A 72,089-nucleotide genomic window follows, 5' to 3' on the forward strand; every position below is an offset into this window, starting at 1 on the left:
AGGGATAGAATTTAATAAGCTTTGCTTCTTCCTACTCCTTTTGGACATGTGGAACTGGGAACTGATTATGGGATGCACTCAATTGGAATCTGATGCATGTTCAAATGAAATTAAACCATTACCATTACCATTTCTATTTCAAATAGTATCATGTAGTATCAAATAGTATCAAATAGTATCAAATAGTATCAAATAGTATCAAATAGTATCAAATAGTACTATGGTGTGGTGTCCTGGCTCTGTATTGACTTTGTAGTATCACCCCCCCTCCCTCAGTACAGGACAAAAAAATTAAAAATAAACTTTAAACTATATTAGGAAAGCAGGAAGTGAACAAATGTAACAGTTAGTGATTGTAAAAGTACCAGATGGAGGGGTAGGATTTAATAAGCTTTGCTTCTTCCTACTCCTTTCGGACATGTGGAACTGGGAACTGATTTGACAAAAATTAAAAAATGTAAAAAAAAAATAAAAATAATTAAACTATATTAGGAAAGCAGGAAGTGAACAAATGTAACAGTTAGTGATTGTAAAAGTACCAGATGGAGGGGTAGGATTTAATAAGCTTTGCTTCTTGCTACTCCTTTTGGACATGTGGAACTGGGAACTGATTATGGGATGCACTCAATTGTAATCTGATGCATGTTCAAATGAAATTAAACCATTACCATTACCATTACCATTTCTATTTCAAATAGTATCATGTAGTATCAAGTAGTATCAAATAGTACTATGGTGTGGTGTCCTGGCTCTGTATTGACTTTGTAGTATCACCCCCCCTCCCTCGGTACGGGACAAAAAAAATTAAAATAAACCTTAAACTATATTAGGAAAGCAGGAAGTGAACAAATGTAACAGTTACTGATTATAAAAGTACCAGATGGAGGGGTAGGACTTAATAAGCTTTGCTTCTTCCTACTCCTTTTGGACATGTGGAACTGGGAACTGATTTGACAAAAATTAAAAAATGTAAAAAAAAAAAAAAAATTAAACTATATTAGGAAAGCAGGAAGTAAACAAATGTAACAGTTACTGATTGTAAAAGTACCAGATGGAGGGGTAGGATTTAATAAGCTTTGCTTCTTCCTACTCTTTTTCGACATGTGGAACTGGGAACTGATTATGGGATGCACTCAATTGGAATCTGATGCATGTTCAAATGAAATTAAACTTGTATTTCAAATACTATCATGTAGTATCAAATAGTATCAAATAGTACCATGGTGTCCTGGCTCTGTATTGACTTTGCAGTATCGCCCCCCCCCCCCCCCCCCCCCCCCCCACACACACACACACACACACACACCCCAGGTGATGTCTGATGTTGGTGGGCCGGCTGAGTGACGCGCCAGAAGTAGCGTGTGCGTGCGCGTGCGACTCCGCGCTGTAATAAAGAGAAGCGCGCCAGCGTGAGAGCGCGCACACCAGTGGAGAAGGAGAAGCACGCCGACATCCAAAGTGCCTTTTCAGCCCAGGAGGAACCATGCCGTCCCATTAAGAGTCACCTTTCCCCGCAGAACAGCGCTCCGCTTCGGGCTTAAGTCGGGCTTCCGCAACCTCAGCAGAACATTCTTGGCAGGTAAGTCTCCTCTTTTGCTTTATTGCATTCTCATGTCTCCATTATTTACACAAGTCAATAAGTACATCTTGTGCGGAACAGTTGATGCTATTCATAGAGCGGGAATTTCATTATCCTAACACGCATCCTGTCCCAACATGGAATAGCTTTCCAAACTTTATTGTCAGCAGGAGTGTTCAATTCCAACACGCATTGAACGGCCTGTGCACGCCAACACACACACATACACTCCTAACTACACATAATCACATTCACGCCAGGTGCATTCAGGGTACACTGGGGAAAAATCAAACTTTAAAATTTTAAAAAAGCATTAACACCCCCACACACAGGACTCAAAAACATGTTAAAAGTAGTCAATAAATCATGCTAACAGTTGTAGTCCGACAGCTGACATGTAACATGTGGAGTACAGGGTCAATCAATAGGAATGTTATATGTTTCATTATTTCAAAACGTCATGCTAATAGACCAACTTAAAGCTCATTCATTTGCTGACAAAGCCAATGAGCCAGGAGTTGACAGTATTCAACCTTCAACCAATTTTTGTGATACCAAATTTGGGGGTTTTGTTAGCAGTAAACTTTTAATCATCAAAATTAGTCCTGCAACTAATGATTAGTTGGTGATCGGTGATTTTACTTAATTATTGGCGTAATGGAACCCAAACACAACACTTAGTGGTTGGGTTCCCAAGAAGGGGGGAACGCATGTCAATCAATGTTTTCTCAAGTGTGGGAATATCATAAAAACATTTCAAAACATTTCATGGAATACCAAAATAGTTGCAGTTTGAAGCGTTAAAATAACTTAATAATTTGTCATTTATCTATATTATACATGAAGTTTTATTTATTTAATAACTAACATTTTTTTAATATATTAATAAATGTAAAAATATAAAATAATGTATGATTATATAAATAAATAAATATTGTATATAAATAATTTATTAATCATTATTAAAACATAAAAAAGTCCCCTAACTGTTGATATGTAATACATTTAAAGTCATAAATGAATTTGTAATGTATCTATATTATACAAGAAGTTGTATTTATTTAATAACTAAGAAATGTATTAATTTATTAATAAATTAAAAAATATTAAATAATGTATTATTATATAAATAAATAAACATTATATATATATACATAATTTATTAATCATTATTAAAACATAAAAAGTCCCCTAACTGTTGCTATGTAATACATTTAAAGTCATAAATGAAAACGTTATGTATATTATTTATTGAGGTGCCATCTGTCTCTGGTGATGGGAGACTCGCCCCCACCACCCCCACCCCTTTTTTTTTAAATTATGCATTGGACAGTTTTTAACTCGCTAACTTGCGGTTTTAGCCGTCTCCTTAGATCAGGGGTCTCAAACTCAATTTATCTGGGGGCCACTGGAGCTAGGGTCTGGGTGAGGCTGGGCTGCATCAGGTTTAACATTTTTTTTTAATAAAAAACAGAAAAAATTAATGCTTTTGCATTAAGAAAATCTCTGATAAAACATTCTACTGTTCTCCAATATCTTAATTTGTATTTTTTTTTATAAAAAATAAGTAAAAAAAATAAATAAACAAATCAAGAATAAAGAAAATAAATAAATAAATCTGTAATAAATAAATAAAATAGTAATAAAACAGCAAATAAGAAAAAAGTAAGAAGCCACATATAGTTGGTGGGTAGACAAATTATTTTTTCCAGATTCAAATGAACAGTATTAACAATTATTTAACTTTAACATGAACATTAATGAAACTTCATAATTTTACCCAATTAGCAAGTTAGCATCGAACTCGGTTCCATCTGGGAGCAGCATCGTAACTTTAACCACACGTTTGATGAGCTGCTTTATCTTATGACTTGTATTTACACTTTTATTCCAAATCATTTCCCACAATTATTTGAACCCAGCGTCATAAGCCTTTAGCTTCACTGCTAATACAATGACACGGCTTTAAGCTGTCGTTTCTGGGTACATGATACCATACAGCATCTATATCAAACATAAAACTATAAACTTTCATATCAAGGCAGGGGGGCCTCAAACTAGCATCCCGTGTACCACATTTGGCCCGCGGGCCGCAAGTTGGAGACCCCTGCCTTAGATCTTCTGAAAGAGGCTGTGGTTGGTCCACAAATGAGCAGCTCCTTTGGGTTAAAGATGCCAGCTCCCATGGAAGGCTCTCACCTATTAGCTTGGCTAAGTCCAGCCGATGACCTTTTTTGGGCCAGGCGGTGGATATGCATTTTCGCTTTGGTGACAAGAAGATTAACGAGTAAATGCGGCACAATTAGCGCATGCAGAATAAACACAACACAAGACAAAAGAGGCCAGAGGCGACGTCTACATTCAAAGTTGACACTTAACCCCCTGCTGCTTCCATCGCAGTGCCCTCACAACCATTGTCACTAATTAATGAGGCGGTCTACTTAATGAGGCTCAATCCAATAAAGTCCATGTGCATGAGATCAGAGGTCTGCAAGAAAAAAGCCATTAGCTGTTCTTAGCACTTTGGGCTAATCGGGGTCAGATGGGAATGCTGTCCTGAGCATGATGCGGCATGGAATTATGTTACACTGTAAATTTTTCTATACGCTGATACGGCAGATGTTGGTATCCGTGCCAAGTCAACATGGGCAGGATTGCCGATACCGATACTTCATAACTTAAAAAAAAAATTTTTGATTTGACTTGAGTTTGTTTTTACTAACGGTCATCAGAAGACAACTCAACATTTATCAAGAAATACCACAAAGGCGATAAAATACTCTTTTTTATTTCATTTTTATACTTAATACCTTGATTGTTTGTTCAAAATAAGGTCGTTTGTGCAAAGCAAAATATACTAATCATTCATTAATTCATTTTCTACCGCTTATCTTGAGGGGTGCTGGAGCCTATCCCAGCCGCCACCCACATTCATACCTATGGCTAATTAACCTAGCATGTTTTTGGAATGGGGTAGGAAGTCGGAATCCCCGTAGAAAACCCACACATGCACAGGGAGAACATGCAAACGCCACGCAAAGATGGCCGAGGGTGGAATCGAACTCGGGTCTCCTAGCTGTGTGGCCTGCGCGCTAACCACTCGGTTCTATTCTATTGACTGTAATTCAAATCCTCTGGCTTTTTGGCCCTCAAGACTTCCTTTCTGACTCGTTCCCTGAGTTTGTAAACAATAATAATAATAATAATAATAACAATAATATAACAATATAATAACAGTAATTGTAATAATTCAGATTGACTTTGTTATTTTTTTTGAAAAGTATAGAAATAAATCATGTTATTTGGTGCTTGAATGCAACCCATTATTAGTGAAAACGTTAGCACATATCTGGAAATAATGTTTCCTTTTCTAAACTGGTCACAATATACTATATAATGTTCACGCTAGCTTTAGCATTAGCTTATTATGCTGCCCGATGGGCTAGCTAGCACCGTCCACCGCAATCGTGTTGTTGCTAGTAAATCCTGAATACCGAAAGATGGCGAATATCCTCATTATCTTGAGTCGATATTTGAAAAATATTTGAGTAATCACCAAAATTGTTTTTTTTTTGTTACGGTCCATTTATGGATGCTCAACTTTTTCCACATTCCTTGACCCAATCAAACTATTCCAACATCGAAATATTCAGCTCGCCTCTCTCGAAATGCATTATCCCGTCATTATCTGTAATTCATAGACAACTTTGTCATTGAAAATGAACGGATAAAGGTTCCATTCCAGCATGAACACTTTCAGCTCGTTCAGGACATCTGGACTAGGAATTCTTATTACTCGGACAATTCTCATCCTCTTCTAAGTATTCCAACACTTAAATGTTTTGATGTTTCACATTCCAAAAAATCCTTTGGAATTTACAAATGTGCCCCAAATGGCATTTTTTCCAGGTTCTCCAAACAGCCATGCTAACAATTTCCCACATTCTAATTTGTCCACATTTTGCGTCCATCAATTCAGTTCAGCTCTTTAGCATTCGCATGCGGTTTCTCCCAAAATGGCCTTCTGTCGTATTGTGAAACTTGTGAAAGTTCCGGTCGAAGCTTTGCTGGGTTGCCAAGCCCAGCCTGATCAGATTTAGGTGGAGGTGAGAGCCAAAGTCTCGGAGGCGTTGTATCTCACAGCCTTGTCTAAAACAGAAGGCCCTCACGGCTGCTGTGATCTGGAGGGTCCTGGTATGCGGACATTAAAGGGTTAAAGGTGAGCAGCGGCTCAGCAGCAGAGCACTTATATCCTCAATGACCCCCCGAGTAAAAGTCAATTACTTCTGCGTCTTGATCAGAAAGGAAGAGACCACAGGGGGCTGTTTGAGCTTCACTGCTCCTCATTACAACTACTTCATCCCCCACAAGTGATGAGTAGCCCGACCGCAGACTGGAGCCTTTCACCTTGTTTATGTTTGACGCAAACCACATCAAATCTTACATCAAACCACCAAGCAACGCTTCAATCCATAAGAAACGTTCTGACAACATCTTAACCCCTTTGATCCCCAACTTATCCAACACGGATGCAACCCAGCAGCCCCAAGTATCGGGGTCCTGTTGAAGTCGCTGGAATCTCACTCCTGGATCACAACAAATGTTAACGCCAAATACAACCATGTTGTATCCCTCTGTGTATCCTCCCAGAAACGACCAGAAAATGACAGAACCTTGGTTAGCATCATTCATTTGTTCCAGAAGGTCTGACTCTAACCGAATCGGATGCTAACCAAATCAATTTTTCCCATAAGAAATACAAATCCAGTTACACGTTTAAACACATACATATTTATATCATTTTGAAGTATAGTTGGACAAAGAATTCCTCATGCATGTAAATGCATAAAAATGATGAATGAAATTCAGAACTTTGGTTAGCATGATTCATTTGTTTCAGAAGGTCTGACTTTAACCGAATCGGATGCTAACCAAATCAATTTTTCCCATAAGAAATGCAAATCCAGTTACACGTTTAAACACATATTTATATCATTTTAAAATATATTTGGACATGCAGAAAATAATTCCTCATGCACGTAAATGCATAAAAACGATGAATGAAATTCAGAACCTTGGTTAGCATCATTCATTTGTTCGAGAAGGTCTGACTCTAACCGAATCGGATGCTAACCAAATCAATTTTCCCCATAAGAAATGCAAATCCAGTTACACGTTTAAACACATATTTATATAATTTTAAAGTATAGTTGGACATGCAGAAAATAATTCCTCATGCATGTAAATGCATAAAAATGATGAATGAAATTCAGAACCTTGGTTAGCATCATTCATTTGTTCCAGAAGGTTGGACTCTAACCGAATCGGATGCTAACCAAATCAATTTTCCCCATAAGAAATGCAAATCCAGTTACACTTTTAAACACATATTTATATCATTTTAAGGTATAGTTGGACATGCAGAAAATAATTCCTCATGCATGTAAATGCATAAAAATGATGAATGAAATTCAGAACCTTGGTTAGCATCATTCATTTTTTCCAGAAGGTCTGACATACATAAAAACATACACACATAAAAATGATGAATGAAATTCTCGACAACCGTCTCCAACGTGCCAGCAGCTCAATCAGCACCACCTTCTTGTTTTGACATGAGTTGTACACTGTCCCGTAAAGCTGAAGTGTCCGCATTTTGATAAAGAAGGTGAGAAACACGTTTGAATTCCAAAATATCAAAACAGGAAGATGGCGTCTCTCGTTGCCATGTTGTGTCTTTGGGAAAAGTAGTTCACAACAACAAGACGTACTCCGTATTGGATGCTAACCGGAGAATACATGCGGATCGAGGTGGACGCTAACCAAGGTTCCAATGTGTGTGTGTTAAGAATCATTGAAATGAATCATCATTGAATAATAATTGAAAGCCATGATGAGTGCATGGTAACCTTTGAAGAGAGCCGTAATTGAGTCGTTCAGCTGGTGTGGAATCAGTCCCAGATAAACGCCTCTTTCTCAAGAGCTGTGTGTAATCAGCCTGCGCTGTAGGAATACGGGCCAGCCCACCTATTACCGTGAACAGGATCGACGGAACAGAAACACGGCTGGAATGTGGGCGATAGCAGTGCCTGGCTAGAAAGCCACTCGTTGATTGGACGTGGAATTGTTTCGTTTGGGTTCGGACATATGAATTGAAGAAAAGAGACAAAAAAAACCTTGTTGAACTTTACCTTCCATGGAAACATTCACAGTCAAGTTCTATCAATTCTGTCAATTCTGCAGAACTAGCGTGTGACTAAAGAGCTGAAGCCGAACTGAAATGTTGCACGGAAAATGAAATTGCGAGGAAAAGTGGGAATGTTGGGGATATGGGAAATTGTTAGCCTGAATGTTTTGATGGTTTGAATGGGTTGGGAAATTCTGAAGTGGTAAGAATGGTCAAGATGAAAGAGACTCGTTTTATGGAAAATGAGGAATTCCAGGAAAACCCAACATTGTTGAAATACTGAAAATACCCGGAATGTTTTGATTTGATTTGTGTAAAAATATGGAAGTAGTGTTTTGGGGAAATTTGGGAAAATTTTGAGGGAACTTGCGTGTGAATTCTGAAGAGCTGAAGCCAAACTGAAATGTTGCACGGAAAATGAAATTGCCAGGAAAAGTGGGAATGTTGGGGATATGGGAAATTGTTAGCCTGAATGTTTTGATGGTTTGAATGGGTAGGGAAATTCGGAAGTGGTAAGAATGGTCAAGATGAAAGAGACTCGTTTGATGGAAAATGTGGAATTCCAGGAAAACCCAACATTGTTGGAATACTAAAAATACCCGGAATGTTTTCACCTGGTTTGAATTTGTGTAAAAATATCAAAGTAGTGTTTTGGGGAAATTTGGGAAAATTTTGAGGGAACTTGCGTGTGAATTCTGAAGAGCTGAAGCCGAACTGAAATGTTGCACGGAAAATGAAATTGCCAGGAAAAGCGGGAATGTTGGGGATGTGGGAAATTGTTAGCCTGAATGTTTTGATGGTTTGAATGGGTAGGGAAATTCGGAAGTGGTAAGAATGGTCAAGTTGAAAGAGACTCGTTTTATGGAAAATGTGGAATTCCAGGAAAACCCAACATTGTTGAAATACTGAAAATACCCGGAATGTTTTGATTTGATTTGAGTTTGTGTAAAAATATGGAAGTAGTGTTTTGGGGAAATGTGGGAAATTTTGGGGGATGTGCAAAAATGATTTGTTGCAATTGTTAGAATCAGTTGAGAAAAAATAAGGTTATTATTTCCTCAGTCGATTAATCTGAGGCTTGTTTTTTCTGATTAATCAGCATGAACCAAACATTGTTTGGTCTGCATCAAAAAGGAACAAAAATGATCGCAAGCTAATATGTGTGAATATTTTGTTATTTCGTTATTGCCAAAAAGACAAAGATAATAGGTTAAGGCTAAGGAAAAATTAAAATTAAAATTAAAATTAAAATTAAAATTAAAATTAAAATTAAAATTAAAATTAAAATTAAAATTAAAATTAAAATTAAAATTAAAATTAAAATTAAAATTAAAATTAAAATTAAAATTAATTTCTACTTTAATTAAAAAATACAAATAAAAATATATAATAATAAAAAATAAAATATAATAATAATAATAATAAAACACGGTAGAAAATGAATGAATGAATGAATTAATTAATTAATAATAATAATAATACATTTTATTTGTATAAAATGACAAATATTCACATTTGAGAGGCTCAAATCAGAGGATATTTACATTTTTAAATAAAAAATCCATTCATGGAATACCAATTGATGAATTGTATAATCGATGAATCATTGGTTCATCCATTCATCTTGTGAGATATGTGATATTTGTATATGTAGTATTAAAATACTATGAATATATTCCATTCAGTAGTGTCTTTAAAGTGGATTGCTGGCTGACAAGATGAGTTGAATGTACAGGAGTCATAGAACAGGAAGTGGCTGTCAATCACAGGCAGACTGGAACAAAGATACATTGTTGTCTTGTTATTCCTGCTTATCAAACCTGATTTAACAGCTCACGGGCTCGTGCTGAATGCTGCCATTCTCTCACACCGCCTTTGACAGCTCCGGGCATGTTTCTGGGAAGGAGAAACACACACACACACACACACACACACACACACTTCGTTTTCTGTCTGACACGTCCATCTGCAGTATACCGTACGTCTTCATGCTGCCAATTGTCATCGGCTCACCTTCTTTGACACTTTTACTGCGGAATGAAGACCACGCCATAACAAAGTGTTGCAGCCCTTTATGATGTTCATCATGGTGGTTTTCCATAACCGCCCTAACTACCAGAACATGCTGGTCTTTTAAAACATTTGGAAAGCAACAAGAACAACACTAAGATAGGGTTTTACGTTCCTTTCACGGCGCTACCGCTCCCTGTTGTGGATCAAACAGAAAGGCTCTTCCCACGTGGTCGTAATGAGCATATCAGCATATCGTGGCAGCCTGTTGAACAGCTTCATCTCAGCTGGATGTGTATTAGCCTCAGATGGAGGTGTGCCTTTTGTCATTCCACTCCTTGTTCCAGAAGGGGGATGGGTTCTCGTATGTAGCGCCAATCTTACGGCGGGAAAAAAAAAAAGTTGTTTAACGTCCTGCTGATTTTGTATGTTTGCAAAGCCATGTTTACAGTCCATAACTTTTATAGGTTTGTTTTTAAACAAATCGGTGATCAAACTATTATCCAATCAATCGACACATTTTTTGGTTTTGTTTATATCCTTTGACTTCGACAAAAGTGAATATTTTCTAATTTCCTTAGTCAGTCATGAAAGACGACCGATGAGCTTTTGTGTTTCACACACATCAGCTTTGACACATCAGATCGTCCAGATCGTTGCGAACCTAAATGTTAGCCTTTGATCCAAATTGATTTGCTCCGTCGAGACCAGGGGTCTCAAACTCAATTTACCTGGGGGCCACTGGAGCTAGGGTCTGGGCAAGGCTGTGCCGCGTCAGGTTTTCCAAAAAAAACAAACAAACGCATTTATTAAAAAAACAGAAAAATATACAAACTTTTTCAGTGCTTTGGTTCCGATTTTCTACAAGAAAAGCTCTGATAAAACATTCCACTGTTCTTAAATATCTTAATTTTTATTTTTCTGCACAAAATAAGGTGAAAAATAAATGAACAAATCAAGAATAAAGAAAATCAATCAATCAGTAATAAATAAATATAATAATAATAATAAAACGGCAAATAATAAAACTTATATATATGGTGGGTAGACAAATTATTTTTTTCAGATTAAAATGAACAAAGCATTATTAGAGCCCTGTAGACATGACAAAACACGACTATAGTCACATTTATACTCTTTTTATTTACAACATATTGCGCAACTGCAGGGTATTGAGACACATGCTAACTCGCAAACGAGAGAGCTAGCGACCTAAACGGTAGCCTTCAAGTTATTTCCTTTAAACTTAAATAGCCAAAAACTTACCACTTCCACACGGATAGGTAGGATAACTATTAACAGTTATTTAACCTTTAACATGAACATTAATCAAACGTAATAATTTTTTCTGGGTACATGATACCATACAGCATCCATATCAAACTTGCGCGGCCCACGAGCCGCGTGTTTGAGACCCCTGATCTAGACTCAAGGGCCTAATAATGCTAAGTCTTAGCATTATTTCACAGTTGCAACTAACAATTATGAACGTGAAGATGGTTGTTTCAATTCATCAAGAATCGGTTAGGCCCTCGAGTCTAGACGGAGCAAATCAATTCGGACCAAAGGCTAACATTTAGGTTCGCAACGATCTGGACGATCTTTGACGAAATGCCAAAGTCAAAGCTGATGTGTGTGAAACACAAAAGATCATCGGCCGACTTTCATTTAGATATACTAACAGAAAATTCCAAACGCCCATACGCCCAAAAAGGGTGTCCCCAAGATGGAGGATGCTGTTTGTTTTGTGTCCTAGCCAACGACCGATACGGATGCATATTGTAGCAGTTCAGTGGATTTTGCATGCCCCTGTGAATGAGGATCCGTGTGATAAGACGGGTGCCCGTGTGAAGTTTTTCAAGAACAAATGTCCCCTTGGGCTTATTTCTTAGCCCATGCCCCCATCCCCTCGGACCCAAACCACTGATGAGCCCTCTCAAAAACTGTCATTTTATTCAAGCGCCTTAAAGCCAAATGACCTGACTTAATCCGTCAATGTTGTCTCTCCCAAACAGCCAATCGGACTTCTAGTCACGGCCATGGGAAGCAAAACTTTGCCAGCTCCGGTCCCGCTCCACCCATCTCTCCAGCTGGCCGACTACTCCCTCCTTCAGAGCTCCACAGGCCTCCAGCTGCCAGCAGATCACTTCCACGGCATCTACAGCTTCAGCGCCCTGCATGCCATCCAGCTTCACCAATGGACGCCAGGCTACCTTCCCGTGGCTTTGCCTCGCTGCACCATCTCCAAGCTGCCTGCCCACTTCTCCTCCGTCGCGTCCATCCCCATTTTCCCCCGCCTGCTGCAGCCCAAGCAGGACTCTGCAGGGTTGATGCAGAGCCTGAAGAAGAAGCCCCGCTTTGACTTTGCCAACCTGGCTACAGCCGCCACCCAAGAAGATCATATGAAGGCAGAAGACCTGAGCATGGCGGGTGTTGCCGCCGCCGCTGCTGCCGCAGCCGCCGCAGCCGCCGCTGCCGCCGCTGCAGCTTCATCTCACCATCCCAATTCACCGGGCCCGGGGTGCGTTTTGGATGTGACCAAGTTCTCCTCACCAGAGCGCAAGTCCAGTCGAGGCCGTTTACCCTCTAAGACCAAAAAAGAGTTTGTCTGCAAATTCTGTGGCCGCCATTTTACCAAATCCTACAACCTGTTGATCCACGAGAGGACGCACACGGACGAGAGGCCGTACACGTGTGACATCTGCCACAAAGCCTTCCGAAGGCAGGACCACCTCCGAGACCACAGGTGAGAACTTGGCTTCACTCTGTCAAATCCTTTTACAAAACGTACGTGAACGCAACACATGCGTGGTTTCATCATTGGTAGCTTCAGCAGATGCAGCACATCTGAGGCCCTCAACAGATTTGTACATATGGAATAGAACATATGTACATATATTAATATAATATACATAGAAACAAGTTCCTAGGATTTAAAAAGTGAAATATTATCTTCGGGATTGGTCTGCAACTACCGATGACTTTCATTGTTGACGACTGTGAAGCTTCTTGTTTCCACCAGTCGAGTCATTGGTTCGGCCCGACCGAGACTAGGGGTCTGCAACCCGCAGATCTTCAGTCTTGTCATTTGGTTTTTGATGCCAAAGTCGATGAAATGCGCTTTTTGGAGTAGAGTTTGAAATATATTCAACTCATTGCAAGTCCGTGAATGCATCCACACTGTCTTCTGACTGCTGATTGGATCTTAGGCTGTGTTAAAAAACGCATACTTATACTACTACTACTACTCATACTAACTCTTTGAGTATGCAGTGTATGTACACTGGCAGTATGCGATTTTGGATACTGCATACTGCATACTGCATACTACATTCGCCAGAAATGTTGAGTATGTATCATCAGCTTACTACTCACACTCAAATTACCCAGGATGCAACGCAACGTGACATCACCACGGAAAAAAAAAACGTTGGCTGAACACTGAGCGGCACAATGGACCAAACGGTGGCGTCAAGCGGGATATATTACGAGTTTGTTCGCTTCTTGTTTTCAAAGTAAAAGCAGTGATTTATCACCATGTTTTTTTTGTATAAGAAAAGTTAGGGGTGTGTTTTATTTTGTGAAAATAACTGGAAGTGCGTTGCTCACTTTGACTAGCTTAAATTTTGCCGAATTCGTCAGAACGAAATTGTAAACGGTTGGTATTTGGACAAATAAATGGCACACTCCGGATCTAAACGGCCACTTTGTCGCCTGATTTAAAAAAAAAAATCTCAATAAAGTTATGTTTTATTTCATTTGAACATGCATCAGATTACAATTGAATGCATCCCATAATCAGTTCCCAGTTCCACATGTCCAAAAGGAGTAGGAAGAAGCAAAGCTTATTAAATCCTACCCCTCCATCTGGTACTTTTACAATCACTAACTGTTACATTTGTTCACTTCCTGCTTTCCTTAAACTGTATTATGTAATCTGATGCATGTTCAAATGAAATTAAACCATTACCATTACCATTACCATTACCATTACCATGTATTTAAAGAGCTAACGTGAAATCAGCTTCAGCCTGTCGATTTCGGCTCGGATAGGAGCGCAATGCATTGTGGGTTATCATGTAGTACACTGTAGTGTAAACTCTTTGCATACTGTCTGATGGATTGGGTATGCAGTACGGAGTGTGTATAGTATGGGCATGGAAGTATGTAGTAGCTAGTATGCGGTTTCGAACACAGCCCAAGTGTCTCAAGACGTCTTGATGGCTTTGCATGCTATCCATGAAGACTTCCCTCAAAACTTGACTTAACTTGAGGTTTCACAAATATTGACTTTAGCGCCCAATAACATCATCGAACTTGATCCTTATGCATTCCCACACATTTCCAACTGTGGTGTGTTCAAGGACCGTCAAAGCAAAGTGGGACGGGTGGCGGCATAACTGCGTAACCGTGTTAGTTAGCAAAGAACTACAGAGTCGGCCGCTGATGAGCACATTATGGAGCGACGGAACTGACTTAGAGGTCATGTTTCCGCGTAGTAGAAAAGCTAACAGGATGTTATTAAGAACTCAGTTTGAAAAAAAATGGGCGCATGCTAGTCCACGTATGTATTCCATGTATATGGAATATACATGGTATATGGGTCTCAAACACGCGGACACTGGTTTGAGGCCCCCTCCTTGATATGAAATGTTCGTGCGGCCCGTGCAAGTTTGATATGGATGCTGTATGGTATCATGTACCCAGAAAAAATTATTACGTTTGATTCATGTTCATGTTAAAGGTTAAATAACTGTTAATAGTTATCCTCCCTATCCGTGTGGAAGTGGTAAGTTTTTGGCTATTTAAGTTTAAAGGAATTAACTTGAAGGCTACCGTTTAGGTCGCTAGCTCTCTCGTTTGCGAGTTAGCATGTGTCTCAAGACCCTGCAGTTGCGCAATATGTTGTAAATAAAAAGAGTATAAATGTGACTATAGTCGTGTTTTGTCATGTCTACAGGGCTCTAATAATGCTTTGTTCATTTTAATCTGAAAAGAATCATTTGTCTACCCACCAACTATATGTGCTTTCTTGAGTTTTTATTATTTGCCATTTTATTATTATTATTATATTTATTTATTTATTACTGATTGATTGATTTTCTTTATTCTTGATTTGTTTATTTATTTTTCATCTTATTTTGTGTAGGAAAATAAAAAGTAAGATATTTGAGAACAGTGGAATGTTTTATCAAAGCTTTTCTTGTAGAAAATCAAAACTAAAGCAAAGTTTATTCATTTTTTCTGTTTTTAATAAATGCGTTTTTGTTTTTTTTGGAAAACCTGATGCAGCCCAGCCTCGCCCAGACCCTAGTTCCAGTGGCCCCCCAAGTAAATTGAGTTTGAGACCCCTGATATACGTATTCCATATATAAGCTAACTGGATTCATGACGGTCGCTAATGGATCCAACGCTTGGAAGAAAATGTTTGGACACCCCCGGTCTCGGTCCAACCAATAACCCCATGGTCTACAATCACTAGGTGTCGCCCTAACGCATGTTGGTAGTGAAGAGTGCTGTGAAGCTGTACTTCCTGGTCTCTAACCGCTTGTGCCTGATTGTGTCCCTTGCCTCAGGTACATCCATTCCAAAGAAAAGCCCTTCAAGTGTCAGGAGTGTGGGAAGGGCTTCTGTCAGTCCAGGACTCTAGCTGTTCACAAAACGTTACACGTGCAAGTCAAGGAACTGAAGCCAGCCAAGATGAAGTGATTGGCTCTTCCTCCAGAGAAGCCAGAGGGACACTGGATATTTACAGTCGGACCAAAGACCAAAGATAACGCTAACCAAAGAACCAAAGACTTTTCATGCCGACCGTCGGTGGAGGATCTTCCAACATCTTCCACCTTTTGTTGGAATGCTGCTCAAGGATGAACAATTTCACCAGCAAGTTGTTAAATAGGAGATGCGGAAATAATAATTGCATGAAGAGCGAGTGAGTGGGTGTGCTTGAGAAGCCAGTGGGTATGTGGAATGTGAAACGGACATTAAGAGCAATAGAATCAAAGCATCCAAATGCCGGACTTGATCACCGCACAGCAACCTTATGCAAGCCACCGTATCGCAGCCGTTTCCTCCATTTCACTCGTTTGTCACATTCCAATGTTAGTTTTGTACAGATGCATTATAACAGAAATGTATTTTTGCACTTTAATCTGATTATTGATTATAACATGTATCACTGGATTTGCCAAACCTATTTTCAAAATGAATAATCATTTCTAAATAAACATTTTTACTGTATCTGCTTGAGTCTCTTTAACCTGTCCTGTGGGCCCATTAACAAGTATGGTAGCTCGTAGCTTGTAGCTTGTAGCTTGTAGCTAGTAGCTTGTAGCTTGTAGCTTGTAGCTTGTAGCTAGTAGCTTGTAGCTAGTCCGAGACACTAATTAGATCAGATATTAGATATAACTTTATTCATCCCTTACTGGGGAAATTTACCGTATTTTCTGGACTATAAGTCGCTCCAGAGTATAAGTCGCACAAGGCCAAAAATGCATAATTATGTGGAAAAAAACATACATAAGTCGCATTTTTTGCGGGTAATTAATTTGACAAACTACTTGACCAAAACAGATATCTTGTTATGGAACATAAACAGTCTTTCATTCATAAGTCACACTGGAGTATAAGTCACATTTTTTGAGGGTACCGTATTTTCTGGACTGTAAGTCGCTCCGAGGTATAAGTCGCACAAAGCCAAAAATGCATAATTAGCTCCAAAAAATATATACATAAATCGCACTGGAGTATAAGTCGCATTTTTTGCGGGTACCGTATTTTCTGGACTATAAGTCGCTCTGGAGTATAAGTCACACAAAGCCAAAAAAGCATAATTAGGTCCAAAAAATATATACATAAGTCGCACTGGAGTATAAGTCGCATTTTTTGAGGGTACCGTATTTTCTGGACTATAAGTTGTTCCAGAGTATAAGTTGCACAGGGCCAAAAATGCATAATTAGGTACAAAAAAACATACATAAGTCGCTCCGGAGCATAAGTCGCACAAGGCCAATAATGCATAATTAGGTACAAAAAAACATACATAAGTCGCACTGTAGTATAAGTCGCATTTTTTGAGGGTACCGTATTTTTTGGACTATAAGTTGTTCCAGAGTATAAGTTGCACAGGGCCAAAAATGCATAATTAGGTACAAAAAAATATACATAAGTCGCTCCGGAGTATAAGTCGCACAAGGCCAATAATGCATAATTAGGTACAAAAAAACATACATAAGTCGCACTGGAGTATAAGTCGCATTTTTTGCGGGTACTGTATTTTCTGGACTATAAGTTGTTCCAGAGTATAAGTCGCAGAAGGCCAAAAATGCATAATTAGGTATAAAAAAACATACATAAGTCGCACTGGAGTATAAGTCACATTTTTTGCGGGTAATTTATTTTATGACCGAAACAGACATTACGTCCTCTTGGAAGGCAAGTTCTAACAATAAAAAAATAGAGAACAGGCTAAATAGGTGTAAGATATGCTAACACAATGCTTATTCAGCTACACAAAAAATAAACATGATCACAAAAGGGTACCATATTTTCTGGACTATAAGTCGCTCCGGAGTATAAGTCGCACAAAGCCAAAAATGCATAATTAGCTCCAAAAAATATATACATAAATCGCACTGGAGTATAAGTCGCATTTTTTGCGGGTATCGTATTTTCTGGACTATAAGTTGTTCCGTAGTATAAGTCGCACAAGGCCAAAAATGCATAATTAGGTAGATAAAAACATACATAAGTCGCACTGGAGTATAAGTCACATTTTTTTCGGGTAATTAATATTACAAACTACTTGACCAAAGCAGATATTACGTCATCTTGGAAGGCAAGATTCCATGTAAGATATGCTAACACAATGGTTATTCAGCTACACAAAAAATAAACATGAACACAAAAGGTGTCCAGTGTTTATGGAACATAAACACTTTTTTCATTTATAAGTCGCAGGAAGCCAACCTTTGAAAAAAAAAGTGTGACTCATAGTCTGGAAAATACGGTACTTTAATTTAATTAGTGAATTAAATGGCATTGTTAGCTAGCTCATGCTAACTCATGTAAGATATGCTAACACAATGGTTATTCAGCTACACTAAAAATAAACATGACCAGAAAAGGTGTCCAGTGTTTATGTAACATAAACAGTTTTTTCATTCATAAGTCGCTCTGGAGTATAAGTCGCAGGAACAGCCAACCTAGGAAAAAAAGTGCCAATTATAGTCCGGAAAATACGGTACTTTAACTGAATTAGTGAATTAAATGGAATTGTTAGCTAGCTCATGCTAACTCGTCTTTCGTTGGAATGCACAGAAAAGGGAAATAAATATGTGTTCATGTTTCACATGAGTATTATGGTCGATGGGCAAAATCCAGTGCTGTTTTCCTTGAAGCAATATGCTAACAAGCAGGTAAGCTAGTTTATAAGCGACCACATTCTGACCTCCACATGCGGACATCCAGTCTAAAGTCAAGTCAAAGTGAGATCAAAGTCAGGTCAAAGTCTGGTCAAAGTCAGGTTCAAAGTCAGGTTCAAAGTCAGGTCAAAGTCAGGTTCAAAGTCAGGTCAAAGTCTGGTCAAAGTCAGGTCAAAGTCAGGTTCAAAGTCAGGTCTGTTGGGTACCCAGTGGACATAACTGAGGTCAAGGACATTCAATCTAAACAATGATGCAGAACAATGCGTTGATTGGCTCTTCTTTAGGCTGGAGGCAATAGAAACCTGGTTGTAGTCATGTGATGTACTGGAAGCCATCGTGTGGGTGAGGCGTTAATGTGGAATGCTTTTTTGTGACTTTTTCCGAAACGACCATTCCCACCCACATTCATGACCTGCTGACCACGATCCTGGACTACTGTTCTGAGAGTGTTGGAAATTGAAGATGGACGATCCATCAGGATTTCTTCCTTTATCTTTACTTCCTTTACCTAGCTTATCTTTACCAGGAATACCCGGACAGGCCTCATCAGACAATAAAAAAGCAGAGAAATGTCATACTAGTACTGGTACTACTGGTACATACAGGTACTTGAAGGACCCGTTTCAGCCTGAGCAAAGTAGGAAATGACATACGCTGGCTTAAAAACTTGAGTAGAATTCGATCAGGGGTCTCAAACACGCGGCCCGACACTAGTTTGAGGCCCCCGCCTTGAAAGTTTAATGTTAGTGCGTCCCGCGCAAGTTTGATATGGATGCTGTATGGTATCATGTACCCAGAAAAAATTATTACGTTTGATTCATGTTCATGTTAAAGGTTAAATAACTGTTAATAGTTATCCTCCCTATCCGTGTGGAAGTGGTAAGTTTTTGGCTATTTAAGTTTAAAGGAAATAACTTGAAGGCTACCGTTTAGGTCGCTAGCTCTCTAGTTTGCGAGTTAGCATGTGTCTCAAGACCCTGCAGTTGCGCAATATGTTGTAAATAAAAAGAGTATAAATGTGACTATAGTCGTGTTTTGTCATGTCTACAGGGCTCTAATAATGCTTTGTTCATTTTAATCTGAAAAAAATCATTTGTCTACCCACCAACTATATGTGGTTTTTTTAAGTTTTTATTATTTGCCGTTTTATTATTATTATTATTATATTTATTTATTACTGATTGATTGATTTTCTTTATTCTTGATTTATTTATTTATTTTTCATCTTATTTTGTGCAGAAAAATAAAAAGTAAGATATTTGAGAACAGTGGAATGTTTTATCAGAGCTTTTCTTGTAGAAAATCGGAACCAAAGCACTGAAAAAGTTTGTATATTTTTCCGTTTTTAATAAATGCGTTTTTTGGGGGTTTTTGGGGGAAAACCTGATGCGGCCCAGTCTCACCCAGACCCTAGCTCCAGTGGCCCCCAAGTAAATTGAGTTTGAGACCCCTGAATTAGATGCACGTCTGGGCGGTATTTGGTACCTTTCACTTAGTGGGGGGTGTGTGTCGGGGGAGGGGGGGGGGGTTATGTTCACAATGATATTTTAGTAGTTTTTTTTTTAGTTTTTTAGTTTTTAGTTCGATTGTGTTTGTGTTTGATATAGAATTTTTTTTTGGGGGGGAGGGGGTCAGATTCAGGATTTCTTTTTTAGTTTTAGCCCTGCATACATATGTGATCAAGGACTGTCCTTTGGTGGTGTGTGGGGTTGTACTACATGGATGCTACATTAACAACAAAGCAACACTTGAACGCAACACGTTCCTTCTCAGCCGTCTAAACACCAATTATGACTTTTAAACCCAGTCGGCAGTTTTTCTCATCCAGTTTGGAGACGTTCGTACCGCTTAGTGATGCAACTTTGTAAAGTTGTGCTAATGTTGGGGGAACTCATACTGTTGAGCTTCTGGCATCCTGTAACTTGATCCGTGTCATCTGCAGTGCGTACCTGTCCAACTGACTTTAACAAACACTTTGTGGAGAGGTTCAGTCAGGGGCGGTCTGGCCTTTGGGAGGCCCTGGAGTGTTCCCAATGGGCCCATCAATAATGGGCCGACTGACGGTTTCTTCATTTATTTTTTATTCATTGCTGCGTCTTGCTCAAGAATGGTAGCTAGTACCTAGTAGCTAGTCTGAGGCACTAATTACATTAGATATGAGCTATACTTTTATTCACTGGAGAAATTTAACATATTTTCTAGACTATAAGTTGCTCCTGAATATAAGTCACACAAGGCCAAAAATTAATTAGGTAGAAAAAAACATACATAAGTCGCACTGGAGTAAAAGTCGCCTTTTTGTGGGAAATTTATTTTACAAACTAAAATAAAATGACCAAAACAGACATTAGGTCCTCTTGGAAGGCAAGTTGTAACAATAAAAATAGAGAACAGGCTGAATAGGTGTAAGATATGCTAACACAATGCTTATTCAGCTACACAAAAAATAAACATGAACACAAAAGATGTCCAGGGTTTATGGAACATAACCAGTCTTTCATTCATAAGTCGCACTGGAGTATAAGTCACATTTTTTGAGGGTACCGTATTTTCTGGACTATAAGTCGTTCCGGAGTATAAGTTGCACAAAGCCAAAAATGCATAATTAGGTCCAAAAAGATGTATACATAAGTCGCACTGGAGTATAAGTCGCATTTTTTGCAGGTAATTTATTTTAACTACTTGACCAAAACAGACATTACGTCCTCTTGGAAGGCAAGTTGTAACAATAAAAGAATAGAGAACAGGCTGAATAGGTGTAAGATATGCTAACACAATGCTTATTCAGCTACACAAAAAATAAACATGAACACAAAAGGTGTCCAGTGTTTATGGAACATAAACACTTTTTTCATTCATAAGTCGCACTGGAGTATAAGTCGCATTTTTTGAGGATACCGTATTTTCTGGACTATAAGTCGTTCTGGGGTATAAGTTGCACAAAGCCAAAAATGCATAATTAGTTCCAAAAAAATATACATAAGTCACACTGGAGTATAAGTCGCATTTTTTGCGGGTACTGTATTTTCTGGACTAAAAGTTGTTCCGGAGTATAAGTCGCACAAGGCCAAAAATGCATAATTAGGTAGAAAAAACATACATAAGTCGCACTGGAGTATAAGTCACATTTTTTGCGGGTAATTTATTTTATGACCGAAACAGACATTATGTCCTCTTGGAAGGCAAGTTGTAACAATAAAAGAATAGAGAACAGGCTGAATAGGTGTAAGATATGCTAACACAACACAAAAGGTGTCCAGTGTTTATGTAACATAAACAGTTTTTTTCATTCATAAGTCGCTCTGTAGTATAAGTCACAGGAACCGCCAACCTATGAAAAAAAGTGCCACTTTTGTGCCAAAATACGGTACTTTAATTGGTGTATTAAATGGCATTGTTAGCTAGCTTGTGCTAATTCAGCTTTTATTGGAATGTGCAGAAAAGGGAAATAAATATGTGTTCATGTTTCACATGAGTATTATGGTCGATGGGCAAAATCCTGTGTCGTTTTCCTTGAAGCAATATGCTAACTAGCAGGTAAGCTGGTTTATAAGCGACCACATTCCGACCTCCACATGCGGACATCCAGTCTAAAGTCAGGTCAAAGTCAGATCAAAGTCAGGTCCAAAGTCAGGTCAAAGTCAGGTCCAAAGTCAGGTCCAAAGTCAGGTCAAAGTCAGGTCTGTTGGGTACCCAGTGGAGATAACTGAGGTCAAGGACATTCAATCTAAACAATGATGCAGAACAATGCGTTGATTGGCTCTTTAGAAACCTGGTTGTAGTCATGTGATGTACTGGAAGCCATCGTGTGGGTGAGGCGTTAAAGTGGAATGCTTTTTGTGACTTTGGAGGTTGGTGCCGCTTCATGGGGCGGATGTTTTTGGTATCAGCTCGGTTAGCATTGAAAGGGACGACTGCTCCCCTGGCCTTGGCTTTACCTCTGTCCTTTGGGCCTAAGGGAAATGTCATTCACTGCTACTGTCCTAACTGAATGATTTGGGGGGGGGGGGGGGGGCACAAAGCAGGTAAGGTAATGCTTCAAACGGGAGACGTCGCTCTGTGCGACTGACACTTTTATGGCTTCCGACCGGCAGGGTGAGACAGAGGGTGGCAGGATGAACATCCAGTTAACTGACAGATGGAGAGCCCACAGGGATGTGCTGGTTCACTCCAGGCTTCCTCAAACCAGTGAGTGAAGGGGAAGGAACTGCGCAACCCCCCCCCCGTTCCCTGTCTGAGCGGGAGCGGCTTCCTCCCATGTTTTGGTCAAATGTATTTTGAAGAAACATAAACCCGCATGCGACTAAATAAAAGCCGGAGTTTGGGTTTCAGAACATAGTTTCAACATCAAACGTTGGCCAAGTGTTACAAGTGAAGTTCAGAAGGCATGGGGGCGTTCAGGAACACAACAAAAGCATTTTTGATGCCGAAAGGGTGAAGAACTTGTAAGTCTTCCCCTCACTTGTAGACCAAGATCATCCATGGAGTACCTCGCCTTTTGCCCAAAGACAGCTGGGATAAGCTCCAGCCCGGCCGCAACACCACGTGAGGATAAGCGGTAGAAAATGAATGGATGGATGGATGGATGGATGGATTGATGGATGGGTGGATGGATGGATGGACTAATGATGGTTGGGTGGATTGATGGATAGATGGATGGATGGATGGATGGATGGATGGATGGATTGATGGGTGGATGGATGGATGGATGGATGGGTGGATGGATGGATGGATGGATTGATGATGGTTGGGTGGATTGATGGATAGATGGATGGATGGATGGATGGATGGATGGATGGATTGATCGATGGATGGATGGGTGGATTGATGGATGGATGGATGGGTGGATTGATGGATGGATGGATGGGTGGATGAGTGGATGGATGGATGGATGGATGGATGGATGGATTGATGGATGGATGGATTGATGGATTGATGGATGGATGGATTGATGGATGGATGGATGGATGGATGGATGGCTGGATGGATTGATGGATGCATGGATGGATGGATGGATGGATGGATTGATGGATTGATGGATGAATTGATGGGTGGATGGATTGATGGATGGATGGAGGGAATGATGGATGGATTGGTGGATTGATGGATTGATGGGTGGATGGATGGATTGATGGATGGATGGATGGATGGATGGAGGGAATGATGGATGGATGGATGGATGGATTGATGGGTGGATGGATTGATGGATGGATGGATTGATGGATTGATGGATGGATGGATGGAGGGAATGATGGATGGATTGGTGGATTGATGGATGGATGGATTGATGGGTGGATGGATGGATGGATGGATTGATGGATGGATGGATGGATGGAGGGAATGATGGATGGATGGATTGATGGATGGATGGATTGATGGGTGGATGGATTGATGGATGGATGGATGGATTGATGGATGGATGGATGGAGGGAATGATGGATGGATGGAACATTGTCGCATAAGAAACTCCATACTTCTTTCTTTTGTGTTTACAGAAGGGCCAAAGAAGAATGCAAAGAATATATGCAGATTATCAGAACACACCAAAAATACTGCGAGGGGGGGGGGGGGTGCATATGTCATCATTTAGCACTAGCAACATGATTTCTCAAAACCGAAACCTGTTACTTAGCACATCTGATAGGCGGCCTAACTGGCACTTTACCCACAAATGGACTGCAGGCCTCAGACGAGAAGGACGGAGAACCTTCCGTGTCTTACGTAATCTTACGTATCGACATACGTATTGGGACCGGCACAAATGAAAATAATAGATCAATACGCCCATGCCAGTGCCGTCTTCCAGCTACTGGATGGGAGCCATCATGAATCCCCAATGCTAACTAACACAGACTTTGATTGACTTTTTGTGTACATAGAAAGGTTTTAGATAAAAGTCTTTACATTTTTGTTGACAAAGCTGTTTAAGATGGCCCTTTTGCTAAAAATTTAGTTTTTTCCCCGGGAAACGACTGCGCCCCCAGCACAAATGGCAGCATGTATTAGCAGGACACGAGCAGCGCCTCTGTGCAAATGGAAAGAAATGTAAAGCAGAGCCGGATGGTAAAGAAAACCAACACATGACATGCCGATATGAAGAAAAGAAAACCAAGCCATGCCTAATCATTTCCTTTGCTCATATGACCATCAGCCAGTTGTCATGCATAACTATCGTCATGGTGATGTAGAAATAACTGCCCATTTAGCTGAAATAATGACATCATCTTGTTTTTTGCGTGAAAGGTCCTTCGGCCGGCGTCTCAGACGCTGTATTTTTCCAGCTGAAGGTTCCGATGTTAAACATTTGCAATCAGCCTTTTATTCTTTGAGTCGTTCAACCTTTGTAACTCAACAGACATCAAGTACAAACCTAATCTCTTGTCTAAACAGTATTCCTTTCTACAAGTCACACAAAGGCAACACCCAAGTGGATTCATGGAATGGAACATTCATTCATTGTTGACAGGCCGAAGATGGAGGTTCAATTCAAAGAAAAGGTCGTTATCCACTGTAACCATTCTCCACGGAAATACACAGATGTGTGTTTACTCCCGGAATATTCTGGACGGGGTGACATAAAACACTCCATTCTCTCCATGATTGACTTGTTTCTTCACGGGGGCAAACGGTGTTTTGCAAGACATGAAGCAGAGTATCTTCTGCCAAGTGAGGGCATGTCGGAAGTACTTTTAGGCAGCCCATTAAATGTTTCGGTGAATGCTCCCTATGTTGGAGTATTTGGCTGGTCTAGTCGTCCAGTGCTGGAGGTGTTGCACATGGATTAGTGGTATTATTGTGTGGCTCTGCAACACCTGACAGAGCACAGCATCTTCTTTTTCAAAAGTAAGGACCTCAAACAATGCACAACGATGAGCCAATTCAAGAAACAATATAATCAGTTGATGTTTGCTGCATTGGATGCTCATATCAACTCCTACTTTGGTACGGGACAACAAAATAAACAGTAAATTAAAATAAATTACTAAAATAAAACAGTATTCATTTATTTAAATTAATAAAATAAAAAATTATTCATTCATTCATTCATTCATGAATAATTTTATTATTAAAATAAAAAATATTCATTCATTCATTCATGAATAATTTTTATTTTATAAAAAATATTCATTCATTCATTCATGAATAATTTTTATTTTATTTATTTATTTAAATGTATTTTCATTTGGTTTCATTTCATGAATACTGTTTTATTTTATTAAATTATTTTAATTAATTTTAGAGTAATAAAATAAAAAAATATTCATTTATTCATTCATTCATGAATATTTTTTTTTCATTCATTCATTCATGAATATTTTTATTATTTTATTAATTTATTTAAATGTATTTTCATTTCGTTAAAAATAATAAAATAAAAAAATATTCATTCATTCATGAATATTTTTTTATTTTATTAATTTATTTTAAAGTATTTTCATTTCATTAAAAAATAATAAAATAAAAAAATATTCATGAATGAATGAATAATTTTTTATTTTATTAATTTATTTAAACGTATTTTAATTTCATTAAAAAATAATAAAGATTTTAAAAAATCATTCATTCATTCATTCATGAATATTTTTTTACTTTATTAATTAATTTAAATGTATTTTCATTTCATTTCATGAATAATGTTTTATTTTATTAATTTATCAAAATGTATTTTCATTTCATTAAAAATAATAAAATAAAAAAATATTCATTCATTCATGAATCATTTTTTATTTTATTAATTATTTAAAAGTATTTTCATTTCATTAAAAAATAATAAATAAAAAATATTCATTCATTCATTAATAATTTTTTTTATTAATTTATTTAAATATATTTTCATTTCATTAAAAAATAATACAATTAAAAAAAAATATTCATTCATTCATTCATTTTTTATTTTATTAATTTATTTAAATGTATTGTTATTTCATTTCCTGAATTATGTTTTATTTTATTCATTGATTTTTTTATTAATAAAATAAAAAAATATTCATTCATTCATTAATGAATATTTTTTTTATTCATAAATTAATAAAATAAAAAATCATTCATTCATTCATTCATGAATATTTTTTTTATTTTATTAATTTATTTTTTTGTCACGTACCGAAGTACGAGGTGATACGTTACCTATGGTACCCATATTGATGTTTGCTAAATACAAGGATGAAGAGTCTTGAACCAGTCATGATGTGCTATATATATCACTATATTGACACTTACTATGGTACCCATTTTGGCATTGGATGCTCATATCACCGAGTACTTCGGTACGAGGTACATTATTAAAAAAAAAAAACAAAAAAAAAACCTTAAAATGTATTATGGAAAGCAGGAAGTGAACAAATGTAACAGTTAGTGATTGTAAAAGTACCAGATGGAGGGGTAGGATTTAATAAGCTTTGCTTCTTCCTACTCCTTTTGGACATGTGGAACTGGGAACTGATTATGGGATGCACTCAATCTGATGCATGTTCAAGTGAAATAAAACCATTACCATTACCATTACCATTACCAAAAGTAAGATATTTCAACAGCATCTGATTCTAATAAAGAACCAGACTGGTCTGGTTTTGACTGTCCCTTCAGGCCTGAGACTGTCTGCCCCATCAGACCTAGTCCTGGTCCTCAGCGCTGTACTCCCTAGTCAGCATGCCCGGACACCTCACCAGGGAGGCGTCCGGCATTCATCAGGACTAGATACCCAGGTTCATAATTACTTTCATTATTAGTATGACCACTAATAAGTACGTATAAGTCGCTAGTCAGTCAGGAGAACACGATAATGACAGGAACATATGTTGCATCATTGCAGGTGGACCTGAATGGATCACCTCTGCCGTGCAATGTCCAAAGAAGCTAGTCCCGCGTCTAGTGGCACTGGACCAGATTCCCTACCTTTATCGAAGGTCTGCTTGATATCCAAGTCTCAGAAAGGAAAAGCAATCTGTGTGAAGGCATCAGAAGCAGAAGTGATGTTGGAGGTAAAACAGGCACTTGTGATTTCCCAGAATTGGCAAACTTCCATTGTTTCTTGTTGGAAACCTGGTAGTACCACTTTTATTGTCATGTGAGTGTACACCAGGAATATTATGGTGTGCCAGATCGGTTCCAGTCTTACTGATTCTTGACTTCACGTATGCAGGTTTGTCTACGGCAGGGGTCTCAAACTCAATTTACCTGGGTGAGACTGGGCCGCATCAGGTTTTCCAAAAAAAAACAAAAAAAAAACGCATTTATTAAAAACAGAAAAATGAATAAACTTTGCTTTGGTTTCGATTTTCTACAAGAAAAGCTCTGATAAAACATTCCACTGTTCTCAAATATCTTCATTTTTATTTTTCTGCACAAAATAAGATAAATAATAAATAAACAAATCAAGAATAAAGAAAATCAATCAATCAGTAATAAATAAATATAATAATAATAATAAAAGGGCAAATAATAAAAAGTTAAGAAAGCACATATAGTTGGTGGGTAGACAAATGATTTTTTTCAGATTAAAATGAACAAAGCATTATTAGAGCCCTGTAGACATGACAAAACACGACTATAGTCACATTTATACTCTTTTTATTTACAACATATTGCGCAACTGCAGGGTCTTGAGACACATGCTAACTCGCAAACTGGAGAGCTAGCGACCAAAACGGTAGCCTTCAAGTTATTTCCTTTCAACTTAAATAGCCAAAAACTTACCACTTCCACACGGATAGGGAGGATAACTATTAACAGTTATTTAACCTTTAACATGAACATGAATCAAACGTAATAATTTTTTCTGGGTACATGATACCATACAGCATCCATATCAAACTTGTGCGGGCCACACTAACATTAAACTTTCATATCAAGGCGGGGGTCTCAAACTAGTGTCCTGCGGGCCACATTTGGCCCGCGGGCCGCGTGTTTGAGACCCCTGGTCTACAGGATTCTTGACAGTAACGGTCCCGTGCCGACACCAGATGTCGAAACTGCACCAAGGGAGGGGTCGTCCAGAAAGCGTATTAGCGTCACGCTGCCGTTATTTCACTGTTGTGCAATTTGTAATGCCCCGTGCCCCCCCCCACACACACACACACTACCCCTGCCTCTACGCCATCAGACTCCGAGGCAGCTCGCTCATCCAGCTGGCAGCCTGCCCAGACACCCCCACATCAAAACCTGATGTGGGAAAGCGCACCGGTATGACTGCTGGGGTACGCTAAAGCCCTAATATGGAAGAAACTGGGAATGCCGTTTTCCTTCAATTTTCACTAGAAATGCAAAACCTGAATGAAATATCTCACACGTCGTCCAGAGCACCGTGATGGCGGAAGGCTAGCTCTGTCATCGAAAGATCCGTTCCATCACGGACCACCGGCATCGTCCCATGTACGGATCCACTTCCTGACAGAAGAGCAGGTTCAGTGCCAGATTACTGCCGCTGTCCGGCTCCCCGGAAAGACTTAGCGCATCATTCCTCCCCCCGCGATGCGACGTTTCCACCCAACAGAAGAAAATGATAAAATCCACACTGACTTATTACCTTATTATGTATTTTATGTATGAATCTCGCCTTGTTTATTTTTAAGTGATGAACTTGCTTATGCTGTCTATCTATTTATCGATTTATGTATCTAGTGTATCTGTATCTGGGGGCAGTTGCCCCAAGGGTCTCCCAACCTGAAGGTGGTTTTTGGTTCATTCATAAAAATCATTTCTATATGGCGAACAATATAATTTACTTGGAAATTATTGCTGGAGAAATTAATTTTCACAAGTGAAAGTGAAGGTCATAACTTTCTCAAAATGTTTGCGCCTCCGATTGGCTGCTCCGCCTTTACAACAAAATAAAAGAATTTATTTTCTTAATCATTATGGCGCAACACTTTGGACTCCTTTAAGGCGTTGTCTCAACTAAAGTCAAAAGACGTATCTCGTTATCGTAATTGCTAAGCTGGCACAACTAAGCCAGCAATTATTGTTGATTAAAACCGACTACCATTGACTCGGAAAATGACTGCTAGTTTCATAATTGCCGTAGAATGCTAAAATATGCTAATTATCCACCTGTTTATTATCTTGGTATGGACCCAGGTGGACGTTTTTCCAAAGTGAATGTTTATTCCTGCAGTTAGTACGACGGCGTTGTCCTTAGCCCCTCCCAGTTAGGAGTCAATCGAGTTCAAACCCGCGCTAGAATCTCCCCTGGTTGTTGCGACAGTTACGCGGCTGCCGAGAGGGTGCTAAGTTGCAAACTTGCAAATTCCGACAAATCCAACCCAAGTCAATCCTGGAACAATGTCGGAAGTTCCGTTTGCAGGAGCGCAAAGCAAGCTGGTGTAAAGTCGCATACATTATCCCTCAAGGGAGTACAGATGTAGCGCTACGGCGGAACCGTCACGCAAACGCAGACATAAATTGATAGCAGCTTTTAGCTCTTACTTGATTTGACAGAATCACAACGTAGAATCAACATCTGGTAGCCGTGCCCCCCATGGGACTTTTTTTTTTTTTAGAAGGGATGGGCTCTCATTTGGTGTTCTAACGATGCTCCACAAATAGTTGAGTGATTGAACCGGAACCTTTTATGAAAGTGAAATTGAGTTAAGGTCTCAACACGATCACGTCCTTGGTCAATAAAAAAGACAAGCAGTTGAAAACAAAGCGAGCACATACATACAGCTAGGAGAAGACACATCTGCAAGTTCATATATTACGTGCGGAGTTCCCCAGGGGTCAATACTGGGGCCAAAACTGTTCAATCAATGATATCTCCAAAGTCACGAAAGACTTAAAGCTGGTATTATTTGTGGTCGATACCACTGCTTTTTGTTCTGGAGGGAGTACAGACGAAATCATTAGAAATGTCAGAGAAGAAATGGTCACACTAAAAAGATGGTTTGATGATAATAGATTGTCCTTGAACCTAAATAAAACTAAAATCATGCTGTTTGCTAACAGCAGAAAGGACACGCACCAGCAAATACAAATAGACGGTGTGGACATTGAAAGGGTGAACCAAAATACATTTCTGGGGATCACAATAGATGAAAATATGAGCTGGAAACCTCATATGACAAATATACAACATAAGGTGGCCAGGAATATTTCAGTATTGAACAAAGCAAAAATTTGTTCTCAATCAGAAATCACTCCACACTCTTTATTGCTCTCCAGTTCTACCATATCTTACTTATTGTGTGGAAATATGGGCTAATAACTATAAAAGCAATCTTCACTCGCTAAATGTACTGCAAAAAAGGTCAGTAAGGATAATTAATAATGCCGCCTACAGAGAACATACTAACTCCTTATTTCTAAAATCACGAATACTAAAAAAAATTGCTGATATAGTTCATCTTCAAACAGCAAAAATAATGTATAAGGCTAAACATAAGCAATTAGCTAAAAATGTCATCCAATACTTCTCTACAAGAGAGGAGAAATATGATCTCAGGGAAGAAGTACATTTGAAACACTTCTATGCTAGGACTACGTTATGCTAGCCATAGCATTTCAGTATGTGGAATGAAACTATGGGATGGATTGAGTAAGGAAATCAAACAATGCACAACGATGAGCCAATTCAAGAAACAATACAAGCAGTTGATGTTTGCTAAATACAAGGATGAAGAGTCTTGAACCAGTCATGATGTGCTATATATATCACTATATTGACACATACTGGTTCGTGACAAAAAAATACAAAAAAAATCAAAAAATTTCAAAAAGTTTCAAAAAAATTTCAAAACATTTTCCAAAAAATTTCAAAAAATTCAAAAAAATTCATTTTTTAAAACTATATCAGGAGAGCAGGAAGTGAACAAATGTAACAGTTACTGATTGTAAAAGTACCAGATGGAGGGGTAGGATTTAATAAGCTTTGTTTCTTCCTACTCCTTTTGGACATGTGGAACTGGGAACTGATTATGGGATGCACTCAATTGGAATCTGATGCATGTTCAAATGAAATTAAACCATTACCATTACCATTACCACATGCAGTACGGTGTCATGACCAAGGAAAAGTAGTACTGCAATAAAAGTTTGTGTACGCAGGAAAGGCCAGGTTAAAACTGTAAGTATGGCTTATTTGCTCAATTACTTGTTTGCTGACTCTGCCGTTCTTCCAGCGCGGCCTTCGGCTCAAATTCCCATCCAGCCAGGACTCATCCTGCGTTGCTCAGAGGCTCGCCAACAGAGCTCCTGAACTGTCCTCATTCGGGAGTACAATGGAAGTACAGCGCTTGGTAAAGCATATACGTACGTATAACCTAAGTGCAATTGAAAGTTTCCTGTTGCATTAAAGACAAATCAGAGAGAGTAGAAGCAAAGTCTGGCAACAAGAAAAAAAAAAAAAAAAAAAAACAATCTACATTGATGTGTTTTCTCAAAAAACCTTGGAGACACTTGAGATAAGTTTTCACCCCAAGATGCATCACAATGTCTTCCCTGTGTGTCTCCTTCCCCGGCACAGGGAACAGTGGCTGCAGGGAACTCCACGACCTTAGTTGGTGGGTGGTGGACAGCGGAGGCACAGTCATTCGCAGGAAAAGCATCCCCAGAATCCTTTGGCCACTGCCAAAGTTAACATACACCAAAGGATTCGGTATCAAAGTTTCAAAGTATGATGTTTATCAAACACAATAGCCACTAAAATAACACACGGCGAGGTGTTCCCTGCTGCCTATTCAAATAGAAGCTGTTTAATTAGGAACGTTGGGGAAATCAAACGCTCGGCCTTGGGTGCTTTGCAGTCGGCTCCCTTCGGCGTCGGAAAGCATAGCTTGAGGTCTTTCACCAACATCAAAACTAGCCTCGCTTTCACCGTTGACTTTTTCTTCATTTCCACTTCATTTACGAGGACGCCACGTTTTTACAAACAGAGTAGGAGTGAGACGTCGGCTCGAGAAAAAAAACAAAAAACGATATTACATCCTGAAAGGCCCGATTCTTAATTTAAATGGACTGAATTTTTATGCTGTTTTTCACCTGGAAATGTTTGTATTTACCTGAAAAGGGATAACTGATAACAGTTTTGCTTCTGCCGGCTCCTTTTCAGACAGGACGGAAGTCAGTCATGCTGAGTGACAGCTCAAAGCCGACAACACATTCATTTGTTTTCTACCGATTATCCTCGCACAGGTGCTGGAGCCTATCCCAGCTGTCTTGGGGAGAGGCGTGTCCACCCTGGACTGGTGGCCAGCCAATCACAGGGCACATATAGACAAACAACCATTCACACTCACATTCACAGTCAATTAACCTAGAATGTTTTTGGAATGAGGGTGCAAACCGGAGTACCCGGATGCACGGGAGAACATGCAAACTCCACATAGAGATGGCCGAGGGTGGAATTGAACTCGGGTCTCCTAGATGTGAGGCCTGCGTGCTAACCACCCCTTCACCGTGCAGCCCCGACAACACATCAAGTGCTTTATTAGAGAAAGACTTCAACTTTGAATTTGGAGTCCAAAGTCTGTGGTCCGGTTTAAGTCTCTGTGGTCCGTCAAAGCGCTCCAGTTTTCCCAAGTCCTTTCCTTGATGACATGTTGGAGTTTACAGTCGGACATGAAAGCAGCTCAGCACATTTGACTCTTCATTCATTCATTTTCCAGGGTTGCGGGGGGTGCTGGAGCCTATCCCAGCTGTCTTGGGGCGAGAGGCGGGGTACACCCTGGACTGGTGGCCAGCCAATCACAGGGCACATATAGACAAACAACCATTCACACTCACATTCATACCTATGGACAATTTGGAGTGGCTAATTAACCTAGCATGTTTTTGGAATGTGGGAGGAAACCGGAAAACCCACGCATGCACGGGAGAACATGCAAACTCCACATAGAAATGGCCAAGGGTGGAATTGAACTCGGGTCTCCTAGCTGTAAGGCCTGCGCGCTAACCACTCATCCACCGTGCAGCCCCAACAACACATCAAGTGCTTTATTAGAGAAAGACTTTGAAGTCTGTGTTCCGGTTTAAGTCTCCGTGCTCCGTCATAGCGCTCCGGTCTTCCAAGTCCTTCCCTTGATGCCATGTTGGAGTTTACCGTATGTTTACAGTAGGACATGAAAGCAGCTTTTATTTACTCTTATTTGCAGGAAGTCAGGGACAGAGTGAATAGTTGACGTTGGACTCGGCGGGAGTGGGACGGAGGGTGGGGGCTGATATATCGGAGATCAAAGTCCGACATTGACGATATATTCACATGAAACAAAACGGGCTGTTTGCTCATGGCACGACTTCTATGATCAACAGACTTGAATGAAAAGGCTGTGGAAAAAACACCAGGTCAGATCTCCACTCAGCACTCCATCAAAGTACGACGTTCAGGGATCAGCAGGAGGGCCTTTCTCATCATGGGTGGTCCTATGGGAGCCCGCCGTCAATCATTTAGGACATGCCTCCAGCGTACGCACGTCACTTACTGTTTCAGTTTCCTCTCCCGGGAATGTTGGAACACGCACACACGCCAAGATTCCAGCTCATCTTTCCATGTTCGGCTGTCCGGAGAGGATAGCGTCGTCCCTCGCTACTTTGGCCTTGGAGTTTCACGGCTCCACTCCATCACGGTTTTCCAAAATATAAGCTGGAATGCTGGAATACAGCCTGTTATTAGTCAAGTAGGTTTTGCCTAAAGTAATGATCGTTATTATTTAAAATGGCCAAATGATACAAAATATAAGACATATAATAATATAATCAAATACAAATATAAGACATACTATCATCAAATACAAATATAAGACATATAATACTATCATCAAATACAAATATAAGACATATAATAATATCATCAAATACAAATATAAGACATATAATAATATCATCAAATACAAATATAATACATATAATACTATCATCAAATACAAATATAAGACATAAAATAATATCATCAAATACAAATATAAGACATATAATAATATCATCAAATACAAATATAAGACATATAATACTATCTGTCACAGTTCTGTTCCTGCCTTCTGGTCTACTTTTCCTTGTTTTCCAGATATCCTGGAGCGGGCTGGAGGCGGGAGGACTGGGCACACCTGAAGCCCATTCAACCAACTGCCCATTTAAGGCCGCCGCTTGCAGCGGCAGTCGCTGGTTCCTCGCTGAGTATCCTGCTAACCTTCGGGTACTCCGGTCTACCCAGCACTCCCTAGCCGTCCAGCCAGCCTCCTGTTGTTCTCTTTAGTACTTTATGTTAGCAGTGCTCTGTGTCGAGATTTTTGTTTTTTCCTCGTGTTTTTCCTCGCCACCACCTTGTGTTGCCCACTGGGCAGTTTTGTTTCTGGGACTTTGCCTATTAAAGACTCTTACTGCAACTCCTGTTGGCCTTCCTCTGCATCTGGGGTCCAACCCTCGACACCCCGTGACAGAAGGAACCAGCCAAGAGATATGGACCCCGCGGAGCCGGAGCCGATTAAGTTGGCTCTACGCCACCAGGCACAACGTCTGGGAAAACAGGAGGAGCAGCTCCACGCCTTGGGCTCCTGCGTTAAGAGCCTGGCCGACCAGCAGGACACACGGATGAAGGCACTTGAGGCTCAACTAAGCGCATTGGTGTCCGCCCTGCAGCGCGACGTTCCCGTCGCCACCCCCCCGACGCTCCCCGAGCAGCCCGCCGACCTCCCGCCGACTTCGGACGTCTCCCTACCTGCTCTTGGCGCGCTGCTCTCCAAGCCGGAGAAGTTCTCGGGGGATTCGGGGGAGGTACGGCCGTTCCTCACCCAATGCGAGCTACACTTCGAACTGCAGGCAGCGGCTTTTCGCTCGGAGCGAGCGCGAGTGGCTTTCGTCACCTCCCACCTTACTGGGAGGGCTGGAGCTTGGGCCACCGCTGAGTGGAGCCGCCGTTCTCCCGTCTGTTCGTCATACGCCGCCTTCTCCCAGGCCATGGAGCAGATCTTCCAGCGAACCCCGCCGGGACGCTCTCCTGTGGCTACGCCAAGGCAGCCGCAGCGCGTCCGACTACGCCATCGAGTTCCGGGCTCTGGCGGCTGAGAGCGACTGGAACCCGTCGTCCCTCGCGGACGCCTTCTTCCTGGGCCTGTTGGACAACATCCGGGAACGAATGATTCCTCTGCAGACTCCATCCGACCTCGACGAGCTCATCGCCTTGGCCATCGGGATCGAGAGGCGCAGCAACGACCACAAGGAGGACCGCCTCCTCCAGCACGGACGCCTCCCTCCCGGCTGCTATCTCCGCGAGCACGGGGACCGCTCGCCGCCGTCGTCGCTGCGGCCCCTCCCCGCCGTCGAGCCAGCATCTGCACCAAGATACGACGAGCCCATGCAGCTGGGAGGAAGTCGCCTCACCCCGGCCGAGAGGGACCGTCGTCGAAGGATGCGGCTCTGCATTTACTGTGGTCAGGCGGGCCACACTATCTCTCGCTGCCCGGTCCGCCCAGATCGCCCACGCTCGCAAGCATCGCCTCCTCGTGGCGCAACGGTGGAACAGCCTGCTGGGATGACGTCACCAGCAGACCCGGCAGTCAGCAGACTACAACTCCCAGGTACGCTCTCCTGGCGCGACAGACACGTGGACATTTCAGCCTTTATTGACTCTGGCGCTGATGATAGTTTTGTGGACGAGTCATTTGTTAAACGCCTCGCCATTCCAGTTATTAAATTGTCTGCGGCACAAGTGGTGCACTCCCTCGACGGGCGTCACCTGGCCACTGTTACTCACCAGACCGCGCCTCTCTCACTACGTGTGTCCGGTAACCACCACGAGTCCATGAGTTTTTTTGTTTTCCCGTCTCGCTCCGCTCCGGTCGTATTAGGGCTTACCTGGTTACTCAAGCACAACCCGCATATCGATTGGGTCAAATCCTCCATCTTAAACTGGAGTGTGTTCTGCCACACACACTGCCTCAAATCAGCGTGGCCTCGTACCACGTCCTCCTGCTCTGCCCCTCCCGAGAAGATCGACCTTTCCTCCGTTCCTGACGCCTACCATGATTTGCGGGAGGTTTTTAGCAAGGATCGAGCCCAATCCCTTCCACCTCATCGGCCGTATGATTGCGCCATTAATCTGCTCCCAGGTGCAGCGCTGCCGTCGTCACGGCTGTACAATGTCTCCCGGCCTGAGAGGGAGGCACTGGAGCAGTATATCTCCTCGTCCCTCGCGTCTGGTCTCATCCGGCCCTCCTCGTCACCGTTAGCCGCTGGGTTCTTTTTCATAGAGAAGAAGGACAAGTCACTCCGTCCCTGTGTAGACTATCGCGCGCTTAACGACATTACGGTTAAGAATAAGTACCCTCTGCCGCTTATGGATTCCGCGTTCAACCTGCTTCACTCCGCCAAATTTTTTTCTAAGCTCGACCTGCGTAGCGCTTACCATCTGGTGCGCATACGAGAGGGGGACGAGTGGAAGACCGCGTTCAATACTCCCCTCGGGCATTTTGAGTACCTGGTCATGCCCTTCGGTCTTACCAATGCCCCGGCCGTCTTTCAGAACTTGATAAACGATGTCCTGCGGGACATGTTGGGTCGGTTCGTCTTTGTTTATCTGGACGACATACTCATCTTCTCCTCCTCCCTCGCTGAACACGTGCAACAAGTCCGGTTGGTCCTCCAAAGACTCCTTGAGAATAGGTTGTTCATCAAGGCTGAGAAGTGTGCCTTTCACACCTCTTCAGTCGCGTTCCTGGGGTTTATCGTGGAGCGGGGTCAGATTAAACCCGACCCAGCCAAGATCCAGGCTGTGGCCGACTGGCCTGCTCCTACAACTAGGAAGCACCTCCAACGGTTCCTGGGCTTCGCCAATTTCTACCGGCGATTCATTCGGAATTTTAGTCGGGTCGCCGGACCCCTCACAAGGCTAACTTCGGTGAAGGAGTCGTTTAGCTGGACCCCCGAGGCTGAGTCGGCTTTCAACCGGCTTAAGGGTCTATTCACCTCCGCTCCGGTACTCATTCACCCTAACCCTGCGGCCCAATTCTTTGTCGAGGTTGACGCTTTGAATACTGGCGTTGGGGCGGTCCTTTCCCAGCGCTCCACCTCCGACCAGAAACTGCACCCCTGCGCCTTCTTCTCTCGTCGCCTGACCGGGGCCGAACAGAATTATGACATCGGCAACAGAGAATTGCTGGCCGTTGTACTCGCTCTGCAGGAATGGAGGCACTGGCTGGAGGGTGCGGAACCACCTTTCATCGTGCACACGGACCATAAGAACCTGGCCGACCTCCGCTCTGCCCAGAGGCTCAACCCCCGACAGGCACGGTGGGCGCTCTTTCTCGCACGGTTCAACTTCACCCTGACCTTTTGTCCTGGCTCACAGAACAGCAAGCCGGACGCCCTCTCCAGACTGCACTCTTCACCCTCGGAGGAGTTCCCCCCGGAGACCATCATACCACAGTCCCGGATTCTGGGTGCCCTCCAGTGGGACGTGGAGAGGCAAGTGGCCGACGCCATGGAGAAGGTCACCCCGCCCAACGGTTGCCCCTCGGGGCGCCTGTTCGTCATCCCAGGACTCCGACCTGAGGTCCTCCGCTGGGCACACGAGTCCAAGCTGGCGTGCCATCCGGGGGCGTCACGCACCGCCTTCCTCCTGGCACAGCGGTTCTGGTGGCCTTCCTACCGAGCTGACATACGGGAGTTTGTGGCAGCCTGTCCCATCTGTGCTCGGAACAAGTCCTCCCATCAGCCTCCAGCTGGGTTGCTGCAACCACTACCCATTCCCTCCCGCCCGTGGTCCCATGTGGCTCTGGACTTCGTCACTGGCCTCCCTCCATCCAATGGCAACACTGTCATACTCACGCTGGTCGACAGGTTCTCAAAGATGGCTCATTTCGTCGCCCTCCCCAAACTCCCGTCGGCCCTGGAGACGGCCGATCTGTTGGTCCACCATGCCTTCAGACTGCATGGTATCCCCTTGGACATAGTCTCAGACAGGGGCCCCCAATTCACGTCAGCAGTCTGGAAGGCTTTTTGCAAGTCCCTGGGGGCTTCACCCAGCCTGTCCTCGGGTTACCACCCCCAGACCAACGGCCAAACGGAGAGAGCCAACCAGGACCTGGAGGCGGCCATCCGTTGCGTCTGCCATCAGCAACCCGCCTCCTGGTCCTTTAATCTCCCTTGGATCGAATACGCTCGCAACTCTCTGGTCAGCTCAGCCACGGGCCTTTCACCTTTCCATGTGGCGTACGGATACCAACCCCAGGCTTTCCCCTCACTGGAGTCAGAGTCCGCTGTCCCCTCAGTGGCAGCCCACCTCAGACGTGCTCGCCGAGCATGGCACAACACCCGGGCCGCGCTGGGTCGCACCTCCGAGCGGAACCAGCGGTTGGCCAACCGCCACCGTTCGGCCGCCCCGGAATACAAGATTGGACAGAGGGTGTGGCTCTCGTCTCGGGACCTACCACTCCACACTGACTCAAAGAAGCTCCAACCCAGGTACATCGGCCCATACCCAATAGTACGGGTCTTTAGCCCTTCCTCTGTGCAGCTCCGTCTCCCGGAAGCGCTCCGGATACACCCAGCCTTCCACGTCTCCCTCCTCAAGCCAGTTGCCTCCAGTACCCTCAGCCCCCCGGAAGTCCCCCCCCCCCCTCCGCCCAGACTGGTCGATGGCCACCCCGCTTTTACAGTCAAGGCCATTTTAGACGTGAGAAGAAGGGGCAGGGGTTTCCAGTATTTGGTGGACTGGGAGGGGTACGGGCCGGAGGAACGCTCCTGGATTTCCCGCTCCCTCATCCTTGATCCCACCTTCCTTTCCGATTTCTATAGATGTTTTCCAGAGAAGCCAGGTAAGCCGCCAGGTGGCGACTCTTAGAGGGAGGGGTACTGTCACAGTTCTGTTCCTGCCTTCTGGTCTACTTTTCCTTGTTTTCCAGATATCCTGGAGCGGGCTGGAGGCGGGAGGACTGGGCACACCTGAAGCCCATTCAACCAACTGCCCATTTAAGGCCGCCGCTTGCAGCGGCAGTCGCTGGTTCCTCGCTGAGTATCCTGCTAACCTTCGGGTACTCCGGTCTACCCAGCACTCCCTAGCCGTCCAGCCAGCCTCCTGTTGTTCTCTTTAGTACTTTATGTTAGCAGTGCTCTGTGGCGAGATTTTTGTTTTTTCCTCGTGTTTTTCCTCGCCACCACCTTGTGTTGCCCACTGGGCAGTTTTGTTTCTGGGACTTTGCCTATTAAAGACTCTTACTGCAACTCCTGTTGGCCTTCCTCTGCATCTGGGGTCCAACCCTCGACACCCCGTGACACTATCATCAAATACAAATATAAGACATATAATAATATCAAATACAAATATAATACATATAATACTATCATCAAATACAAATATAAGACATATAATACTATCATCAAATACAAATATAATACATATAATACTATCATCAAATACAAATATAAGACATATAATAATATCATCAAATACAAATATAAAACATATAATATCATCAAATACAAATATAAGACATATAATAATAATATCATATACAAATATAAGACATATAATAATATCATCAAATACAAATATAAGACATATAATAATATCATCAAATACAAATATAAGACATATAATAATAATATCAAATACAAATATAAGACAAAGACGCAGTGACATGTAGTACTGTAAACTACTGTTTACTACTGTATCATTAGTAACTAAATGTTAATGTGTAGTATACATGTAGTACTGTAAACTACTGTTTACTACTGTATCATTAGTAACTCAATGTTAATGTGTAGTATACATGTAGTACTGTAAACTACTGTTTACTACTGTATCATTAGTAACTCAATGTTAATGTGTAGTATACATGTAGTACTGTAAACTACTGTTTACTACTGTATCATTAATAACTCAATGTTAATGTGTAGTGCACATGTAGTACTATAAACTACTGTTTACTACTGTATCATTAGTAACTAAATGTTACTGTGTAGTGTACATGTAGTACTGTAAACTACTGTTTACTACTGTATCATTAGTAACTCAATGTTCATGTGTAGTATGCATGTATTACTGTAAACTACTGTTTACTACTGTATCATTAGTAACTCAATGTTCATGTGTAGTACACATGCAGTACTGTAAACTACTGTTTACTACTGTATCATTAGTAACTCAATGTTCATGTGTAGTATACATGTATTACTGTAAACTACTGTTTACTAATGTATCATTAGTAACTATGTTCATCTGTAGTATGCATGTAGTGCTGTAAACTACTGTTTACTACTGTATCATTAGTAACTCAATGTGCATCTGTAGTATACATGTAGTACTGTAAACTACTGTTTACTACTGTATCATTAGTAACTAAATGTTCATCTGTAGTATACATACATGTAGTACTGTAAACTACTGTTTACTACTGTATCATTAGTAACTAAATGTTCATCTGTAGTATACATGTAGTACTGTAAACTACTGTATTATTAGTAACTAAATGTTCATCTGTAGTATACATGTAGTACTGTAAACTACTGTATTATTAGTAACTCAATGTTCATGTGTAGTACACCTGTAGTACAACAAACTACTGTTTACTACTGTATCATTAGTAACTCAATGTGCATCTGTAGTATACATGTAGTACTGTAAACTACTGTTTACTACTGTATCATTAGTAACTAAATGTTCATCTGTAGTATACATACATGTAGTACTGTAAACTACTGTATTATTAGTAACTAAATGTTCATCTGTAGTATACATGTAGTACTGTAAACTACTGTATTATTAGTAACTAAATGTTCATCTGTAGTATACATGTAGTACTGTAAACTACTGTATTATTAGTAACTCAATGTTCATGTGTAGTACACCTGTAGTACAACAAACTACTGTTTACTACTGTATCATTACTAACTCAATGTCAATGTGTAGTATACATGTAGTACTGTAAACTACTGTTTACTACTGTATCATTAGTAACTCAATGTTCATTTGTAGTATACATGTAGTACTCTAAACTACTGAATCATTAGTAACTCAATGTTAATTTGTAGTATACATGTAGTACTCTAAACTACTGAATCATTAGTAACTCAATGTTCATGTGTAGTATACATGTAGTACTGTAAACTACTGTATTATTAGTAACTAAATGTGCATCTGTAGTATACATACATGTAGTACTTTAAACTACTGTATCACTAGTAACTAAATATCCATCTGTAGTATACATGTAGTACTGTAAACTACTGTATCATTGGTAAGTAAATGTTAATGTGTAGTATACATGTAGTACTGTAAACTACGGTTTACTACTGTATCATTAATAACTCAATGTTAATGTGTAGTATACATGTAGTACTGTAAACTACGGTTTACTACTGTATCATTAATAACTCAATGTTAATGTGTAGTATACATGTAATACTGTAAACTACTGTATCACTAAATATTCATCTGTAGTATACATACATGTAGTACTGTAAACCTACTGTTTACTGCTGTATCATTAGTAACTCAATGTTAATGTGTAGTATAAGTAATATTTGTTTGTTTTCATTGTACAGTATATGTATTTATATGTACTATGTGTCCAGAATTCCTGAATGCCGGTGTGCTCACCCACTGTTGCAATGAAAGTAGGGGGGGGGGGGGGGTCAAAGTACACCGTTGGAGTTTATGGCCTTCAGATTCTCAGCAGGACTCATCAGAAGGCCTCGCGGTTCTATTTGTACTGTGGGTTCTAGAATACGCCGGTGGTGCGTTCACACACGTCTGTGGTCAGAAGAATTAGAATTCCAACAAATCTTGGAGCAGTCGGCATCCATACATGCCTTTTTACAGACCTGTTGGAAAATTGCAAGAATTTACGTTCAGCACCGTTGGCCCTGACGTAGGTTCTAAGTCGAGTTCTAAGACTGCAGCACAAAAACGATGCCCACCAAAAATAGAAATAAAATGTTCAGTAATGAGGAGCTGCCCCAATCACCTCAAAAACTGGACTGGGTATGCTTTTTCATCCCAGTCTGGAACTGATGTTTTTTAAGATTCTCTTACTGGTTTTTAAACGTCTTAACAGCCTAAATGGCCCCTTCTTATTTATCTGATCTGCTTTTACCATATCAACCCCCGTGGACCCTGCGGTCCTCCGGCACTGGCCTTTTAACAATACCAAAACCCAGAACTAAAACCCACGCTGAGGCAGCATTTAGCCACTATGGCCCCCACCTGTGGAACAGCCTGCCGGAGAGACTGTTGATATTTTTAAAAAAAGATTAAAGACACACCTTTTTAATCAGGCTTTTAACTCATATTTTTAAACTTTTAATCTTTTTAGTCCTATTTTATGCTTTTAGTCTTTAGCTTTTAACTCCAGTATTTCCTCAGAGGGGGGTCCTCCACACTGGGGGCTGTGTCGGGTCTGCTGAGGGGGTGCCATCCTAGGGTCCCTTCGACCCGGCCGGCTGGGGGTTCCTCCCTTTGATGTGGGGGTCCACCCGTCTGTCGGAGTCGGGGGGCCCGGGTGCTGGTCCCCCGATGGCACGGCCTGTGGCTCCTCCCAGTGTGGACGGTGTGATTGTGTGTGTGTGTGTGTGTGTGTGTGTGTGTGTCTAGTATGGAGGGTTGGAGGGTTCCTTTTCATTGTGGTAATTGTTTTTAATTCTGTAAAGCACTTTGTGTTGCATGTCTTTGTAGGAAAAGTGCTATACAAATAAAGTTGATTTGATTTGATGTCCGTTTCAAACCTACCTCCAATGTTCTCAATGAAACTTGGATCAGCGGAAAAGACCTTTGCCAGATGGGCATCTTGTTGGGAGAACCAGCCATGACCAAACGACCGATGAACCTGAGTAGCAACAGTACGGACATGGACTGAAGATACCAAACTTCATGCAAGTGATGGGACTGTGGTTTGTTTTTTAGTTCAAACAATAAAGCGACACTAAGAACTACAATTAGTTGTACTAAATCAAGTGTAATTATCTTCAAACGTAGAATAATATTTTAAGAGTGGGAGGCGTATTGGCACAGGAACTGTTATTGCACGTCTGCAGGTGTTTAGTAATTGGATTATTACTGTAAAAAGTGTCATGTCTCTTCTCCGGAAACTGATCCAGAGTCCTGATCACAGGAGTCAAAGCCCAAATGAAATGTCAAAGTACAAAAACTATTACTGCTGGGATGTTTGACAAATGCGGAAACTGAATTTCTATTTGTTTGACGCTCATTTCCCATCTGGTGCCCTTTTATTTTGACATCCTTTCTTCGACAAATGATTTCCTGCTGCCGTAGGTTGCCATCTTTGCGGTTCGGGGTGGAGCGACAAGCCGCCCACGTTGCCAACTAAGGACGAGTCCAGCTTCCCTAAACCCGACGTTTGCAGTCGTGGAGCGTGGGATTATTCTCGCTGACGTCCTCGTGTTCCTCCACGCCTTTGACTTTGCTGATTCCAGGTTTGATTCCCTGCCAGTCTCTTTAGGGTTCTGTATTTTTGCTCATTCAGTCTTACGGCTTTGTTTCCACTCCTAACTCCTTCTTTGGATCATCAATATTGTTTTACTTTTTGGGTTGCAGTGCATTTTTTAATGTTTTCCTTCAAGCACCGTGCTTTTGTGTTTTTTGGAAGCTTTGTCTTCCAGGCTCCTCCTTAAATAATATTTGTTCTCTGCCCATCTCTGCATGTGGTCCATCCGTGAACTATACGTGACCTATTGGGCCAAAAAAGGCAGTTTGTTGTCCATACGTACATGTGCCCATACCATAACCCCACGCATGTTGCAGCGGTATCTGGAGGTCCCAGTAGATATTGACCAGGTTTTGGTGCTCCAGCAATGAGCTCATCCATATGGCCCAACCATGGCAGTTAGTATATGGTCCAACCATGGGAGTTAGTACGTGGCCCAACCACGGGAGTTAGTACGTGGCCCAACCATGGGAGTTAGTATGTGGCCCAACCATGAGAGTTATATGGCATAACCATGGGAGTTTTATGGCATAACCATGGGAGTTAGTATATGGCCCAACCATGGGAGTTATATGGCATAACCATGGGAGTTAGTATATGGCATAACCATGGGAGTTAGTATATGGCCCAACCATGGGAGTTAGTACATGGCCCAACCATGGGAGTTAGATGGCATAATCATGGGAGTTAGTATATGGCCCAACCATGGGAGTTAGTATATGGCCCAACCATGGGAGTTATGTGGCCTAATCATGGGAGTTGTATGGCCCGACCATGAGAGTTATATGGCCCAACCATGGAAGTTTTATGGCATAACCATGGGAGTTAGTATATGGCCCAACCATGGGAGCTATATGGCATAACCATGGGAGTTATATGGCCCAGCCGTGGGAGTTAGTATATGGCCCAACCTCGGGAGTTAGTATATGGCCCAACCATGGGAGTTAGATGGCAGAACCATGGGGGTTATATGGACCAACCATGGGAGTTAGTACGTGGCCCAACCACGGGAGTTAGTACGTGGACTAACCATGGGAGTTAGTATGTGGCCCAACCATGAGCGTTATATGGCATAACCATGGGAGTTAGTATATGGCCCAACCATGGGAGTTATATGGCATAACCATGGGAGTTAGTATATGGCATAACCATGGGAGTTAGTATATGGCCCAACCATGGGAGTTAGTACATGGCCCAACCATGGGAGTTAGATGGCATAATCATGGGAGTTAGTATATGGCCCAACCATGGGAGTTAGTATATGGCCCAACCATGGGAGTTATGTGGCCTAATCATGGGAGTTGTATGGCCCGACCATGAGAGTTATATGGCATAACCATGGGAGTTAGTATATGGCCCAACCATGGGAGTTATATGGCATAACCATGGGAGTTCGTATATGGCATAACCATGGGAGTTAGTATATGGCCCAACCATGGGAGTTAGTACATGGCCCAACCATGGGAGTTAGATGGCATAATCATGGGAGTTAGTATATGGCCCAACCATGGGAGTTAGTATATGGCCCAACCATGGGAGTTATGTGGCCTAATCATGGGAGTTGTATGGCCCAACCATGAGAGTTATATGGCATAAACATGGGAGTTAGTATATGGCCCAACCATGGGAGCTATATGGCATAACCATGGGAGTTATATGGCCCAGCCGTGGGAGTTAGTATATGGCCCAACCTTGGGAGTTAGTATATGACCCAACCATGGGAGCTGGTACATGGCCCAACCATGGGAGTTATACAGTCCAACCATGGGAGTTATATGGCATAACCATGGGAGTTAGTACATGGCCCAACCATGGGAGTTATATGGCATAATCATGGGAGTTAGTATATGGCTCAACCATGGGAGTTATATGGCCCAACCATGGTAGTTATATGGTCCAATCATGGGAGTTAGTACATGGCCCAACCATGGGAGTTAGTACATGGCCCAACCATGGGAGTTATATGGCACCCATGCCCCGATATTTGGCCGTTCATGGCGCTCTTGACACACCTTCTGCATTGGAATGCTGGATAATTTCCTGATGTTTGGGGTGGTTGGCAACTATGGAAGCCGTCCGTCATGCAATGACTTTGTTACCTCGGACGTTTGCATCTTTTTGTCATCGTTTGTCCAACATGAAAGTTTGATTGTTATCCATTTCCAAAAGGCAACATTTCGAAAGCTAACATTTCCCTTGTAAACATTCCATTTACGTCTTGAATTATCAGCTTCAGTTCCAGCATCTTGTTTGGATTAATCAAGAGCTCATTCTTCTGTGGAAGCGTTTTGGGAATTTGAGACAAAGCAAATATACTGCATCTTTGATTGGACAATAACTCCTTCATGTCATTGCCTTGAAAGTCATTCCAAACGTTCTGCTGTATTAACTCCAGCAACTTTAAATCAAGCAATTTTTTATGGAGGCTAAATCTGTGTAGTTTGCTCCTTGCATCGTGGATCACAAACAAAAAATCATGTTACTTCATGCGCCTCAAATGTCATGGATATGCTCCAGAAGTACAGGAGGACTGCACGGTCAGCAGGACTGGCTCACATCCTCCGACCACTTCCCCCGTGCTTTAGTGCTTTAGCCCCACACACACACAGGTCAAAAACGTGATTTTACTAAATCAACGACTAAATAACAACTAAATTAAGCATTTTAAGCATAAAACGAAAACAAGTAAGAACACGAAACAAGTAAGAAAGACGTCTTCACAGGAATGTTACTGGAAGGTTTGCTGAGACACACAAGCACCAGACTTCATCGACAGGCTTTTATTGCCGGTTTGACTTATCAGGCACAATTATCCCCAAAGCCAGCTACTGTATTGGCCGTAACCCACACCAGGCTGAAACTCAACTCTGAACCCCCGACATCACTTCCTGTCCGGGACAGCTGGAACCCATTTGCCACAACACACACGAGTATGAGTCTTATTTATGCCTTAAATTGCTTATTTTCTGTTATTATGTCTGCTATGCGAGTGTAAAGGGGACTATAGGGGTGTTATTTCATGCCTTGAGGGCTCTAATGCTGTTAAAACCATATTTAGAGGGGTGTAAATGTGTAAAGGTACGTATATAAATATACGTACATGCTATAAATGAGGGATGACTGTAATAGTCATGGCTCACGCCTGTGTCTAAATAGAACGTTTTTAATCAAGCCTGCTCAACGTTTCCAGATGTTTTATTTAGCGATTAAGTTCATTTAGCAGAAAAGGGACGTCTTCTTGCAGATGAAGTATCTAGCTTTTACTTTGCTTTGGTCAATCTAATGTTTGCCTGGACGCTTGATTATTTGTAGTATTTTTAATGAATAGTTTAAATGAAATGAAAATTAATTCAATTCAATTCAATTCAATTCATTCCATTCCATTCCATTCCAATCCAATCCAATCCAATGGAATGGAATGGAATGGAATGGAATGGAATGGAATGGAATTTAATTTAATTTAATTTAATTTAATTTAATTTAATTTAATTTAATTTAATTTAATTTAATTTAATTTAATTTAATTTAATTTAATTTAATTTAATTTAATTTAATTTAATTTAATTTAATTTAATTTAATTTAATTTAATTTAATTTAATTTGCCACTCCAAATTGTCCATAGGTATGAATGCGAGTGTGAATGGTTGTTTGTCTATATGTGCCCTGTGATTGGCTGGCGACCAGTCCAGGGTGTACCCCGCCTCTCGCCCGAAGACAGCTGGGATAGGCTCCAGCACCCCCCGCGACCCTCGTGAGGAAAAAGCGGTAGAAAATGAATGAATGAATTTAATTTAATTTAATTTAATTTAATTTAATTTAATTTAATTTAATTTAATTTAATTTAATTTAATTTAATTTAATTTAATTTAATTTAATTCAATTCAATTCAATTCAATTCAATTCAATTCAATTCCATTCCATTCCATTCCATTCCATTCCATTCCAAACCAATCCAATCCAATCCAATCCAATCCAATCCAATCCAATCTAATTTAATTTAATTTAATTTAATTTAATTTAATTTAATTTAATTTAATTTAATTTAATTTAATTTAATTTAATTTAATTTAATTTAATTAATTAAGGTACTCCGGTTTCCTCCCACATTCCAAAAACATGCTAGGTTAATTAGCGACTCCAAATTGTCCATAGGTATGAATGTGAGTGTGAATGGTCGTTTGTCTATATGTGCCGTGTGATTGGCTGGCCACCAGTCCAGGGTGTACCCCGCCTCTCACCCGAAGACAACTGGGATTGGCTCCAGCACCCCCTGCGACCCTCATGAGGAAAAGTGGTAGAAAATGAATAATTTAATTTAATTTAATTTAATTTAATTTAATTTAATTTAATTTAATTTAATTTAATTTAATTTAATTTAATTTAATTTAATTTAATTTAATTTAATTTAATTTAATTTAATTTAATTTAATTTAATTTAATTTAATTTAATTTAATTAATTATTTTTTTTAATAATGACTCTAATGTCTGCGCCAGGGCCCAGAAAGCCAGGCTGGCCGTCACATTGCCGGCTATCCAGTGCAGCCTGTTTAGTGTTTCATGGTTCCAGAAGTGGCATTACGCATCAACGAGATCGATGGCTCGGAACATTAGAAACATATGTTCCACGCGGGGGTGATGGCTAATGACGTCTGCCCTTTTAATAGGATGTTGGCTTTTTTTTAATTATTATTTTTAATGAATTTGTCATGCAACTGATGATGCATACTGAAATGTTGGCAGATGACAGCAGCAGGCTGCTTGTGTGTCATTATTGGATTAGCATGAGCAACAATGTAGCACATCAAATACACAAACCGGTCGCTGTTATTGATTATGGAATCGTCTGATTGGAAAAAGTATGGGCTCATCAATCATCATCATCATCACAAATATTTGAACGCAACTTTTCCAAAACTGAGGTTCCGACTTTTGCAACAATAAAACTGTACTTCCTGGCTTGGACCATGAAATGGCGTCCATGATGGAGGCGTCTGATTCAAGGCTGTCAGGACGGACCAAGTTGGAGTTGAGTTAAATGTGACGCCTACGACATGAAGACTTGGTCCTCAATCGTCCCTGCCCCGCAGAATTGAATGATTCCGTCTGTGGGCGGTGGGAATATTCCGACGTGCTTTGGTGAACCACTGAGCCTCTTCCACAGGCCTCGCAGATCTTTATATCCCATGATCAGGAACGTTACAAACCCTTGTTCTTCTAGCCATGAGCTTCACTCGGGAAATCCAACGTGAGACCGAGCTTCATAGCACTCCGAATCCACTTAACCTTTTGCTGTAACAAGGCATGTCCAAAATAAACGATATTTTTCCCGACATTACGTCTACATCAGGGGTCTCAAACACGCGGCCCGCGGGCCAAATGTGGCCCGCAGGACACTAGTTTGAGGCCCCCGCCTTGATATGAAAGTTTTGAAAGTTTTTGATATGGATGCTGTATGGTATCATGTACCCAGAAAAAATTATTACGTTTGATTCATGTTCATGTTAAAGGTTAAATAACTGTTAATAGTTATCCTCCCTATCCGTGTGGAAGTGGTAAGTTTTTGGCTATTTAAGTTTAAAGGAAATAATTTGAAGGCTACCGTTTAGGTCGCTAGCTCTCTAGTTTGCGAGTTAGCATGTGTCTCAAGACCCTGCAGTTGCGCAATATGTTGTAAATAAAAAGAGTATAAATGTGACTATAGTCGTGTTTTGTCATGTCTACAGGGCTCTAATAATGCTTTGTTCATTTTAATCTGAAAAAAATCATTTGTCTACCCACCGACTATATGTGCTTTCTTAACTTTTTATTATTTGCCCTTTTATTATTATTATTATATTTATTTATTACTGATTGATTGACTTTATTCTTGATTTGTTTATTTATTTTTCATCTTATTTTGTGCAGAAAAATAAAAAGTAAGATATTTGAGAACAGTGGAATGTTTTATCAGAGCTTTTATTGTAGAAAATCGGAACCAAAGCACTGAAAAAGTTTGTATATTTTTCTGTTTTTAATAAATGCGTTTTGTTTTGTTTTTTGGAAAACCTGATGCGGCCCAGCCTTGCCCAGACCCTAGCTCCAGTGGCCCCCAAGTAAATTGACTTTGAGACCCCTGGTCTACATGGATAGTCTCGGTTCTCGTTTTTTTTCACGTTTTACAAATCTACGCTACTGACGATGGAGTTGGAAATGAAGACGCTCATTCGGTGAATTTTAGAAGTCGAGGGAAGATGACGGATAAATAACAATTTTTGAATGCTGCCAAGTTTGCTTTATGAAATTATTCATGTCATATTCTGCTTGGTTGGGAATGACAGCTCTGCAGTATTTTAATCACAGAAATACAAAAATGATGACAATAACAACAAAATAAATATTCCCTTTCGAAGTACATTAGAAATGGATTTTACATTATGATTCCCATTTTTTTTTCAATGTGCATGTTTTTCTTGGAAAACAAGGCAGAGAGCAAAGCTGAGGTTTCCGCCAGCATCGGTTTAGTACACAAGTCCAGCCTACCACCCGGCGTTGGGTCATAGTGCCAGCCACTTCTATTTGTCTGCATGTTGCCAATATTATGATGTTGTCCAATTTACGACCATCCTCACACAGAATATTTGTATGCAAATAATTGAAATGTTTGACAATTACAACCTTCAGCCTTGACACGAGTTTGATCCGCAACTCAATCAAGTCAATCGGTCAGGATCATCTTTAGCGACATCAGCTAATCAGGCTTTTGCTCATTTGGGGCGGAAAAAGAAGAATCAAGGTCAAAATCGGCCCAATCGTCTTCATGTGTGGACGGGGCCTTAAGAAAGTAAATTAATCAAATTTCAATGTACTTCACTGCTACACTAAAACCCCCCTGTCGGTCATTTGCGGGGGGGGGGGACTAAAACCTGCAGTCATCCGGCAATGACGGAGTTATAAAAAGTGTGCAGGTATTAGGTTCCATATATGGTATAAGTGGCATCAGCAACTGTTGCTGGTTAAGCTGTGATGGGGTAACTTTGTTCCACATTCTTGTCAGAGTGAAGCCTAACCCCCACCCCCGAATGAGTCAAATGGTTCCATGCTGTTGGATATCAACAAAGATGTTGTGGTTCCTGCAGTTATCTTCATCTTAATCTACCAGTTGCACCCATTCAACCCTCAGTGGTAATTATGTTTATTATGAAAAAGTACACCACAAAAAATATATTGAAATATTAAATATTGAAATATTTAACTCGTTTTTCTTTTGCTGATTTCCTGCAAAATACTGCACATTTAAACACTATGAAAATAATATTTATTCTATTTACGAAAATAAATATAAAGTCGGTTTCACTCTGCCACATGTTTCTCAACATATAGTCAGTTATTCATAAATCATGCTGTTTTGGGGTTGAATGTGGTTAAATATTATTATCCAAATCTAATCTTAATGTTACATATTTTTTTGCCTAAATGAAGCATTTGCGAAAATGGCTACATTTTGGCTACTAAATACAAAGAACTAAAAAGCCACATTGAGCTTATGGGTGTAGTATTCTACATCGCTCACTAGGTGTCAGTAATTGTTAATTAAGACTCATTCAGTCATTAAAACTTGATCACCTGAACAACAGGCCTTTATTGCAGGTTTAAATAATCTCAGTATTATAACATAATAATAATAATAACATGATAATCATAATAGCCTGAACTTATTTTCCCTGATGACGTTTATGATATTTGGCAATATGTGCAAAGGTGTTATTTCATGCTCTAATAATGTTAAAACCATATTTAGACGGTTGTAAACAAGGTTTCTATGCCATAACTATGAAAATATTCCATTCACAAAGAAGGAATCCTGCTTTGTGGAAATTCACTTATCCCGGCGTTGTCGACCGTAGAACGCATTAAACCGATAAACACGGTCGCTGTGCTGTATCTCTACTGTATAACCGTTTGGTAGGGATGTCCTGCACTGTAAAAAAAAAGTCAGTAGTTTTTACGGTGAAATACTGTCAAACAATGACAGTAAACGACCATAAACTGAAAAACAATCGAAAAAAAAAAATTTTAAGACTGAAAAACTGTAAATCAATTTACTTTCGAAAACCGTATTTTTAATATTTTTTTCTTGTAGAAAAAGCATTAGTACAACGTTAAAATGACAAAACGTGGATGTAGCCTTGAAAACGGTGAAGGGCAGTTTTTTTTTACATAGAAAAACCGTAAATCAATTTACTTTCTAAAACAGTACATTGAATATTTTTTTCTTGTACAAAATGCACTACTAAACTGTTTAAATGACAGTAAGTGGTTGCAAACTTAAAAACGGTGAAGGCAGTTATTTTTTTTTTTTTACATTGAAAAACCGTAAATCAATTTACTTTCTAAAACAGTATTTTTAATTTTTTTTTTTTTGTAGAAAATGCAGTACTAGAATAGGCGCACCGTTAAAATCACACCTTTTTATTTGCTTGATTTTGGAAATTCCCAAACATTTGATTGCATTTAAACCAGGCGTCTCAAACACGCGGCCGCGGGCCAAATGTGGCCTGCAGGACACTAGTTTGAGGCAGTCAAACTAGTGTTAGTGCGGCCCGCGCAAGTTTGATATGGATGCTGTATGGTATCATGTACCCAGAAAAAATTATTACGTTTGATTCATGTTCATGTTAAAGGTTAAATAACTGTTAATAGTTATCCTCCCTATCCGTGTGGAAGTGGTAAGTTTTTGGCTATTTAAGTTTAAAGGAAATAACTTGAAGGCTACCGTTTAGGTCGCTAGCTCTCTAGTTTGCGAGTTAGCATGTGTCTCAAGACCCTGCAGTTGCGCAATATGTTGTAAATAAAAAGAGTATAAATGTGACTATAGTCGTGTTTTGTCATGTCTACAGGGCTCTAATAATGCTTTGTTCATTTTAATCTGAAAAAAATCATTTGTCTACCCACCAACTATATGTGTTTTCTTAACTTTTTATTATTTGCCCTTTTATTTACATTTATTAATCATCATTTGCAAATATGATGTCAATATCCATTATGTTAATAGTATACATGGACCCAAATATTCCAATTCACTTTGGTTTATTTGCTCAAACGGAAAGAATTGAACAGGGATGGAATATTCCTTTAACCAATCCGATTGAGGTATCTTGTACCCGCTCAAACGGAAAGTTGTCAGGGTGCCTTCTTCTTCCTGGTGTTTTTCTTCTTCTGTTGTTTATTGGCGGTTGGCAAGCAGCTTTCGTGTGCATTAGCGCCATCTGTGAAACAGAATCTAAACCCTTCTATACTTTATTCACAAGTGCAGTTTTATTAAAAAAGAAAATATATATCTATATAAAACATGTCCTGAGTTTAATTATACAATATTAGCAAGATTGAATTTGATCTTTTCCTGTTTAAATTGATCCCGGGTGCGTTCTTTCAGCGCATGCTCAGATATGACGTAACACGCAGATCCAGACGTTCTTCACTTTTAAAAAATGGAGGCCAGCAATCGGCACTGGACTAAGCAAAGTTTGTTTTTGATTCAAACTAAATTTCAAGACTGGACAGACGAAAAACTGGCAATACGGAGTTATTCCAACAAGTGAAAGAAAAACTCGGGGAAGCCGGTATCACGTGATGTTGGTGTTTACGTTTTACTGGGCATGCCCTATTGACTATTCTGGTTGATTTTCATGGCGCATGTAGACAAGAGATTGGAATATTCCTTTCCATGGATACCATTGTTTCCCGAAAGGTCATTGGGAAAGAGAAAAAGTGGTGATGTAAAACCATCTGGTGACGGCAAGAACGCATGGAGCCCCTCCCCTGGTTTTTGCGCTATGGTGGGGATGGACTATGCCACCTGCTAGCCCCGCCCCATTGGTTGTCAACCACAAAGCAATATTTCACAATACATTTGAGAACAAATGATGAAATGAATGACTTTTGGTTGATATGTTCCTGAACTTGAAGTCACACATGATGTGTGGCGAATCAGAGGAAAGCTTTGGGGTCCAGAGCTTGACTGTCCACACTGATTACGGGTGAGGTCTGGATGAGGTCTGGATCCAGTCCCTCTCTGAGTAACAGCAGCATGCTGTTGCCAGCTGCTGAGTGATTAGGGTCTGCTAACATTGTGGTTTTCTGTGTGGTTTCCATGAGGGGCTGATTACATGTGTAATGAAGACTTGGGAAATCCTGAAATGGGCAAAAAGCCTTCAAGAGGTGACCGCGGAAAATCCACAGGTGCATGTGTGGGTGGGTGTATTGTCAGGCGTCCAATTTGGTGCCTAAGTCTATGGATCCGGGGAATGATTTGTAAGTGTAATTGCTAGCTTATTATGTCATGGTAAAATGCTAGATTTCGTGATGCGTTTTTTTATTTCACTTTTGCAACTTTTGTAATTTGATTTTCTTTACATGAGATCAGTGTTTTTCAACCTTTTTTGAGCCACGACACGTTTTTTACATTGTAAAAATCTTGTGGCACACCACTAACCAAAAATGTTCCAAAATGTCACCACGACCTCACACGTGCATCAATAAGTCTATGGGAGGAACAAGCTAGGTGTTGCCACACGGACCAATATTACATTGCTATGCCAGTCTTTACACCACAGACACTCCACAGTAGCCACGTTTTTACATCACCACTTTTTCTCTTTCCCAATGACCTTTCGGGAAACAATGGTATCCATGGAAAGGAATATTCCAATCTCTTGTCTACATGCGCCGTGAAAATCAACCAGAATAGTCAATCGGGCATGCCCAGTAAAACGTAAACATCAACATCACGTGATACCGGCTTCCCCGAGTTGTTCTTTCACTTGTTGGAATAACTCCGTATTGCCAGTTTTTCGTCTGTCCAGTCTTGAAATTTAGTTTGAATCAAAAACAAACTTTGTTTAGTCCAGTGCCGATTGCTGGCCTCCATTTTTAAAAGTGAAGAACGTCTGGATCTGCGTGTTACGTCATATCTGAGCATGCGCTGAAAGAACGCACCCGGGATCAATTTAAACAGGAAAAGATCAAATTCAATCTTGCTAATATTTTATAATTAAACTCAGGACATGTTTTATATAGATATATATTTTCTTTTTTAATAAAACCGCACTTGTGAATAAAGTATAGAAGGGTTTAAATTCTGTTCCACAGATGGCGCTAATGCACACGAAAGCTGCTTGCCAACCGCCAATAAACAACAGAAGAAGAAAAACACCAGGAAGAAGAAGGCACCCTGACAACTTTCCGTTTGAGCGGGTACAAGATACCTCAATCGGATTGGTTAAAGGAATATTCCATCCCTGTTCAATTCTTTCCGTTTGAGCAAATAAACCAAAGTGAATTGGAATATTTGGGTCCATGTATACTATTGACATAATGGCTATTGACATCATATTTGCAAATGATGATTAATAAATGTTCATTATAAAAAGTGATATTGGATAATTCCTCATGGCACACCTGACGGTTTCTCAAGGTACACTACTGTGCCGCGGTTATTAAAAAAAAATTCTGAGTTTCGGGCCTGTGTGAGAGTGTGTCAAAGAGGCCGGTCTCATCCTGCCTGTTATTTCTTGGCAAACGAGATCTTCATAGCGTTGCTTTGGGTGATCTTAAAGCCTTGCAGTGATTCTCGTGCGGCGCCCGCCTGCACTTCGTTGTCAAACTCCACAAAGGCGATGCCGTGGCGACCGGGGACCAGACGCACTTCTTTGAATCCTGGAAATTGGTTGAAGAGCATGGACAGCATGAGTTCGTTGGTCTCCTCGGGCAAGTTGGTGAGGAAGAGGATGTGATTGGGAGGATTTTCCGAAACCTGCGTTAGATGACTAAAGCCAGACCATTTCTGCTTAAAGGGAATTCATTTTAAAAAATGTGTATTGTAATAATACATATACGTATGTCAAATTGGGCTGGTTTATATGAGCTATTCTTGCTGTCAGCGTGATTTTTAACCCAACTTTTAGTTGTGCCAGGCATTAAAATGAACAAGAAACTGACCTGTGTGTTTGACTTTCCACTATTTATGTGGTGAAATACATGAATGGGTGAAAGTACGCCAGATTTTCTGGCGGTTCCACTTACCGATACTTTGCTTACTGAATGTTGGGTTGCAGCAGTTCAAGTAGTGAACATCCTGATATTTCCCCACAAGTGGAGATTTCCCTTTGCCAAACGTCTGTCTCCTTAAATGCCAAAAAAGAAAGAAACTACGCAGATGTGCTCGGTGAGCACAACTGATAAACTATATGAACATGACATCACAACATCACCATATTTGACTATTTTAGTGGCGTGGATAAGCTGACATCTGTATTTAACCTTGATACATAGATTGGTTCTGACCACACATGCCAAAGACTTATGTTAGCCTTTAAATTAGGTTTTATGTCGAACATGACATATGTCATATTTAGACTGACCATACAGACACGGATCTGGGAATAATAGCCAAGGTTTACCCAAAGATCCCGTATTATTTCCATACATGTACGGTTAAAAGATTGTTAAATATCAACATATATAATATCGATAAGCAGGGACAAATATGGTAAAGTAAGAACTGTCCAAAAAGTGAATCACCCAAGAACCTGAAGTCAAATGCTTGTTACATTTGTGGGAAAATGTGCCCTCTGAAGTCGCACGAGCTTGGGAATTCCAGCAGGGATTACGTCACTTCCATATCAGCAATGATATAATGTTGCAGAAGCATTCGTTATACGCCATGGCTTTCTACCGCCTGTGTAATGTCTCTTAAACGTGACATCATTATTATTATTATTGCTAACTTGCTAACCAGAAGGCCCACTGCAGTATTATTCCTCATCCTCAAGTAGCTGGAAGGTGCTTATCACTGCTGTCCTTTCATAGACAGGAAAAGGCAGCAGAGCCAAATGTAAGATATTTTTATGCTGTGCTGGGTGAATAAATGAATATGAAATTGTATTAAAAGGGAGGACTATAAATCCAAACTTTTACAACACTGTTTCACAACTTCTACTGGAGAAGGAAAGCATGCAAGTACTTCATTCACAGATAAACACTCATCCTTTTCAGTTCATCAAAGTTAATAACTTGGAAGTATAATACTATATGAATAATAATAACTTGTAACCTCCATCCATCTATTTTCTATGCCACTTCTCCTCACTAGGGTGGGGGTATGCTGGAGCCTATCCCAGCTGATTTGGGGGAGAGGTGAGGTACACCCTGGACTGGTGGCCAGCCAATGGCAGGGCCCATCCATCCATCCATCCATCCATATATGCATCTATCATCCATCCATATATGCATCCATCATCCATCCATATATGCATCTATCATCCATCCATCCGTATATGCATCCATCTATCCATATATGCATCCATCCATCTATCATCCATCCATCCAGATATGCATCCATCATCCATCCATCCATCCACCCATCCTTCCATCCATCCACCCATCCTTCCATCCATCCACCCACCCTTCCTCCATTCATCCATCCATCCATATAGGCATCTATCATCCATCCATCCATCCTTCCTCCATTCAACCATCCATCATCCATCCATCTATCTATATACACATCTATCATCCATCCATCCATATATGCATCCATCATCCATCCATACACCCACTCATCCATCCATCCATCCATCCACCTATACATCCATCCATCCATCCATCCATATATGCATCTATCATCCATCCATCCATATATGCATCCATCATCCATCCATACACCCACCCATCCATCCACCCATCCATCCATGCATCCATCCATCTATCCATATATGCATCTATCATCCATCCAACCATCCATCCATGCATCCATCCATCATCCATCCATCTATCCATATATGCATCCATCATACATCCATACACCCACCCACCCATCCACCACCATCCATCCATCCATCGATCATCCATATATGCATCTATCATCCATCCATCCATCAGCAGTTATTGGTAGAATAAATGCTAAGTCTTGAGTTGGTTGTAGTCGCGTATGCAGGAAGATGAACGTTGCTTCAGGGCGTTGATTCAGCTGCCAAAGTTGATACAATGCTCATTTGTCAGTTGTGCTTTTGGAAAACACCTGTCATGGTTTTGGCACATTAGCACATTAGCACAGCAACGTTTCTTTTAAGTGTCTATTATGGGATCACTTCCTGTTAGCATCTGCCCTTTTCTCTCTGTTGTTATTGCTCTGCCTGAGCTAAGTCACAGAACCACACCTGCTGCCAATTCCACTGATTCCACAATTACCCACTAGAGTACTGTACTGTACTGCAGTACTGAAGTGTACTTGGTAGTAAAGCCTTTGGAACTCAAAGTCTTTGTCCTGATTTTAAGCTCAGTGAAGACTTGTCTTGTTCTTGCATCAACCATTCACACTCACGCATGCAAACTCCACACAGAGATGGCTGAGGGTGGAATTGAACCCTGGTCTTCTAGTTGTAAGGTCTGTGCGCTAACCACGCAACTGCCGTGCAGCCCTATATATATATATATATATATATATATATATATATATATATATATATATATATATATATATATATATATATATATATATATATATATATATATATATATATATATATATATATATATATATATATATATATATATATATATATATATATATATATATATATATATATATATATATATATATATATATATATATATATATATATATATATATATATATATATATATATATATATATATATATTTTATATTAAAAAATATATAGATATATAAAGTAAATAATAATAAATAAAATAATAATAAAATATATATATATTTAAATTTATATATATTATATATAATTTTTATTATTATTTTTATTTTATTTTAAATAAAATAATAATAAAAAAATATTTTTTTAAATGTATATATATTAAATATAATTTTTATTATTATTATTTTATTTTTTATATATAAAAAATTAATTGTAATAATAAAAAATAAAATAAAATAATAATGAACACAATATTATTTATATATATATATATATATAAATAAAAAATAAATTAAAAGATATATATATCATATATATGCATATAAATATTTTATATATATATATATATATATATATATATATATATATATATATAAATCATTTATATAAATAAAATAATAATAAAAATATATATTATTTTTATATTTTAAATTTATATATATATATATATATTATATATATATATAATTTTTATTATTATTAAAAATTATATATATAATTTTTTAAATCATATATATATTATATATATAATTCTTATTATTATTTTCTTATTTTTATATATAAAAGTGTAATAATAATAATAATTTAAAAAATAATAAAATAATGAAATAATAATACAAATTATATTTATATAAATATATACATATAAATAATATATATAATATAATATATATAATATTTTATAATATATATATATATGAACATATATATATGCATATAAATATTATATATATATAAATAAATACATAAATAAAAAATATATATATGTATATTATTTTTATTATTATTTTATTTATTTATTTTTTTCATTCATTCTTTATTTAACCAGATAAACCTCACTGAGAGGAAAAATGTCTTTTAGAAGAGCGACCTGGCCAGGATATACACAACTAAGGCTCCTTCTGCCAATATGTGGTGTGAACGTACGTAGCCTAACTGGTTACCAGTTCATCATCTTTTATAATCCACGGTTGGAAAGGAATTGCCCAGCAAAACTTTACAGTAAGATTAGTCAATCAGACTTTTAAATGTCCTTTGTTCTTTTCCGTTCTTTGGCATGTACTACGTACGTCCGACCAAATGATGGTCTGTCATTACGAAAGCGGCAATGCTCTCCGCAAGTAAAACACTTGGGTGTGTGTTTTCAATTGGCTTCTCTCAACGGTACATTCCATCATCGCGAAACAGCTTAACCACAATACAACTTCTGTTCCTGAGATGAAACAAAGGCTTGTGCTGTCTTCTCCGGGAGTCCGCCGCCTCGGGCGAATACTCGACACGGCTGACGCACTGTTGTTGTTTATGCAGCATTGACTAAATAGCTATACTTATGAAAACTGACAGAGGAACGGGGCTTGGAGAATGACACTCAAATGCACCCTAATGGCAAAATAACAGAGGGCTCCGTGAAATCACAGTACGGCAAAATACTGGAAGTGTTACGAAGTATTACACGTAAAAATGAACGCTTACAGGAAAACATTGTTGTATAGCTGACTTTGGTGTGTCCCATGATGTGCATTGGTAGCTACCTTGTTCTCTCTTTAGAATGCAGGAAAAAGGAAAAATGTTATGGTAATGGTTTAATTTCATTTGAACATGCATCAGATTCCATTTGAGTGCATCCCATAATCAGTTCCCAGTTCCACATGTCCAAAAGGAGTAGGAAGAAGCAAAGCTTATTAAATCCTACCCCTCCATCTGGTACTTTTACTGTTACATTTGTTCACTTCCTGCTTTCCTAATATAGTTTAACCCTTAAATACATAAGTGGGTCAAAAATGACCCGGTCAGGTTGTTTTCTTATAAATATCTTTGTAATGAAAAATAGTTATAATTTCATATTCCAGGTATTCCTCAAAAAACATGTTTTTGATATCATGCCGTTCACATTTTACATCTTACCTTTATGCAACACACAATGGATCCTCACATTTTCTATTGTTGTACGGGGTCATTTTCTTTTTCAAAGATGTAAAAAAGTGAAAAATGAAGATGTTTCTAACATGAAATCATTCTTGTGTGGTCCTAAATATAATACTAAATATCATACAAGTGATTATTCCTAACCAAAATGGCAAAATTGGCATAAAAAGGAATTGATTCTAGTATGGGTCATTTTTGATCCACTTATGGAAGAGTGTAGGGTCCAGTCACTCGTGCATCTAAGGGTTAAGGTTTTTGTTGTTTTGTTTTTTAATAATGCACCTCGTACCAAAGTACTCGGTGATATGAGCATCCAATGCCATAATGGGTACCATAGTGCGTGTCAATATAGTGATATATATAGCACATCATGACTGGTTCAAGACTCTTCATCCTTGTATTTAGCAAACATCAACTGCTTGTATTGTTTCTTGAATTGGCTCATCGTTGTGCATTGTTTGATTTCCTTACTCAATCCATTACATAGTTTGATTCCACATACTGAAATGCTATGGCTAGCATAACGTAGTCCTAGCATAGAAGTGTTTCAAATGTACTTCTCCACATTTGTTCACTTCCTGATTTCCTAATATGATTTAATTTTTTTTTGTTTTTTTTTTACTTTATTTTATTAATTTTTATTTATTTATTTATATTATAATTTTTAACTTTTTTTTTTTTACTGAAATGCTATGGCTTTTTAATGTAGTCCTAGCATAGAAGTGTTTCAAATGCACTTTTTCCCAGAGATCATATTTCTCCACATTTGTTCACTTCCTGCTTTCCTAATATGATTTAAGTTGTTTTTTTTTACTTTATTTTATTAATTTTTATTTATTTATTTTGGGTTTTTTTTTTACTGAAATGCTATGGCTTTTTAACGTAGTCCTAGCATAGAAGTGTTTCAAATGTACTTCTTCCCTGAGATCATATTTCTCCACATTTGTTCACTTCCTGCTTTCCTAATATGATTTAAGTTATTTTTTTGTTTTTTTTACTTTATCTTTATTTTATTAATTTTAATTTATTTATTTTTTCCTTTTTTTTTTTTTTTTACTGAAATGCTATGGCTAACATAACGTAGTCCGAGCATGGAAGTGTTTCAAATGTACTTCTTCCCTGAGATCATATTTCTCCTCTCTTGTAGAGAAGTATTGGATGACATTTTTAGCTAATTGGTTATTTTTAGCCTTATGCATTATTTTAGCTGTTTGAAGATGAACTATATCAGCAAGTTGAAGTATTTGTCATTTTAGAATTTTTTTATTTTAGAAAAATGCTTGGATGATGGGCACGATTCCCAAAAAAGTTCAGCGCAAAAAATATCGTGAGGAGGCAATGGTATAAATATAACCATTTAGTACTTTCAATGTCATCGATCAAACCGGAAAATGGTGGTTTTGCTTTTGGAAGCACGTTTGGAAGGATGATGCAAACTGGCCCGGCATTACGCAAGGAGAAGAATGGATATGTGATTGAGATATAATCTCCCATTTTGTAGCGGACTTGGACTGTCGGAAATCCAAAGAGTGGAGACCTGTGACATATTGAAACACTGGAAGGGCTGATGGTGAGCAGAAAGGAGCCATGCCATATGTCACATGTCATATGCCATATGTCATAAGGACCCCAAGTCCCCCCCCCGTCCCCCGCAACACTGCATTTTCTTGCCTTTGGATCCTTCCATTGGCATTGGTGGGGGTGTGATCTTGCATAGAACTCCAGAGCCAAGGCGACTTACTGTTTTACTATTTTTAAATGATGTCTCCAGCACTTGGTAAAAGCCAGGAAGACTCATCTCCTGTAGATGTAAACAACGTATTTAGGACTACTTTATGCTTTCCAAACCCTGTTGCTGTTTTTATTCCCGCCCTGACAATAAAAGCCGTTACAGCCCTGAAAAGTGAGCAAAAGTCTGTCAATCCACTTCCATCAAGGTCAAATGTCATACGCTCCAAAATATGGTGTATATCTGCAAGGCATATTTATTTGGTTCCTGCTGGTATCTCGCCATGACACATTTGGTGGTGGGATCCATGTTGCATACCTCAGGACCTTGTCTAAACAGGAAAGAACTTGGAAGCAGTAGGTCTTTGTAGTGGATAACGTTGTTGAGCGAGGGCCAACGCTTCGTGGTGTTACGGCTCCGCGGCGAGGAGGGGGGGGAAGGAGCATGGCGGGGTGGTTGGACTGCTGAGATTTGATCTGATGACAGGCAGCCTCTGTGGATCTGTTTCAAACCGCCCTCGCAAGGAAAACAATCCCAGAGGTTGATATATGCGGAGCTCAAAATGTTCTTTATCGGTACGGAAGAGCCAACCAACTAAAACATGGACCTATCCAGCTATTGATCATGCTGTATTGATATCAAACATCGATGGTATTGGATGGATTGCATCATCATGACATGTATATTTTCAATGCTAATGTTTGTATTATTGTGTAATTTATATTGCTACATTGTGGATAGAGCAATCCCTCGTTCCTTGAAAATCTGTTTACGACTTTCTACATTTGGATTTTAACATGATTAGTGTCAGGAACGGTCTGGAAGTCGAGATGCGGAGACTATTTACAGTTCACAAAAAATATTATAAATAAAGTTGTCCAAAATTGGAAAAAAAGAACAAACAAACACCTGATTGGAGCTGAACCCAAAACTAAGTACACAAACCAAACACTGCAACAAAAAGCTAACAGGCGGAGATTCAGGCACAAAACACAAGAACAGGGGTCTCAAACACGCGGCTTGCGGGCCAAATGTGGCCCGCAGGACACTAGTTTGAGGCCCCCACCTTGATATGAAAGTTTAATGTTTGATATGGATGCTGTATGGTATCATGTACCCAGAAAAAATTATTACGTTTGATTCATGTTCATGTTAAAGGTTAAATAACTGTTAATAGTTATCCTCCCTATCCGTGTGGAAGTGGTAAGTTTTTGGCTATTTATGTTTAAAGGAAATAACTTGAAGGCTACCGTTTAGGTCGCTAGCTCTCTAGTTTGCGAGTTAGCATGTGTCTCAAGACCCTGCAGTTGCGCAATATGTTGTAAATAAAAAGATTATAAATGTGACTATAGTCGTGTTTTGTCATGTCTACAGGGCTCTAATAATGCTTTGTTCATTTTGATCTGAAAAAAATCATTTGTCTACCCACCAACTATATGTGCTTTCTTAAGTTTTTATTATTTGCCGTTTTATTATTATTATTATTATATATATTTATTTATTACTGATTGATTGATTTTCTTTATTCTTGATTTGTTTATTTATTTTTCATCTTATTTTGTGTAGAAAAATAAAAAGTAAGATATTTCAGAACAGTGGAATGTTTGATCAGAGCTTTTCTTGTAGAAAATCGGAACCAAAACAAAGTTTATTTACTTTTGTTTTTAATAAATGCATGTTTGTTTTTTGTTTTTTTTGGAAAACCTGCTGTGGCCCAGTCTCACCCAGACCCTGGCTCCAGTGGCCCCCAGGTAAATTGAATTTGAGACCCCTGCACAAAAACAAAAAACCCGAGCGGAAAAGACGACTGAGCATCGAGGCGTGAAGCACGAGGCAGCATGAGATACAATCTGGCAAAGAGTGAGTCTGGCTGCCGCTCTAAAACCACCCTAAAAAGGTAAATTGGGACGGCGTCCTGCCAGTCAGACGTGCGCTGCCACAACAAGCCAGAAGGCGGCAGCAAAACCACAATACTATTCATGACAATTAGAGCCCTATTGACATGAAATAACACCCCTATAGTTTCCTTTACACTCATGTCACCCAATATATGAATTAAAACTATTGCTCACATGTGTTGCTGTTAATGTGTTCTGATGCGAGAGGAGACTGGGCGCGGCCGTGGGGGGGGGGGGGGGGGGGGGGGGGGGGGGTCCAGAATTGAGTTTTACTTTGTAACAGGCTGATCGTCTAATTATCGTACCCACTGTGAGATCATTCAAATCAGTGTGGAATACTGTTTTTTTCCCAAATGTTTTATTTAGAGTCAAATACTACTCATACTCACAAATACTACTCACACTTATTAGTAATATCACTGCGCTTTATTGCAGTAGCATCGGGCTTTGCACGTAGTCTGATGTTTTTAGCGTTTCTTGACTTTTTAGAGCCGCATATTTCCCCAACGGACGAACATGAAATACACACGTCACATACATTTATTTATTGTATTATTTTTGTATTATTATTTTTACACTTGTACGACAAGGAAGACGTCGGATTTGGTTGGGAAAAGGATTGTGTTGCTAAAGAGGCTTATGGAAAAACAAGGATGAAATGACCAAAAATAGCGGCTAATACTTCGTCGGAGTCAATTCAGCAGCCCTGTTTCATATCTAACGCATGCACACGGCGTCTGGGAGAGGAAGACATTCCCGGAACATCCGGTAGTTTCTTTCTCGGAGGCCGTATGTTTTGACAAGACATTCTTCCTGTGAGCCACTGTTTGAAATGTAGGACTTTGAACACTCGGACTGCCGGCTCCTCTTTGCCGCGGACACGCGGGATCAACTTGTTGGCTATGCTAGGCTATGCTAGGCTATGCTTGGCTATGCTTGGCTGCATTTTTTTAACTGATATTCAGGGAATTATCACCATTAAATGAGCGCCAAACAATGTACTTAGACACGCAGTATTCATGTCAACATGGATGTTCGATTTCCTTTCCTGCATCGACCTGCCGCAGGGAACGTAAAACAGACTTCACGTTCATTTTGGTTCGCCATCTCCGTTTTACGGCCAAATTCCGTTAATTTCCACAACAGTATAACGCTTCAAATGGGACTTATTATGATTATTTTGTGGTTCTTTGTATTGAGGACTGTATTGTGGACTCCGATAGAAGCTGCACCATAACCTTTCTAGATCTTCCATAATCTGCACCTATTCCTTGGATTTCCTTGGATTTTCTTGGATTTTGTGCTTCCAGCGAAATCGTTCTGTTTTAATGTATTCCACCCATGACCCGCCTCCAGGCACACCCACTCTGGGAAGGCTATTAGTTCGGAATTGGTGCATCCACGTCGGGATGGACAGGAGTACTTGGCAGCGATAACTCCGATGTAGCCAAGATCAACCAGTCTTTAATCCTGTTCAGGCTTCACTGTGTAGAGTTTGAAGTTCTCCTTGTGGGTTTCTACTCTGGCGTCCATGTTGGGTTCATTGGAGCCCAAATTGCCTCCAAAGGGTCGACCCTGCCGGTAATCCCTCGGTTATCACAGTTAATTGGTTGTAGACTTGACTGTGATAGGTGAATTTCCATGAAGTAGGAGTCCTTATATGTGAACAAAATATTTTCATAGTTAGAGCATTAAAATCCTGTTTAGGGCCTTCTAAATATGTCTTTTAATGGTAATGGTAATGGTAATGGTAATGGTAATGGTAATGGTAATGGTAATGGTAATGGTAATGGTAATGGTTTTTGAAACATGCATCAGATTCCAATTGAGTGCATCCCATAATCAGTTCCCAATTCCACATGTCCAAAAGGAGTAGGAAGAAACAAAGCTTATTAAATCCTACCCCTCCATCTGGTACTTTTACAATCACTAACTGTTACATTTGTTCACTTCCTGCTTTCCTAATATAGTTTAATTGTTTTTTGTTTTTTTTTCTTTGAATTTTTTATTTTTTTGAAAACTTTTTATTTTTAAATTTTTAAATTTTTTATTTTTAAATTTTTTAAATTTTTAGAATTTTCTTTGAAATGTTTTGATTTTTTTTTTTTTTTCGTCACAAACCAAAATAGGAGGTGATATGAGCATCCAATGCCATAATGGAAGTGTTTCAAATGTACTTCTTCCCTGAGATCATATTTCTCCTCTCTTGTAGAGAAGTATTGGATGACATTTTTAGCTAATTGCTTATTTTTAGCCTTATGCATTATTTTAGCTGTTTGAAGATGAACTACAGTATATCAGCAAGTTGAAGTATTTGTGATTTTAGAAATAAGGAGTTAGTATGTTCTCATTATGAATTATCCTTACTGATCTTTTTTGCAGTACATTTAGCGAGTGAAGATTGCTTTTATAGTTATTAGCCCATATTTCCACACAATAAGTAAGATATGGTAGAACCAGAGTGCAACCAGAGAGTGTGGAGTGATTTCTGATTGAGAATAAATTTTGCTTTGTTCAATATTGAAATATTTCTGGCCACCTTATGTTGTATATTTGTAATATGAAGTTTCTAGCTCATATTTTCATCTATTGTGATCCCCAGAAATGTATTTTGGTTCACCCTTTCAATGTCCACACCGTTAAAACATTATGACATATGTCAAATCACAGAAAATGAAAGTTTTTGTAATGTGTCAATCAATGAAAAACATGCTAAGTCTTTTGACGTTGGAATTGGTTGATGGATGTGGAAGTAGTTGAAGGTCAAAACATGAAATAAGAAGAATAAGTTGGTTCGGAAGAGCAAATGAAGGTGTGTAGAAACAACATACGTAGTTTATGGTGGAAGCCTTTTAAAAAGACTAAATATTAAACTGGCCCCAGGACATTTTTTTTATTATCGGGGAGGGGGGTTGAAAATGTCTGGCCCCCCCGATGTACTGTCGGAAAAAAACAACTTCGCCAAATAATATTTAGCAGAAGCCACCTTTGGATGTTTTGTTACAGGTCAAATAAAACATGCACCATTTTCCTTTCTTCCATGATGTTATTGCTGTTGCTTCTCTGACCTCATTTATGTTTCCTTTCCAATTGTCTCCCCTTAGCACCCAGTAATTACCCCCTCTAAATCCCCGAAATACATGTTTATTTTAGGCTAAAAAAGTAGCATTAACTCCCATGGCCACCTACGTGACCTCACTAAAAGTAAACAATCAAGAGTACTTCCCATGAAACCCTAGAAAGTGGTTCTGCTGGGTGAAGCTTTGTGGGTGCCAACTGCCTTGTTTCATTTCCAGCTTCCTGACATTTGGTATTTCCATGATTTCAGCCCAAGTGTCACCCACGCGTACGGGGAACATGTCCACCATAATTCCTTTGATGCGTGAGGCCACTTTTTGTTCAGCGTTCTTCAATAACAGACCATAACAGGCCAGTGTCCCCACGCCGTCTTGGTTGGACATGACAAGCGAAGATCGGGCAAATACGGAGCTACGACTTTGTAGCACAGGCCGACACTGTGGACCGAAGGACTGACTCACATCCGAAATGTCGTTTTGTCATGTACGCTTTGTCAAGTACTTGAAAAACACGCGAACTCCGTACGTGGAAACCTCGGTAACAATGCTTGACTAATGCTTTTTGGGTCAGGGTGGGCAGATCCATTCATACATTGATAATATCGATACCAAGGATGGTGTCGGTATTGGGTCGATACTAGCGTGATGACTTCTCTTCATATCATTGGAGGGGAATCATATGTTTGCGTTCTGAAAGCGGTTACGCCAACGCTGTGGCGTCTTTAGTGGAGTTCATCGTGATCCAAAGTCCATTCATGTGATATCATTTTTTTATGATATCCAAATCTGCTTGTTCGTCTCTAAAAAGTAAGTGTAAACCTCGGTAACAATGCTTGACTAATGCCTTTTGGGTCAGGGTGGGAAGATCCATTCATACATTGATAATATCGATACCAGGGAGTGGAGTTCAATGTGATCCAAAGTCCATTCATGTGATATCATTTTTTTATGATATCCAAATCTGCTTGTTCGTTTCTAAAAAGTAAGTGTAAACCTCGGTAACAATGCTTGACTAATGCCTTTTGGGTCATCGCGGGCAGATCCATTCATACATTGATAATATCGATACCAAGAAGTGGAGTTCATCGTGATCCAAAGTCCATTCATGTGATATCATTTTTTTACGATATCCAAATCTGCTTGTTCGTCTCTAAAAAGTAAGTGTAAACCTCGGTAACAATGCTTGACTAATGCCTTTTGGGTCAGGGTGGGCAGATCCATTCATACATTGATAATATCGATACCAAGGACGGTATTGGATCGATACTAGCATGATGACTTCTCTTCATATCATTGGAGGGGAATCATATGTTTGCGTTCTGAAAGCAGTTACGCCAACGCTGTGGCGTCTTTAGTGGAGTTTATCGTGATCCAAAGTCCATTCATGTGATATCATTTTTTATGATATCCAAATCTGCTTGTTCGTCTCTAAACAGTAAGAGGAAACCTCGGTAACAATGCTTGACTAATGCCTTTTGGGTCAGGGTCGGCAGATCCATTCATACATTGATAATATCGATACCAAGGAGTGGTGTTCATCGTGATCCAAAGTCCATTCATGTGATGATATCATATTTTTTATGATCCAAATCTGCTTGTTCGTCTCTAAAAGGGCCTCAAATGAAGACGAAAGAATTTGAGAATTCCACGACATGTTTCCATTTAACTTCTGACAAGCCGTCACCGTACTTCCTGCAAGTCATGTCTTCTCCTGGGGGGTGGGGGTGGGGGTAGGGGGTAAGGGGTGGGGGGGGGGGGGGGGGTTGGGACCCTACTTTTTGTCGTTTCGCTCACTTTGCTGTGATAAATGAGCGAGATGTCCATTTCCTCAGAAAGCTTTCTGTGAGCATCCCGCGTTCTTTCTGTTCTTCATCAAAGCTATTCCCTCTGCGGTTAGCTTTGTCATAAAAACGTTACGAGTCCGACCCGCCCCCCCTCACCCCCACCCTCTTTGTTTGCCCTCTCTCACTCCACTTGCCCATTCTTTTTTGTCTCCTGCGTGGTGTCTTTTTCACCGCTTAACAAGCAAGGCTGTTTGTGGTACGTTCCTTTTACATAAAAACATAAAGAATTGTACAGATCATAGTAAAGTTGGTAAAGTTCAGTATAGAACTCAGACCGCCCAAGCTGTGTGACCGCATCAATTTTTAGTATTAAAGCTGCAACAAGTTATTGATGAATCAATGAAGAATCTCAAATGTGAAGATTTCTCAATTTCCTTAAAATCAGAGCAATGATTTTTATGTTTTAGGCCAGGGGTCTCAAACTCAATTAAAAAAAAACAAAAAAAACGCATTTATTAAAAACAAAAAAATTCGCTTTGGTTCCGATTTTCTACAATAAAAGCTCTGATAAAACATTCCGCTGTTCTCAAATATCTTACTTTTTATTTTTCTACACAAAATAAGATGAAAAATAAATAAACAAATCAAGAATAAAGAAAATCAATCAATCAGTAATAAATAAATAAATATAATAATAATAATAAAACAGCAAATAATAAAAGTTTAAGAAAGCACATATAGTTGGTGGGTAGACAAATGATTTTTTTCAGATTAAAATGAACAAAGCATTATTAGAGCCCTGTAGACATGACAAAACACGACTATAGTCACATTTATACTATTTTTATTTACAACATATTGCGCAACTGCAGGGTCTTGAGACACATGCTAACTCGCAAACTAGAGAGCTAGCGACCTAAACGGTAGCCTTCAAGTTATTTCCTTTCAACTTAAACAGCCAAAAACTTACCACTTCCACACGGATAGGGAGGATAACTATTAACAGTTATTTAACCTTTAACATGAACATGAATCAAACGTAATCATTTTTTCTGGGTACATGATACCATACAGCATCCATATCAAACTTGCACGGGCCGCACTAACATTAAACTTTCATATCAAGGCGGGGGCCTCAAACTAGTGTCCTGCGGGCCACATTTGGCCCGCGGGCCACGTGTTTGAGACCCCTGTTTTAGGCGAAACTAAATATTCAGTTTTGGTTTGAATATCCACAATGTTGCCTATTTTCCTGATATGTTTCGGACCCAACCATGAATGCTTTGTGTTGATTTGGTTCTAACCAATTACTTGATTAATCCAAGCTTCAGCTTAATCGACTAAGAAAATAATCTACTTCCTGGTTGGACTCCAGACGAGGAGTACAGAAGCACAGCTTGACAAAAAGGTGTTTTATTCCACAAAACGCCAACGTTCGACCAAACATTCCACAAAGTAGAATTCTCCAGCTTAACTTTGACAATAATAATAATAATAATAATTGCACATGTGAGTTTATGTTTGGCAAATGAGTGTTTTCTTAACAATTTCCTCGCTAAGCTCGATCCCAGGGTCTGTGCCCCCCCTTGTACCTCCCCCCCCTGTAAGCACACTCTCACTCAGTTGGAGGGAAAGAAGCGACTCAATCGTCATCAATCATTTGGCTTGGCAGAAAACAATTAGGAGTGAGCGCTAAGCAACATGCACCAAATAGCAAAGGAACAGGCTAACTCCCTCATGGAGTTTTTCCTAAGTCAACACAAGCAGCTTTGAAAAAAAAACACGCCGTGACATAAATACATGAAATGCATGAAGGTACATTTCCATACATATATTTAGCCTTTTGCAAACATCTACGGTTCATAGAGAAGCTGCTGGGCCGGACTCGGCCATCTTTGAAATTGGCCGATTCCATTAGGTTACTAGTAACTAGTTACCGGTTTAGTTAGATAGCTAATTTATAGCGCTGTAGCATCAGCGTCGGGTGACCAAACAACCTGCTTTCCCAGGACATGTCCTGTTTTCATACCATCCTGAACATCCTGGTGTTTTTATTTTTTTATGTGAAAGTGATGAAAATGTCCTGGTTTTCATTGTTTTTCTTTGGGTGATGAAATTGGCGGGGTTAGGGCACTCTGCTGCACATGATGTCATCCCAGAGAGGCTGCAGTGTGGGCAGTATTTGGAAGTAGTGTTGTGAAACCGCCCCAATAAGCCAAAAAAAGCTAAACGTACACACAAAGTCAGTTCTTGACGTTTGTCGAGTTGAAGTGTCATAAAACTGCACACGATTCCGACTTCTTCCGACTTTAGAGGGCACATTTTTCTCCAGAAAAATTCAAGCCAATTCAAGAAACAATACAAGCAGTTGATGTTTGCTAAATACAAGGATGAAGAGTCTTGAACCAGTCATGATGTGCTATATATATCACTATATTGACACGCACTATGGTACACATTATGGCATTGGATGCTCATATCACCGAGTACTTTGGTATGGAAAAAAAGAATTAAAAAATAAAATAAATTAAAATAAATGAATAAAATAAAAACTATTCATTCATGAACAAAATGAAAATAAAATTAATTAAAATGAATTAATAAAATAAACAATTATTCATTCCTTAATTTATTCATGAATGAATAATTTTTTATTTTATTAATTAATAATATAAATGATAAATTAATCAATTATAATTTATAAATTAATATTTTTTTTATTTTATTAATTAATAATATAAATTATAAATTAATAAATTATAACTTTCCAAATGAATAAAATAAAAAAATAATAATAAATGCAGGAATTAATATTGTTTTATTTTATTAATTTATTTTATTTTCATTTTGTTCATGAATGAATATTTTTTTATTTTATTCATTTATTTTCATTTATTTTATTTTATAATTTTATTTTATTAATTCGTAATATAAATTAATAAATTATAAATTCATAAAATAAAAAACATTAATTAATGAATAAATGAAGGAATTAATAATTTTTTATTTTATTAATTTATTTTAATAATTTATTTCATTTTTTGTCATGTACTGAAGTACGAGGTGATATGACAATTAAATTAAATTAAATTAAATTAAATTAAATTAAATTAAATTAAATTAAATTAAATTAAATTAAATTAAATTTAAAAACCTTAAACTACATTATGAAAGCAGGAAGTGAACAAATGTAACAGTTACTGATTGTAAAAGGATAGGATTTAATAAGCTTTGCTTCTTCCTACTCCTTTTGGACATGTGGAACTGGGAACTGATTATGGGATGTACTCAATTGTAATCTGATGCATGTTCAAATGAAATTAAACCATTACCATTACCATTACCATTACCATTACCATTACCAATATTGGTTACGTTTAAAACGTAAAAGTCCTTGACT

General features: G+C 39.6%; 1 protein-coding gene across 1 annotated transcript; it reads left to right on the plus strand.

Moving 5' to 3' along the window:
- The first annotated feature begins 1,430 nt into the window (after positions 1 to 1,430).
- On the plus strand, positions 1,431 to 15,961 carry osr1 (odd-skipped related transcription factor 1). The gene is made up of 3 exons (XM_058077849.1): positions 1,431 to 1,579; positions 11,792 to 12,522; positions 15,353 to 15,961. Exons 2-3 carry the CDS (start codon positions 11,816 to 11,818, stop codon positions 15,483 to 15,485), a joined length of 840 nt encoding a protein of 279 aa, XP_057933832.1. The 5' UTR covers positions 1,431 to 1,579; positions 11,792 to 11,815; the 3' UTR covers positions 15,486 to 15,961.
- The last annotated feature ends 56,128 nt before the right edge of the window (positions 15,962 to 72,089 follow it).

Source organism: Doryrhamphus excisus, chromosome 7, assembly GCF_030265055.1.
Source record: "Doryrhamphus excisus isolate RoL2022-K1 chromosome 7, RoL_Dexc_1.0, whole genome shotgun sequence".
Lineage (NCBI taxonomy): Eukaryota > Metazoa > Chordata > Actinopteri > Syngnathiformes > Syngnathidae > Doryrhamphus > Doryrhamphus excisus.

Coding starts and splice junctions, on each gene's coding strand:
- osr1 (XM_058077849.1), top strand. CDS start 11,816: ATGGGAAGCAAAACTTTGCCAGCTCCGGTCCCGCTCCACCCATCTCTC. Junction 12,523..15,352: donor GACCACCTCCGAGACCACAG/GTGAGAACTTGG, acceptor CCCTTGCCTCAG/GTACATCCATTCCAAAGAAA.